Source organism: Vipera ursinii (assembly GCF_947247035.1).
Source record: "Vipera ursinii genome assembly, chromosome: 7".
Lineage (NCBI taxonomy): Eukaryota > Metazoa > Chordata > Lepidosauria > Squamata > Viperidae > Vipera > Vipera ursinii.
This window is the reverse complement of record NC_139521.1, coordinates 60,865,331-60,937,419: the sequence shown is the minus strand read 5'-3', so window position 1 is coordinate 60,937,419 and position 72,089 is coordinate 60,865,331.

Here is a 72,089-nt window from a genome sequence, read left to right as displayed (position 1 = left end):
ACCAGATTAGATAATATCATAGTCTGTGATAGTGACTATGGGTTTTGATCCCTATTTACATAAAATAGGTTACCCTGCCAGTCTTTATAGAGATGTGGTTTGTTTCTTGATTAAGGTACTGTTTTCTGCTTTATTGTTTGTCTGGTGTTAATCCCTGCTTATTTGGGTGTTGGCTGCTGGAAAAAGATATATTCTGATCTTTTTGTTTCCCTCTTAGGTTTTTTAATGTCAACATTAGGTCTGAATATTTGCTTAATGTTTATTTTTGCAAATTCATTTTATATTAGTAGTTGTATACTGAAGATAGAGTGAGATGGATGCTTGTTGGATTAAACTTACATTCAGTAAACATGCCTAGGTTTGCTTAAGAGTCTGATTTCTTACAGTACAATTCAGTATAAGCAAGGTATAGTTAATATCGGATATTTACATTTAATAGGTTGAACTCTTTAAAATGTCACATTCTAACTAGATCTGTGACATTTTGAGAACGACATTAATAAATGTTCTTAAAGATTCTGCCTTTTCTGTTCTACTGAGCTTCTAACATTTAGAAAACACATTTTGTTAAATCAGCAAAGATAACTGAAAGATTGGTTGTTAGTTGTCGGTTTATATGATGAACTTTTTAGAATCCTGAGATCCATAGCTTTCTTATGATGTCTTTTAAATTCAATAAAGGTCAGACAAATGATAGCTGTGTGTACTTCAAGATATGTGCAGAATTTTAAGACATTCAAATTTAGCTTCTAGTAAACAGAGAATAATTGAGTTAAAAATGATAGTTGACACAGTTTAAAATACGATGGCTTCTATTTTCCCAGCAGTAGTAAATGTTGCCTGGGTATAAAAAAAATATAGAGAGGATGGTAGACTTAATAAAAAGATCAATTTATTTTTGCCAAATAGGAATAGATGACCATGATATTTATTTCAGAAGGAAAGAGAATTTCAGATGAATCCTCACTGGTGGAATGTATTTTTTGCATTTATTTAGTTATGAAATGACCAATTGCACCAATAGCTAAATATGAAGTGTAGGGGTGTCAATGCTCAATATATTACCATACAATCCATTTGCAATTTCTTCAGCCTCCCATACTTCGATTAAACCATGAGGAGAAATACTGAGGTAACTCTATTACCTCTATGGATATATTATTAGATATATTTAAAAGACATTTGATCCTGGATCTATCTTCAAGTTGCTAAATATGAGGCTCATTGGACAGTGGGGGTGAATGAGAGGGAGGACAACCCTAATTTAAGCTTAGCACCAGAAACATTGGTAGAAGAATAGCCCGTATTCCAAACAACCAATCACTCATTAATTGATTAGGTTTGGCAATTTAAATTTTGTTTGTCTCAAATACAAGGTGTCCACATCTTGTAGAGGAATTTTAAATTTTGATAATTCAGGCAAACAACCAAACTGTGATTCTCTGCCTGTATGAAACACAGAAAGTTTCCATTCAGCATAATTTTTCTCCAAACCGGTCACACCAGAAGGGCTATTTTATGTACTGTATGTTTAATACATATTTAATGTCTTTGGTTTGATGCTATTATTATTATGACCATTCCAAGCATAATGCCTAGGAAGCCAAAAATACAAATAGGTAGAAGGTTATTTTGCATAGTCAAAATTCAGTTTAGGGTTGAAGTGAATAATTCTAATCTCACTCACTCCTCCTCACTCCTCACTCCTCTCTTTTGTGGGAAAAGAGTATTTGGAGAAGATTATTAAAATTCTCCTTCTCATAGTAACTTCCAATTGTATTTCATTATTTAATTTACCCTGCTGTTTTAGAAATATATTTTAAGTTTTATTAGAAAGACGTTGGCATCTCCCAGCTGATTGCTATGGAAACTATAATATCATTGCTTGCTCATTTGCTTTCTACCCATTTTAGATCCTCTTAATCTTGAACACTCACCTCACCTTCATTAATTCTGAATTCCCCAGGTAAGACTGAAAATTATCAGATGTGAACTTTCTATTTCAAAATGCTTTGCCATCATTAATATATAACATGACCTAATATTGGAACACCATAGTTTCCCTACTTTGTCATTTTAAGATGTATGGACTTCAACACCCAGAATTCCCTGGCTAGCATGCTGACTAAGGGATTCTGGGAGTTGAAGGCCATAGATCTTAAAATAGCCAAGCCTGAGAAATACTACCATGGATAATGGAAAGTTCATGTGTATATTTTTCTCTGTGTGGGTACACACACACACACACACACACACACACACACACACACACACACACACAAACATATATATGAAATTAACCTCTGAAGCTATTTTTAAAGCTTAATTCACGCTATCATTTGCCAATACTAATACAAAAATCTTCTATCAAAAATTTATTTTCATTTACCTGGCACAGTATCTTTTTATTGAAATCATGCCAGAACAACATTAATATCAGCTATTTCATCTGCAATAACAGATACCTTAATATACCTAATTAAAATCCTACAGGGAGGTACAGCATAAAATATCAGGAATAGTCAACTTTGATAAAATCAAGCTGTCAATTCAAAGAACAAACTGACAATGAATTAAAATGCTTTTCCCTCTTACTCTCCAATGCATGTTGGTGTACTTCTTGATGGCAGGAAGAGCTTTGAATGACTTAAATAAATAATTCTAGTATAAAAATGAATTCTTTGTGCAGCAGTATGCCTTCCATAGTTGATAGTTGGAACATTAATTACAAACCAGTAAGACTGATAATTAACTGCATTTAAGACTTTTAAAGGGGTTATTATGTATTGGGATAAGTTCTTGCTTGAGAGTTTTATTGCAAAACTTCAAGCAAAGTTTTCTGGGAAGAAAACCTCATTGAAGAGTAATGAATCCTAAGTAAACATAATGTTGTGATTCAGGGTCAGCCTGTGGGTTCGGCAGTTGGGTCGGATGACTCAGAGGAGGAGGAGGGGGGTGTTGAAGAGCTTGCTGAGGGGATTGGACAGCTTGATGAGAGCCCCCAGCCAGGCCCCTCTCATCTGGTCACGACGCAGACCCAGCTGTGTGAGCCTGACAGCGTGGATGAAGATGACCCACAGCTGGCCCTGTTCAAGGACGCCCGACGCAGGAGGCAGTCAATCAGGAGTAAATAGAGGAAGGCAATGGGGCACCTCGGAAGGAGGCAGAGAGAGGCCACGCCCTGAACTGTATTTAAGGGGAATGTGTGGGAGGGCTGGTTTGCTGAAGGCAACCGCTTGGATAGTTCCTGTTTCTTAGCTCCTGTTTCATGGTTGGTGTCTTGTCTTGCTCTGTTTTATGTGAATAGATTTGGCAGGCTTTATTCCAGCCTCTTGCCGTTTGTAAAGGGGTTGTCCCTGGTTTTGCTGCAGGGCCGGTAGCAGGCTGGTACAGAACACATAAAACATTGAGGGCTCAGGGCAGAATCCTCCTTTGGCTCTAAATGGCAGAAGTTATCAAGTTATTGAAAACTTTTTTGACATTCTAGTGACAACTGAAATCAGTTTTATTTCATATCTAATAAACATATTTTAACATATGGAGGGCAAGAGAAGAAGGGGACAACAGAGAATCAGGTGGCTGGCTGGAGTCACTGAAGCAGTAGGCGTGAGCTTAAATGAACTCCAGAAGATGGTAGAGGACAGGAAGGCCTGGAGGAACGTTGTCCATGGGGTTGCGATGGGTAGGACACGACTTCACAACTAACAACAACAAACATATTTGTGTTGGTTTTTTCTCTGCTTCTGATGGAGGGGCAATATTGTGATTGCCAAGCTCTTCAAGGCTGGCAAACTCAGCAAATAAGAAGCACTTGTATTTCTTTGTTGATAGTAAAGTAACAGATTCTTGAAAGCCTATCAAAGCAATTACCTCAATCAACTTGTACTTAGTATAATTAAAGTGAGGTCATCCTAAGTCTCTTTCTCACATTTCTCTCCTATTCCCAAATTGAGAAATATTTTCGTAAAGTCCATCCTCCTCTTCCTCCTCCCTTTATTTGTATTCATTGTACACCATTGGGATTGCTTTAGGATTGGAGCAGGTTAAAGAAACAATGTAACATTGTTTCATAGCTTCATAGCTTGAATGTTGCCCATCACAATTAATTAGTTTTGATTTGTTTCTAGTGCCACCCTATTAGGGATGACAGAATTGGGACAACCACTAGAAAGCACCAAATAATACTGACAAGATCTAACTAACCCCCTCCCCCCAGTCTTGTAATGTCTCAAAAGTGCTTTTCAAAATACAGCTTGGTTTTCTTGTGTGTGTTTTTCCCCCTCTGAAAACGTTTTGCTTCTCATCCAAGAAGCTTCTTTAGTTCTGAAGAAGCGGAAGAAGCAGAACTGAAGAAGCTTCTTATTCTTATTAAGCTGTACTTGTAGCGCTTGGGCAGGACAATTTTACTTAGCCAATGGTCATTAAAGGGACCATTTTAATGACCAGCATGCAGTATGCGGAATGAAGATTCTGATTCATGTGTTGGCTTCCCATATGTAAGACTGTACCTGTGAAGCTTCACTCTGCAGATATTTTTATCCTATGGTCCTCTGTTATACATCAATACAAGACACGTTGCTAGGGAATTAATGTCTTTTGAGAGATATTAGGGCGAGAGGGGAATTAGAAAGCTAGTTCAAATGCTACCAATGCCAGCTCTCCCTATTCTGTATTTGTTTGTGTCCTTTGGTTCACATTAAGGCTGCTGTAGACCAGAGAGCGTGCAAGGAAAGATAGCTATAGAGACATATAGAGAAAAAACATTAAATTAACAGAATATGCAAAGGGTCATTGTTTAGAATAAGAGCTTTAATTAATAGATTGGCTGTATGTGGCAATCTGATCTGACTAGCTGTCGATAATATTTTCCCTTTGATTTTTTTTTAAAAGTGTCCCTTCTGATGCAAACAAAATTGGAAACACTACAAAAGCCAACAGGTTCCTGCACTCAGCAAGAATTTGTTCACAAGGGTTGGACGCACAAATTCCATATGTGGATAAAACACAAACTTGTTCTTAATAATGCAAAATAACGTGTTCAACTATGCACTTAATAGACTGACGCTGCAATTCTTTTTGGTGAATTCTGGCCCATGCCAAAACTGAAAGCGGTGAACTGACCTCATTCATGCACATGCACATAAACACAGAATATCCAATTCTTCAAATTGTTATCTTTAAAATTCTCTCTCTCTCTCTCTCTCTCTCTCTGTGTGTGTGTGTGTGTGTGTGTGTGTGTGTATATACACACACACACACACACACACACACACACAGAGAGAGAGAGAGAGAGAGAGAGAGAGAGAGAGAATTTTAAAGGTAACAATTTGAAGAATTGGATATTCTGTGTTTATGTGCATGTGCATGAATGAGGTCAGTTCACCGCTTTCAGTTACACATAAAAAAGGTGGAATGAAACAACAGGAATAATAATCATATGATTCAAAGTGCAAATGGTGCAATGATGCAGAACAAGTAGATAATATACTCAGCTCATACAAGATTGTACAAACTGATTACAGATGGTCTTCAACTTACAGCAGTTCATTTAGTGACCACTCGAAGTTACAACAGTACTGGAAAAAGTGACTTATGACCATTTTTCACACTTACAACCATTGCAGCATCCCCATGGTTGCGCAATCAAAATTTGGTTCATATTTATGACCTTTGCTGTGTCCCAGGGTTGTGCAAAATATCTTTTGTGACCTTCTGACAAGCAAACTCAATGGGGAAACCAGATTCACTTAACAACTGTGTTAAGAACTTAACAACTGCAGTGGTTCACTTAACAGCTATGGCAAGCAGAGTCATAAAATGGGGCAAAATTCACTTAAGAAATGTCTTGCTTAGCAAGAGAAATTTTGGGCTCAGTTGAAGTCGTACATCAAGGATTACATGTATAAAACTCTGAAGTTGTTCAGAATGACTATGTGCATCTCAAAAAAAAAAATTACATGAGAAGACCACAACAGAACATTCTTCTGCTCTTCATTAAAGTGCAAAGGACTAAAGAAATTCAGACTGAATTAAGGATTAATACACAGTTATGGAGATTGCACAAGTTCTGCAGCAATTCTAATTAAATGCGAAGCTCTCCCTTCCCCCTAGATTTCCATATGTCCTACAACTCCAAATAGGGCTACAACAGAGAGGTGCTGTGCTCACACGATGTTCAAATCATTTTAAACCATTGTTCAGAGTTTTCATACTATTTTGCATAGTATGCCAAAGCAAGTGAGATACTGTACCTCATTTTCAATGTCTTTGGGGGTAGAGAAAAAAAAATCCAGTTATATTATATTTTCAGCCACAGCCAGCATAATAGACCACTGCCATAAAACATTAGCCAATAAAGCTAGATGAACCACATTATGCATAGAAGTTTTAATATTTAAAAACCATATACATTTATACATATATTACCTTGTTGAACATGTTTCAGAATCAGCTTCAAATCATTTAGGAGAGTTGGAACTGACTTTTTGAATGACACTGTGATTTTCTGAACATTAATGATTTTTCTATTATGGACTGTTTAAAGAAATTTCCATCTATTACATGGAAAAGAACTTAACCTTCACAGATGTACAGGGAGAGTAGCAGATATTAGATTTCATCTAATATTAAATTTCATAATGTTTTGTGTTTGAGAGAGATTATTTGTAGCAGTGAGCAGAAAGTCTTTGTTTTTTTGCAATCTTTTACCATATTTGTAAATAAACAAATGAGACGATTATGAACATCTCCAGAAGGAGAACTTCCCAACAACTTCTCAAGGATTAGTCTTCTCCCCCATAATGATAACTGTAGCACAGCTACTGAAAAGACCCCTTGGAAGAAATTCCCTGAATTTTAATTGACATGTGTGATCTTGAAAAAACTGTAAGTTGGTAGTGAGAAGAACACTACCAGGAAAGCTACAAAAACCTTATCGATTGTCTTTATCTACTTCATTATTAAATAAATGCAAGAATACCATACTCCATATAGACTACTTTGATAGTAACTTCACTTTGAAAGAATTTCTATAGGGAGTCGTCTTTTATAAAATGAAATGAAAATTATATCCTGCTCCTCTGACTGTTCAATGGTTGCAACAATTTCCTGACAGTGAAGGGCTGTCACAGGGAAAAGGAGGGTTGATTTATTTTCCAAATCCCTAAGGCAGGGGTAGGCAACCTTGGCTCTTTTATGACTCATGGACTTCAACTCCCAGAATTCCTGAGCCAGCCATGCTGGCTTCTGGGAGTTGAAGTCCTGGGAGTTGAAGTCCACGAATCATAAAAGAGCCAAGGTTGCCTACCCCTGCCCTAAGGGTAGGACAAAAGGTGTGGGTATAAGTTCATCAAAGCGAGATCCAACCTGGAAACAAGGAAAAATTTCCTCCCAGAGTTGTGCTCCATTGGTAAAGGTTTTCAAGAAAAGATTGGCCAACCATTTGTCTTGGAGCAAATAAGGACTCCTACCTGAAAATTGGACAAGAAGTCCTCCACGATCCCTTCCAGCCCCATGTTTTATGATTCTGTGATTCTATATACATATGCATGTACAGTACATATACTACTACTGCAACTATATGTTGAAAGACAATTGTTTTCCAATATGTTTAATTATTGTATTCATTCTTAGGGGTCAGCTGTTAATTTGTTACCTAAGAAGCCATCAATGGCTGATTGTGTAAAGGAGAAGTTCATAATGTAATACTAAAATTTATTATTTGTGGGTTATTACTTTTGGATATCTCTGGACTTCCAAATTTTGCCATCATATAGTTTATGTGTCTGGATATGTATGACATTCATTTAATTCCTAATTTTGTTCATCAGAGAGAAACTATCATTTCCTATTGGTTGCAGAAGAGATCCTTGAGGATAAAGGTATTTATTTATGAAGTGTGCTTTCATTTTCCCAAATTGAAACAGATTATTACTGCTGGAACTACTCCTAATAGTAGTTAATCTCAAATGCATAATCTTCAACTTGACATCCTTTCAGTCACCTGGGATTTTTTCAAGCATCAAATTTCAAAATAACAGGAATAATGCAGGTAAAGTACTACAGAAATGAGTTTTAAGCATAATGCAAATAACACGTTATTTATCAACAAATGCACTTTAGAGGCCTTCACTGAGCAGGAATTTGAAGGTCGCAAACAAACAGCATTTGCTTGTTCACTGAAGACATCACCTTTGAGTACACAGACTTTATTGAGAGTTTTATCACATATTTTTAGAACTTCCTTTGTCTTTTAAGATACATACAGTAGATATATCCAGTTCTTCCTGCTTTTTGTTTGATTTCCTTATTTTTTAAAGATTGAAGATATACATCATATTATCGAATATATAACATTATCTATCGGATAAAACACATATTTGAAAAAAGACCAGTATCACTACATGTATGTCCACAAAGGGAACAGTTGAAGTCTGTAAGTTGGTGGATGTGGCATTGCAGTGCAAATGTCCATTTTGTAAATATGTGTGACATAACAAACACACAGTAGAACTTGGACTACAATGCCACATCTGAAACCTTGCAGATTCTCTCTCTCTCTCTCCCCCTCTCCCTCTCCCTCTCTCTCTCTCCCTCTCCCTCCCTCTCTCTCGCACACGCACACACATCACACACATACCACACATGCACACACACAAACCCTTTCTAAATTTCTACTATCAGTATAATCAAAACATCTAATTTCCTATTTGAGACTTACTGTTTGGTTAGTTTCAGTTTTTGTTTGGCTGAGGAAATCACCCCCCTCAAATCAGAAATATTTTATTACCCAGAAACTATTTTAATTGGAGACATTATTTACCTGTCTATAAAAGCTTAATGTGGATGGTTAGAGTCAGTCATATGTCAACTGAGTTCTGCGACTTGAATTTGTACCAAAAGTTAATATTGTAAGATTTTTCTTAGTACAATACTCTATTGTTTGTCAGGAATAAGCAAAACATCAAAAGCTGTAATATAATTTTGCAAATATATGTTTTATGCTAAGATGAAAAACTATAAAAAGGTATATAAAATGAAAAATATAGATACTGCAAATGCATATTTTTCATGGTCTATTACTCAGATAGTATAGAACTAGATTATTATTACAGGTAATAGAATACTTGCAGCATAACTGCAACAGCTTTAATATTTCTGCACAAAAATTGCTATGTCTTCAAGGGTCTGCTAGTAAAATCTCCATTTACTATGACAATAATTGCCTGATTAGATAGAATATGAAATAAAGAAACATGCATGCTGCACAACCTATGTATTCGGAGCTGTTTCTTTTTCTCCCTTTCTCAGCTTTCATTTAGTGTAAATGGCTAAAATAATCTTTTCTTTTGATATTGTCCCAGATGGTCCTATGGGACTCCTGTAAATATTCCCTGAAGTTAAAATAATTGGAAAACCATAAAGTTGGGGACAGGAGGTGAACAAAACCTATTAAAACTCCTGAAGCTAGAATTAGAAATAGAGAATAGAAATGCAACAAACCATGCTCAGTATGCAGCACAGCAGAACCCCAAGTGCAAACACAACATTAAGAATATGAGAATCAGGCAAGAAAATTGAAGAATTATCAGCTATAGGGATGCTATAATAATCCTTGAGCAAATTTAAGCACTACGTAGGGAGTAACATAACATTTTTTCCTGTACTTCTGGGGAGATTACTAAAAAATAAAATCCAATTGAAGGATTGGATTGGATTGGATTACATTGTTTGCCAGTTGGAACTTTTACTGTTTGACATGTCTTTGTAAAACACATTGGTTTTATGAATTGAGTGACCTGGGACCAGCCCAAATCTCTTCATGCTGAAAGTAAAATGGAAGTCAAGCAGTCTTAACTTCATATAAGTTGCCATTAATTATCTGGAAAACTTTTAAAAAGAAACACATTTACTTTATTATTTTCCAGAAGTATCAACTTGGGTCAAATATCTTATCTCATGTTGACTCATGTACAGTGAGAAATTATTCCAACAGAGCAACTGGAAGACATGAGCTACTACATCCCCCAGAATATGTAAATGAGAGGAGGGTGGGAAAAGCATGGAATAATGTAACTGATAGGTATATCAACAAATCACAGGAATTGGCTTAGTGGTTTTCCAGTCAAATTGCTATAAGTCCTTTGTTTGAAACATTACTGGAAAAATAAAAGCTGCAGTATTGAATATATGTCATCACAAATTCTGCAAATACTTTCCTTGTACAACTTGCTCCTCCCTCTGATATCACTCTGAAACTGGGCAAGTATGATCCCCATAGGATGAAATATATTGCATAATTTTAATTTCAATCTATTGTAAATGCTTTTCTATTAAAATACAGAACAAAACAGATTTTTTTAAAAAAAAAAACCTTACACTTCTTCACTTGATAGTTTTTTTTAAAAAAAAAACTAAGACAAACATCTGTCTTTAATTTTCATAGAAATCATCTCCTAAATAATAGGACATATACAAATTCATGCACACACACGTATACACCCCTGCCAATGCAGCATATGTAAATCTCATCATACACAAGATTTATTATGTCTAGCATTCAAAAATGGAGTTTTACTCTTGTAACTCTGATCCCAATGAGTTCTAAAACAATGTGATAGACATCTAAAGGAGAGCACAATTAAAATATTTTAATAAAAGATTAAAATAAAAGATTTATTTTAGATAAGATAAGATAACTTTTATTGTCATTTTTTACTGTGGGCACAACAACACACATCAAAAATGAAATTTCGTTGCCTGCTCTCAAAGTGAACACATATATGATACACAGCTAAAGGTAAAGGTAAAGGTTCCTCTGCACATGCATGCTAGTCGTTTCCGACTCTAGGGGCCGGTGCTCATCTCTGTTTCAAAGCCGAAGAGCCAGCGCTTGTCCGAGGACGTCTCCATGGTCATGTGGCCAGCATGACTAGACGCCAAAGGTGCACGGAATGCTGTTACCTTCCCACCGTAGTGGTCCCTATTTTTCTATTTGCATTTTACGTGCTTTCGAACTGCTAGGTTGGCAGAAGCTGGGACGAGTAACAGGCGCTCACTCTGCTATGCGGCACTCGGGATTCGACCCGTCAAACTGCCGACCTTCTGATCGACAAGGTCAGCATCCTAACCCACTGAGCACATCTAAACATACTATATACAACATATACATACTATATATAATTTTCGTATAGACTTACACAGTGCTTTTTTGTAAAAGAAAAAGGTGCCAGAACTCACACATTTCATACAACCCGCCTTGCCTACCCTACAAAGTTCCATCCAAAAAAGGTGCTGGAACTCCATTCTGAGCGTTCTATGAGAAAAAAAGCCCTGGACCTACATATATGAATATTAAACACTGTCCATCTTGAATATATAATGGAAGGAGGAAGCTTGAGAGTTCACAAGGTTTATACTATATGGAACGAAACTGTGGCTGAATTTGGATGTTCTGCTTCGGATACCACAGAGCATTTTCTACTATTTAACAGATTTCATTCCATCATAAATCTCTGGTTTAACTACAACTTTTATTCAACTTTTTTACTCTTCTGCTAAATAATAAAAAGATACACCTATTTATATGAATCTTCTATTTTCCAAGTTTTCCTTCTGACATGAGTTATATTTAAAGTGGTCAGTCTTCTATCTGATCTATTTTTCTGAAGAGTGAAATTGGGCCCATACAGACAGAATTTTGTGTTCAGTGCACAATTCCTATTATTATTCTTCATATTGAATATATAATATGCTAGCATTCATCACAGTTTTCATGCTTTCCATTTCCTTCCTACCTGGTATCTTTCATTATTCCTCCATTTCTTTAAAGGGTGAAAAGCTCATTAGCATTATCCTGCAGTATCACTCCACAGGAATGGATGAACTCTTCCAAATTTGGCAAAATGATGTGATTCTAGTTACCTCTTCATGTAACTGAAATAAAAGCTCTAATGTAACGTTGTGTTTATAAAGTGGGTTTGAAAATGTTTTTTTCTCTTTCTTCTTATATATAATGTTTTAATAATTCTTAATGTTTGTAAAATAGTATAATTGATGTTTTTTAAAAATATTTTTCCCCTTTAAGTTTAAAGTATTTCAGAGAGTATAGTAAGTTGTGTTAATATAAATGATGGTAGTTTATAAAGATAAATAGGTATAAACAGAAATATACATTATTTCCCACAGCAAAAAGAAAAAGAAGTAGAGATGGCTAAATTGGTTGTTTCATCCTAAGTAAAAAATATAATTTAATTTTGTTTTCATTTGGACATCAGTTTTGTTTTTTGTGCTTGTGATGGAAAGAAAGAAACTTTGATTTTGGTTTTGGTGATTAGATATGTTTGTTGTTATAGAACACACACACACATATGTATATATGTATATATGTGTGTGTGTATATATATACACACATGTATGTATATATATATATGTGTGTATAAACATATATAAACATGTATAAACATATGTATATGTGTGTGTGTGTGTGTGTGTGTGTGTGTGTGTGTGTGTGTATGTCTTGGAGTATTCGGGTCTTTTCCTGTGTAGGATTGAGGGTGTCTTGGCGACGTTTCGACGAGGTCCCACTCGTCATCTTCAGGCTGGTGTCATCTACTGGCTGGATGTCCTTCCTGACACCTTCACAAAGTTCACAGCAGACAATTACTCATTGCCCCCAGAGAAATATCTGCTGCTACCTAGGATTGAACTGAGCCTCCTGATATGACCTCCACCTCTTTGCCCCCATGCTACTCAAAAATGGTTGGTATATATTATTGTGTAAAAGTAAAAAGTTGAAGTCGTTGTGCTATTATCTTCTACTGTGCTAAAGAAAGTTGGAAGTCAAGACTTTTTTCTCCCTTTTACTTCATACTGTTTGCTTTTCCCTTGTCCTTCCTGTTTCCCATTATTTTTATTTTCTTTGTATTTTTCTATTCCTATAAACCAATACAATTTTCAGGTAAAAAGTCATCACTTCATTCTTTGCCCTTCTGGAAAACATTGTTTTAATATTATATGCCACTTTTCAAAATGCCTCACAGATATCATGGTGCACCGTTTGATTTCTTTCCTCTGAAATTTCGTTTATTTCCCTGAAATTTCCTTGTCCTTACAAGTTCACCTTGTTAAACTCAGTGATCAACTCCTCTGTAATGACTTTAATTTTCATATGCATAAGGATGATCCTACATTTCATTTGCTTTTCTTCTAATCAAGGCTATAGATCTTATCTGCAGTGAGTAACTATTTATAACTGCAATGCAGAAAAAGTGCAAGACCTCAATATGGACTAATTAGCAACTATTTCTTCTCTTTCTCTTTCTCTCTCTGTCTCTGTCTCTGTCTTTCTATATATATATATCTTTCTCTTTTTACTAAAGATTAATTTTGGGATTGGAGGAGAGAAAATGCATATTATTTATGGTACCTCTGAAATAATGAGAACTGTAGAACAGATAAAGGGGCTTATGGGTCCCAAGCTGATTATATTACACACACACACACACACACACACACACACACACACACAAACACACACACACACACACACACACACACACACACACACACACACACACACACATATATATATATATATATATATATATATATATATATATATATATATATATATATATACATATATGTTTAAGTATTTGTCAAGGCTTTTTGAATGGACCTTGCTAATTAACTCTTTCATTCCTGTTTTGGCCCGGCTCAGGGCTTATCCACAGGAACTAGTCAACTTATGACAGCTCATTATTTGTGCAAATTATTCAAATTGCTAATAAAGAATTTGGGAGGCTAAGATGATCATTTCGAACTCTTTATGTTCTCATCAGTTAGTCATACCCTTTAGCTGAGATTCGAACCCGGGCTGATTATATATGAGGACCCAGATTGTTGGGGGCAATAAGCTGACTTTGTAATAATGCCGCTTGGGGGTGTGTGTGAAAGCCCTAATAAGCAGGCATATACATAGAATGAAGGCTACTGCTAAGCTTGTAAGCCGCCCTGAGTCTTCGGAGAAGGGCGGGATATAAATGGAATTAAAATAAAAAATAAAAAATAAAAAATATATCAGGCAGTGTTTTAACCTCCTGAGCCACGGGTTCCTTCTCTCTTATATTAGCTGGAAGGCAAGGCAAATGTATGTTTAAGTATTTGTCAAGGCTTTTTGAATGGACCTTGCTAATTAACTCTTTCATTCCTGTTTTGGCCCGGCTCAGGGCTTATCCACAGGAACTAGTCAACTTAGCCTTGCCTTCCAGCTAATATAAGAGAGAAGGAACCCGTGGCTCAGGAGGTTAAAACACTGCCTGATATATAATCAGCCCGGGTTCGAATCTCAGCTAAAGGGTATGACTAACTGATGAGAACATAAAGAGTTCGAAATGATCATCTTAGCCTCCCAAATTCTTTATTAGCAATTTGAATAATTTGTATAACAAAGAATTAAAGGGAGACTGATACAGCTATTTCAAATTTATTTGTCCTCATCAGTCAGCCACAACCTTCTGAGATTCGAACCTGGGCTGATTGCACATTAGACAGTTGTTTTAACCTCTAGGCAATCAGCCCACCTTAACTTGGTGCTAAATTGGATTTTGGCTAAAGAAATAGCAAGTACAGTCTCTAGTCTGAATTGTGGTATAGAAAGAAGCCATTTACCCTTTTGCATTTGATATGGTCCTGATCAAAATTATTTTATGTGCCTAGAGTTCATCATATATGAGTATATCTGTATGATCTTTTTGTATAGATTCCACAAATCAGGTACTGCGGCATTGAGTGGTGTTCAACACTGTCCACCGGTTTCCAGCCAAAAATCTTATAAATCATCTCCTTTATTTGGAATCATTTTCATTTCACAAAGGAGCCTAGAAAATAGACATAAAGTAACCCTTTTTATATAGGTATATATTGATATAGGTAATGCCTTTGTAGTTTTGACCTCACTATATAGCAGAGCAGGTGTATTTTACTGTGTCTTGTCAACAGAGAGGTTAACTTATTCTACAGAAACATAATTGTACCCCTTGGTGAAAACTAAAAAGCAAACATAGTTTTAAAAGGAACGTGAAAGGATTTACTGAGAAACCCAGTATCTGGAATTGCCCTACTATCACAGAAAGTTGAATCAATGGGATATATGTATAATAAAGCAGAAGGAAACATCTGTTTGCAATAATATTTCCTCTGTAATGAGCCAACCAGGGTGACTACTGACTGCATGAAACATTCATATTCCTTGATTCATTCATAAATAGATTGATTTCTATGATTCCATTGACTTTTTGTGAGGTTTTCCATGAGGAATGGTTTTAATAAGAGGCAGAAGCCTATGAATACTAAAACCACGGGTAGAGGATAAAGGAAAGTTCTGTATGAACAAACCAGTGTAAATAGACAACTGCTATGCCAAGCCCATTACAATACTGAAGTGTGATGCAGAGTGGGGAAATTGCTTAGCAGTTGTTATTGCTATCAGTATTTAGTCATTATTATTTTGCTTTGTTGCAGTCAGCCAGATGTTCAGACTGGATTTGGCATTTTTTGTCTACCTATCGAGTCATTCAAAAAGATATGAGATAGGCAGATGTAGATGTTTGATGGTGTTACAGATACCTCTGCAAGATGTATGCTGCTCCAAGTAAAGCTGTCTTTTGCAATTGACGGATGGTGAATTTGTCAATGTCGTTATTATTTATTATTATGTAGTGTTGAATGGGTTCCAATCTACAAATTAGCACAAACAGGAGGCAGATCAATTGCATAATGCACAATTATCAACAGTCTACACAAACAGAACAGACTGTATCAGTTCAGACTAATTGTAGTGCTTAATAGTAAGGTAGAATAGAAGTCATGGACTTTCATACCCTTTTCCCTTTCCTTTAGAACGTTCCATGTTTTTTAAAAAATCTGTGATTGCCTTAGTTGGTGTCAGTCGGCTCTGGCTTCTCAGCTAACTCCCAGGCCAGTACTTCCTCCTGCACTTGCTTGAGAGTCAGACCTGGTCTGGCCAGCAGCTTCTGTCTCAGTTTTTGGTCCCTGAGGCCGAAGACGATTCTGTCCCACAACCTCCTTTCTAAATTGTCAAAGTTGCAAAGGTGAGCCACCTGTTGGACTGCAGCCATGAATGCTGTCCCCGATTCACCCGGCAGCTGGTTCCTCTTTACAAACTCAAACGTCCATGCCATTTCTGACATGTGCGGGTTAAAATGCTGATTCAGTTTGTCAATGAGGTTGCCGAACTTCACCTTCCCAATGGCCGTGGGTGAACACAGACCCACTGCCAGTTTATAAATGTCCTTTCCGCATGTGCTGAGTAGGGCGGCCACCTTTATCCTGTCCTCAGTAATGCGGTTTACTATGAAATAAAACTCTAGCTGCCCCACGAATGCTTCCCATTCTTCAGGCTGGGCACTATTGAAAACAGGAGCTAAACCGACTGGTGCCATGGGGGCTTGACCGACCTGAGCCATGGGAGCCTGCCCGTCCTGAGACATCTCGAGTGATCCGATCAATCCTGTTCCGCTTCAGGCGATGATTCCCTGCCAGACGGGGTGTCCTACCGCCCTTTGGAACAGGATCCCACCTTTGTCGTCAATTGTTGTGTCGGGTTCGAGGATCAAAGAGACTCAGACTTCAAACATGCATGACTTTATTAGGGAAACGTGGTCCAAAATGCAGGAACAAAGGGTACCAGTCACCTTTATACCTGGCCAGGTGAATACCTGGCCAATAGAGTTAAATCCCTGCTTCGCGCCGGCGGGTCAGCCAATCCCTTTAAATCCGGCTCTCCCGCCGAACGTTGTCCCTTTAAATCCTGCTTTCCCGCCGAACGCTGTTCCTGCCCGGAGCTGTCCAGCTCCGCGCCTCCTTCAGTAGCTGTCACACGTGTATGCTAAGCTGCATACACTACACTTCTAATGATCTTGAAGGGCAAACAATTTTTGAAGTGAACATTTCACAACCACGCAGCAGTATTAGGTAGACATCTGCTGCTCAAAGAAAACAAAATAGGAATTTCCTCCGAGAAATACATAAGGATAGTTGACCAAAGCAGGGTATTCTAGTTGATTGGAATAAGAGGAAGCTTTTCAAAGTGGAGGTAATGAAGAAAGTCTCTCTTTTCCATTCTTCTATCAGGGACTAGGAAAAAATACCCTAAATTTTCCCTACCTTGAAATTTTCTTTTGCTGAATTCCCTTGTAAATTATTTAACGTCTATGAATGTTATGTCTGGACTATGTCACATGTAGATGTTTGGGGATCAGCAATCAATTTTAACCTTTTTATCTTTTTAAATGACATACGATGAATAACGAACACAACCCCATTTATTTTCTAGATTTAATAGCATAGGTCAGGACATGTGCTCCAGATCCCAGCAAAATTCTAAAATCCACATTGACAAGCCACCATGCTTGATGATTTTCATCCTACTGGGAAGATTCAAAGCTTTGTGAGATTCCCACAGTCACTGTAAATGCACAGCCAAACCTTACAAAAACAAACTAACAAAAAACAAAACAGGAAAAGCGTGATATGTCAAGGAAGACAATAAGAAAAAAGAAGCAAGGAAATAGTAAACTGATCTGCTGTAGAATATACGATTTTCAGCCTATCACCAATTTTTGTAATGTAAAATGGTGTTTAAGATACCATTGTTGCTATATTACTATCAGCTTCAAAACTCATCTTTCCACAATGTTCCTCTATCTCTTCTCCCTGCCGTTTCTCTGCAGCAAGAAACATTTAAGGATTAAAGTTTTTCCCAGGATTAAAATTTCATTATGATTTTGAATGCCTGGTTTTGGAAAGCATCTTACTTTTCAGGGTTTTTTTTTTATTCATAGCTCCTCAAAAATCCACACCAAATAAGGTATTTAATTATGGCAAACCAAAAAACTGAAAAGAGCTGTTCAGTAATCGGAGGCATAGAGAGCCAGTTTGGTATAAGGCATCAGGCTAGAAGCTAAGAAATCATGAGTTATTAGTTTAAACGTAGCTCATCTGGTTATTTTAAAAGATAAATAAATATTTATACTTTGTGTTTTTTTTAAAAAAAAGACGTTTGAAAGATACAAATAAATAATATTTTTTATAATTATTATACATTTCCAAAAGTCTTGTGGCATTAGAATCTCCAAACATGAATTTTCCAGGTATTCACAAGTTTTGTAGACCACTTTGGATCTATGTTGATTGTGTTTACTGGTACATAAATGTATATTATATTATATTATATTATATTATATTATATTATATTATATTATATTATATTATATTATATTATATTATATTATATTATATTATATTATATTATATTATATTATATTATATTATATTATATTATATTATATTATTATATTAGCTGTACTATATTATATATACGTAGTAAAACATATGTGAGTGTACCTGTGTGTGGAGAGAGAAAATACAGTATTAGATCATATTAGTACTTTATAATAGTATTTTCCTATTTGTGTAAAGATGCTTTTTCAATTGGACTTCCTTTGTTTATGGGATGACAAAAACAAACACCTTTGGGACGATCTGATTACTGTTGTAACTAACTTGATTGAAGTTACCAGATTCTGGTAACTGACTTGATCGAAGTCTTCTTCATGCTGATGATGGCTGTGAATGATTACAACTCAAAAACTAGACTGAGCCACCACTTAGGAGCAATATTTTGCATGTATATATATATGTTAATACTTTTATAGATAAATGTCACAATATGTGATATCAATTAACATATACTTAGAAATAGTAACAGGAGATGTTTCATATACATCCACAAGTAAATAGTAAATAGTCTCCATAACAGTAAAGCAATGTATCCCAGGATGAGCATCTCAGTTCTATTTCTGCAGCCCTTAGAGGTGTTTTGCGATTGAGCTAATAAATTTTGGTGACAAAATGTGAAAATTAAACAGTGTAATTGTGTACCTTTTATTATATTTTGTTGGACTGCTAAACATGAAAAATAAGTGTATTAAGTTCTTCAGGGCTTAATGTAATTACTTTCCTTTTGAAACAATTTCCAACCTTCCCCTGAAACCAAATGAAAATGTCATCCCCATACTACAATAATATTATAATGCTTCTACCCTTACAGACCTTGGAGTCTCTGGTACACAATCACTGAGTGAAGACCATCATTCACATATAGGAATGCTTCTGGATACAAACCAATAAACCAACAAACAAATAATTGGTTGTGCAATAGTTCACAGATGTATGATGACATGCTTTGCTCAACAGAGAAGCTAGTTCTTTGAAGATGAAATAACGTATTTTCTATTTGTAGGTCATCATGGAATTGACTCTTTAGACTCTACAGATTGAATTCCAAGATGGCCTATGTATAGAGGTTATATCATATCCTATTTGTTTTATGCCATTCTTCATCTAGTTTAATTTGCAGGGCATACCTTGCAGAAATGAAAACTAATATTTGAAAGTAATGAACTGAAAACTTTTGCCATTGTGTCATTATGTTTGTGTGGACTATTATTATGTTAATCAGGATCAGGGATGCTGAAAACCCATTATTAACTAGAAAGTTTCCAAAGGGACTCACTTCTTGAAGAAGTCCTTAATAAGGTTTCTGTTGATTACGTCTCATTGAAATATAAGGTTGCCAAACTGCTATCCTATTGGATAGTTTCCATGAGTCATTCAGAGTTCTGACAATGTATACCAGAATTAAAGACTAAAGGCCTCTTAAACATGAGAAAGTTTAAATAACTGTAAACCAAGAGAAGACAGTTTGACAGACCAACATGAACATTTGTAAACAATTTTAATCCAGCTGTTATAATTTTTGCAAAACTGTTAATGTGTGAACAAACTGTGGCCTTCCAGAAACCATTAAATTAAAATGTCAGATATACTTCATATACCTTCACCACACTATTGGGATTGCTGGTTATTGAAGTTTAACACCTGGAAAGCCACAAGTTATTTATCCCATATTAAGATGTCAAATAATCCATGTTGTCCCAATTGCTTAAAACCTACTAAACTTTGAGGTTACCTGGAACTTGTAGAAGCAAATAGAATCCACAGAAGCATTGCATATTGCACCAAAACAAATACAGTGTATATGGGGAGCTATCACTGTCTTTATTTCTAGTCTTAGCATAACCCCAGCACCTGAAAGAGATCAGGCAGATAATCACTTGTGATTGCGACTGAGAAATATTATTGAGGCAGCCATTTTATTCTATTAAGTTGTTAAACACTTCCTTGCAACTGGGTATGAAGGTATTGTTATTGGCTGATAAAAAACTTAAATGGGAATCTTGCAATTTTTTAATAGCCCTAACTGTATTATAAAACAGTGTTTCTCAACCTTGGCAACTTTAAGTGGCATGGCATTCAACTCTCATGAGTTTTGGGAGTTGAAGTCCATACAGCTTAAAGTTGCCAGTATTGAGAAATACTGTTATATGACATTTATAATTTACATTTACAATTCAGAAATGGCTCCACAACAACAACTTTATTGTCACTTTGAATGTACACCAATTGATGTACATGAAAATGAAATTTCATTGCACCTCCGATATATACTCCTTGTTCATGGCCAGCTCAAATTACACATCATCCATTTTAGTCTCTAGGGAGTGAACGATGGCAAACAGGACAGATGGAAACAGAGCTCCATGTGGATTAGCCCTCAAATTAGCTTGTCTTCCTGCACGACAACCTCACCTCCTTTCCTTTTTCTGATCCTGACTCTTCCACCTTTTCCTTAAAGAGGCTTTGCTTCTTTTCGCTCCTGGAACACGCTGCTGCCACCACCAACTCCTCCAAAAGCCTCTCTCACTTCCCCTGGGCCTGCCGACAGCCTCCTCCAGTTCCTTTGCTCCATAAGTCCCGGGACATCTCCTCCTCTGCCTCCTTTGGAAACAGCCCTGATTTACAATAGAATCCGTCGCTGGGCCAGCAGTCAGATCTTGCTGCTGGCAGAACAATTTCAAACAGTGCCAACAACTTTTAATGGTCTCACCAACAGTTCTGAAACAGCTAGAAACTCGTCATGCCACCAAATATTGTCTGTCGTATGTTACCTGAGTTCCATCACATTGCTCAAATACATTAAAACCTTCCTTATCATGTGGCCCATATCCCTTAATATCCCTCCCAAAACTTTTCACCTTTGAGAGCCAATGCAGCTGCAGCCGATCCAGGCACTGTAGAACTCTCTAGCATATGTACCTGACCATTTCTTCTGATCAGATAGAGTGAGGATCCTCAAGGTCCTTGTATTAAAAAATGTCATCTGGTGGGACCTAGAAGGCAGATCATTTCCATAGTGCTAGGAAGAACAGCTTCCTATCCACGATCCATAAGGCCCCTATCTTCTTGGCATTCTGGAAGACTGTGAAGACCTAGCTATTCCTTGAGGTACTGGGTACAGATGGGAATTGAGCCTAGTACAGGTGTAAGTTGGTATAAGAACTCTAGGGTAATTTGGTTGTGTATGATGACTTTCATTCTGTGATTTATTTTTATAAGTTGCTGTTGTTAACTAGCCATGATGTATAAGATTATTTATTATACTACAACTTCGAGCAATCACATGAATTTCCCTCTAAACTATTATTTACAGTCTTCCAATGGTACACTCAGTGCCACTGCAATTGAGTCCATCCACTTTGCAGCTTGCTATCCTCTTCTTGTGATTCCTTCCACCTTTCCTAGCATTAAAGCTTTTTCCAGAGAACTGGAAATTTGCTTAATGTGTTTGACATAGGATAATTGGAGCCCGGTAATATATGCCATGAGTGAGAATTCTGGATTGATTTGTTCACTGATCCATCACTTTGTTTTTCTAGAATAACACTGTGTTTATTAGGAATCTTGTATATACCATCATCTAAGTAGTAACAGCCTTGTAAATATAATAAATTCTGGTCAACTATTAAAACTTTCTCTACATAGGATTGCTCTTGAAAAAGACTCAGGAACTTCATTCATCTGGTCCAGAATGCAACAATGTGAGCAGTTATGGGCTTGCCTTGCTATTCCCATGAGACACCTTTGCTTCATGATCTGCACTGATTGATTTTGGGTGTGAGTCAAAATGCTAGCTTTATCAACTTTACCAATAAAGCTCTACATGTCATAGAGCCTGGTTAAATGAGAACCTGCCTGTATGATTTGCCAGAGTGGCATGGTCTGAAACTCCTTGATTAAACAGTTTCATCTTTCATGACTCAGGAGGTATATTATGTATGCCACTCAAGCTCCTGAATAAAAGGTAGAATATAAGTCTAACAAATAGACATACTGAAATATGATTTGCATGTTGTCATGATGTCTGCCTGATTCATATGAATTGGTGTTCTCCAGGCTCTTTCTATTGAACAGTGTCATCTGTCATGATGCCTGTCCCATGACAAATAAGGTCCTTTCAAGATCTGTGTGTCTCCCACACCATGATTGCATTCTGCAAGACCTTGAAAACTGGCTAGTCTCCTAACCTTGCAAGAAGGTGGTTGGGACCCTTCTGTTTGTGATGATTTGTATTTTGATGTATTACTGGATTGCTATCTCTTAATTATTTTTTGTAGTAATTACTAATCTACTTTATGGCATTTTGTTCTTCTTACATTGCTCTTTATTTTTGTGAGCCGCCCAGAATCAGTTAGAGTTGGGTGCCATGAAAATTGATTAAATAAATAACTAAAACAAATGAATACATGAATAAGAATAAACAAACAACTTGGTATTTCTCACACTATGACTCATGCACCCTCAGAACAAAATGCCAGCCAGTAGGAATGAAGGCATTATGGTGGAACAATATTTACAGTTCTTGGGAATGATGATGAATGGATACCAGTTTTTTTTAAAGATACTATATAAATCTTACATAAACTTAGAAGAGTTTTAGGTTGCTTTTCACTTTGTAAATTTAAACATAGATTTTGTAGGAGAACCAAGAAGATCCTCATTTTTGCACATTAATGAGGATTTCCGACAGCTCTCTGCCGCACAGCCTCATATCTAATTCAGGAGTTAGATGTATTATTTCTTTGCAGAAAATGTTTAATATACAGACTTATCTTCCTTTCTATTTTCTTTTATTCAAGAGATAATACAATTTCAAGGACCTTGAATTTTAACCAATTCAATGACTAGGAAAGAATTACCTTTACCATTATAAATCCTTGCTAATCTTTATTCACATGCTGAGTCCACCTCCCCCCCAACACTTGGTGCGTTAAAGGTTTCACAAAGAACCAAGAATGCTTTTCCCCTTTAGTGATGTTTGTTTGGCAGATTGATTATAATTTTGAAGCCCTTCAACAAATACAAAACAGGTAGAAGAATTATGAGATGTTTCAGAAAATTTTATTGCAATAAAAGCGAGAGAGAAACTTTTAACTCAGCAGTTTGTATATATATTTCACTTTGATCCCTTAGTGCAAGTTTTGTGTCAAATAAAGTGATAACCTCAGAAACAAAATGCAACAAGAAAAGCTATAAAGACCAACAAGAAAACTTCTAAATCTCCATCCTGTCCCAAAACCTGTCTCCATCATCAATACTTGCCTGAGTAAGAATCTGCTTCAATGGAGATATCCTATGAGTTTTTCAGAGTCTCTGAATGGTACAACAAGGACCATATTCCATGGATCTATCTGATATTTAAATATAATGTTATGCCCAAAACGTGACTTAGCTAAAGCAACCAAATTTCTTTGAAGATACAACATAATTTTATTTGCATACATGATGTAGAACATGACCAGGCTGAGCTTGAGTGAGAGGTCAAATGTGTCATAAGTCTTGAATCCCTTCGCACCTACAAGAGATGTGCTTATTGATGGCTTCTAGAAATTCCCTAGCATTTTTTTTGATTAAGTCAGTTAGTATTAACTGATATAAACAACTTCTTGCCCAATTCCTCATACATTTTCTGCAACAACTCTTATGGAATTCCTCTTTCTGCAAGCTGCTCCCTTCTTCTGTTTTTGCCACGGTTATGGTGATTGCCATTCTAATATTGTCATCCAAAAGTGAAAGTGGAAGTCAATTACAAGGTAAAACATTAAAGGCAAGCCTTTCTGTCCCCATATCCATTTTCTTTTCCTTAATATTTTTGCTAGTTTTTTGCTAGAACCTTTTAGAAATTTTTTCCTCCTTTAATCCAGAAAGAATGGTCACTTTCTAAAAATTTCCCTTTAACTGTAAATTGATGACATATGATAGTGATTAAGAAAGTGAGGCTTTTGCAAACCTGATGTCCATTGCAGGCTGTATTCCAGTTGTGATTAAAATCCCTAAACTCCCAGCCTCTTGAATCACAAGTATGATAGAATGTAGACCGAAGTCACAGGAAGGAGGGCTGTTTCCCAGGGAACAAAGGGACAACAAAGTTTGGAATCTTTGATATACAGGTTATATCTAGTAGTTATACAGGTAAGTGCTTTAGTCTTGCAAGCTTTCTGTCTATAAACAAGCAACAATTAAAGAACTACTCTGAAGTAACTCCTTGAGTCATTCTTGGGCCTGGCTCAAGTTACCCACAAAAAATTCACTTCCCGTGTTCTCTTCATGAGGAGAAGCTGTCCGAAGTGTAGCCAGGAAATCTCATGTTCTCATTTTGTCTAGAGAGACTCCACTGTCTGCAATTCACCAATCTTAGCTACATGTATAGTATTTAGTAAATTCTCCTTTGTGGGATATGGAAAATTATAATTTGATAGCAGTCTTTGAAGATTTGGGGCCAGACTCAATTGCATTGGCCCTTGGGTGACCTTCTGTTGGTAGTCTGCAAACAGAAGTGGACAACTTAAGTTTGATTTTTTCATTCTTAAGATGGAAAGATAAAAAGAAATTTTAAAATTTATAAACAAAATAAAACAAAAAATGAAAAAAAATACTTTTAAAAGCATGCATTTATATGGCATTGCTTTGCAAACCTGTGAATCAGAAATGTGATTTTACTTTTTACTTTTTCAGCTACTCAAACCTTTTAGTTTAATGTGAAGATTCTTCACTAGTTCCTATGTACATGTTGGTTGGATATCAGCCTGGCAAGCATAAAGGCAGCTGAGCAAGAGGGAAAAAAAGTAATAAATTTTAGATTTCTGAGACATCACCTCTGAAATTCACTGTTATAATTGCATTCATTTTGTGTCTGCAAACAATTTTTTTTCCAGATCTCTGTAATGGCATGAAGCTATATTTTAATGATGAAAGCTTTGGCTGCAACTTTGTCTGTGTAGCTATGTGTTTTCAAGTCTCATTGCTTTCACTGAAATTTAATTACATATAACGATACAAAGGATTTCTGCCAAAATGTGTATCACCAAAAGCAAACTTCATGATGTAATTCTTTATCATTTTAATAACTTTGTATAAGCAATCAGCAACTAGCTTGAGCACTTCTAAACCAGAGGTTTGACCACAAAATGGACCTAGTCAACTTGCATCTTCAGTGTCATTTTAGTTTTTTGAACACATACAGTATCTAGCAATTTTCTAATTGATTTCTATGCCTTCTCCTTCTCCTTCTCCTCCCTTCTGCTCCTCTTCCTCCTCCTCCTCCTCCTCCTCCTCCTCCTTCCTCCTCTTCTTCTTCCTCCTCCCCCTCCCCTTCCCCTACCTCCCCTTCTTCTCTTCAACAATAGCTATTCATAACTCTTGGGCTTTGCTTCTGTCTTAGCATACAAGAGTTCATTTGTTTGACAATAAAACCAGATGAGACTAAGGATCACTATCCCATCCTACATTATTTTTGAGTGGAGAGGAGTGAAACCTATCAACTTCCTTCTTGTTATGTGCTAAAAACAGTAATGAAGCCTTCCTCAACTCATGTCTTCCAGATGTGTTGGAAATACAATTCTAGTATTTCCAACAAACAAATGGGAAGACTTCATTAATCAATCCTTTCTGATCCTGCTCAAATTTAGACTCAGTTGAGTTGGAGATAAAAAATATTTGAAACAATCATATACCTGTACTCTTTATACACTTATGATTGTGTATCATCTGACCCATCCACTGCGATAATCAAGTTCGCTGATGATACAACTGTAGTGGGTCTTATTACAGGTGGGGATGAGACAGCATATAGGGCGGAGGTACAAAAACTATCCATATGGTGTAGTAACAACAACTTGCACCTAAACATTGGCAAGACGAAAGAGATGGTGTTAGACTTCCGGAGAAAAAAAGAGGAACCTGCCCCACTTTACATCGGAGAGAACTGTGTAGAGAGAGTTTCCTCCTTTAAATTTCTGGGAGTCTACCTCTGTGAAGATCTGACCTGGAAAGTTAACACAACCCAGGTGGCTAGAAAGGCCCAACAGAGGCTTCATTTTCTTAGGGTCTTGTGGAAGAACAGGGTAGAACAATGGCTAATGACCCTCTTTTACCGGTCTACTATAGAGAGCGTCCTCTCATATGGTATTGTGGTTTGGTATGCTGGTCTGACAGCCACAGACAGGAAAGTATTACAGAGGGTAGTAAGCACAGCACAAGACATTGTGGGCTGTTCCCTGACACCACTGGATGACATCGCCAGGGCTCGTTGCCTTGGAAGAGTGAGGAAGATTCTCAGGGATGACTCACACCCTGGACGGTATCTCTTTACTCTCCTACCATCGGGTAGGAGATATAGGAGTATAGCCAGCTGTACCAACAGGCTGAAAAATAGCTTTTATCCGTGGGCTGTTAGGTTTTTAAATGGGACATAATCTCTGTGAACTTATGCAGAATTGACTTGGGAGGCCGATGTGTGGTGTAGTTGGTTCACATGGTGTGGTAGGATGGAGGGTTTGTTGTCATTGTGTGTTGGGGGGAGAGACCACGGGGGAGGCTCAGCTAATCTCAATGTACACATGTTGTACTTTGACAATAAAGGTTTATTATTATTTATTATTTATTGAAAGGCTGAAATATTGCAGCAAGAATAAAATGAGTAAGTACAGGAATCCCCTTCATGCATTACTGCCTTGTCGTGGTGAAGGGGCTTGTGTAATTCAATGAAGCTATGAGCTATGCCATGCAGGGCCACCCAAGATGAACAGGTCATAGCAGACAGTTCTGACAAAACGTGATCCACTGGAGAAAGAAATGGCAACCAACTCCAGTATCTTTCCCATGAAAACCCTATGGACAGTACCAAAAGGCAAAATGATATGACACTGGAAGATGAGCCCCTCAGGTCGGAAGGTGTCCAATATGCTACTGGGGAAGAGCAAAGGGCTAGTACTAGTAGTGCCAGAAAGAATGAAGCGACTGGGCCAAAGCTGAAAGGACGCTCAGCTGTGGATGTGTCTGGTGGTGAAAAGAAAGTCCGATGCTGTAAAGATTTTTTCTCCATAGGACCCTGGAATGTAAGATCCATGAATCAAGGAAAGCTGGACGTGGTCAAACAAGAGATGACAAGATTAAACATTGACATCTTAGGTATCAGCGAACTAAAATGGACAGGAATGGGTGAATTTAATTCAGATAACCATCAGGTATATTACTGCAGGCAAGAATCCCTCAGAAGAAATGGAGTAGCCTTCATTGTCAATAAAAAAATAGGAAAAGCAATACTGGGATACAATCCTCAAAATGACAGAATGATCTCAGTTCGAATCCAAGGCAAACTATTCAATATCACAGTAGTCCAAGTCTATGCCCCAACAACCGGTGCTGAAGAGGATGAAATTGACCGGTTCTATGAAGCCCTACAGCACCTTATAGAACTAACACCCAAAAATGATGTCCTTATCATCATGGGGGATTGGAATGCTAAAGTAGGAAGCCAAAAGATAACCGGAATTTTGCCTTGGAGTACAAAATGAAGCAGGGCACAAGCTGATTGAATTTTGTCAAGAGAATACGATGGTCATAGCAAACACTCTTTTCCAAAAACCCAAGAGATGGCTCTACACATGGACATTCACCAGACGGTCAACAGAGAAATCAGATTGACTATATACTCTGCAGCCAAAGATGGAGAAGCTCTATACAGTCAGTAAAAATAAGACCAGGAGCTGACTGTGACTCATCCCATGAACTTTTCATTGCAAAGTTTAGGCTTAAACTGAAAAAGTAGGGAAAAGCACTAGGCCACTCAGGTATGAATTAAATCGTATTCCTGTTGAATAAACAGTAGAGGTGACAAATAGATTTAAGGAATTAGATCTGATAGACAGAGTGCCTGAGGAACTGTGGACAGAGGTTCGCAACATTGTGCAAGAGGTAGCAACTAAAACCATCCCAAAGAAAAAGAAATGCAACAAAACAAAATGGCTGTCTGAGGAAGCTTTGAAAATAGCTGAGGAAAGGAGGGAAGCAGAAGGCAAGGGAGAAAAAGAAAGATACACCCAATTGAATGCAGAATTCCAGAGAATAGCTAGAAGAGATAAGAATGCCTTCTTAAATGAACAGTGCAAAGAAATAGAAGAAAACAATAGAATAGGGAGGACCAGAGATCTTTTCAAGAAAATTGGAGAGATGAAGGGAATGTTTCATGCAAAAATGGGCATGATAAAGGACCAAAATGGCAGGGACCTAACAGAGGTAGAAGAGATTAAGAAGAGGTGGCAAAATTACACAGAAGAACTATACAAAAATGAGCTTAATGTCCCTGATAACCACGATGAGGTGGTCACTGACCTCGAGCCAGACATCCTAGAATGTGAAGTGAAGTGGGCCTTAGAAAAGCTGAGCAACAACAAACCTAGTGGAGGTGACAGTATTCCAGCTGAGCTATTCAAAATCTTAAAAGACGATGCAGTAAAAGTGCTACACTCAATTTGCCAGCAAATTTGGAAAACTCAACAGTGGCCACAGGATTGGAAAAGGTCAGTTTACATTCCAATTCCAAAGAAAGGCAGTGCCAAAGAATGTTCAAACTATCGCACCATTGCACTCATTTCACATGCTAGTAAAGTTATGCTTAAAATCCTACAAGCTAGACTCCAGCAGTATGTGGATCTAGAACTACCAGAAGTACAGGGAGGATTTCAAAGAGGCAAAGGAACTAGAGATCAAATTGCCAACATACGCTGGATCATGGAAAAAGCTAGAGAGTTCCAGAAAAACATCTACTTCTGCTTCATTGACTATGCTAAAGCCTTTGATTGTGTGGATCACAACAAACTGTGGCAAGTTCTTAAAGAGATAGGAGTACCAGACCATCTTATTTGTCTCTTGAGAAACCTACATGAGGGTCAAGAAGCAACAGTGAGAACTGGACACGGAACCACTTATTGGTTCAAAAATGGGAAAGGAGTCTGGCAAGGCTAGATGAATCAAATGTTGGAATTAAGATTGCTGGGAGAAATATCAATAACCTAAGATATGCAGATGGCAGAAAGTGAAGAAGAACTAAAGAGCCTCTTGTTGCAGGTGAAGAAGGAGAGTGCAAAAGTTGAGTTTAAACTTAACATTAAGAAAACCAAGATCATGGCATCCAGCCCTCTCAATTCCTGGCAAATAGATGGGGAAGAAATGGAGGTAGTGACAGATTTTATTTACCTGCACTCCAAGATCACTGCAGATGGAAACTGCAGCCAAGAAATTAAAAGACGCTTGCTCCTGGGGAGTAAGCCATGGCAAATCTAGACAGCACACTAAAAAGCAGAGACATCATCCTGTCAACAAAAGTGCATATAGTCAAGGCTATGGTCTTCCCAGTTGCAATGTATGGCAGTGAAAGTTAGACCATAAGAAAGGCTGAGCACCAAAGAATGGAGGCCTTTGAACTCTGGTGCTGGAGAAGACTCCTGCGAGTCCCTTGGACTGCAAGGCGATCAAACTGGTCAGTCCTAGAGGAGATCAACCATGACTGCTCTTTAGAAGGCCAGATCCTGAAGTTAAAACTCAAATACTTTGGCCACCTAATGAGAAGGAAGGACTCACTGGAGAAGAGCCTAATGCTGGGAAAGATTGAGGGCAAAAGAAGAATGGGACAACAGAGAATGAGGTGGCTGGCTGGAGTCGCTGAAGCAGTAGGCGTGAGCTTAAATGGACTCCAGAAGATGGTAGAGGAAATGAAGGCCTGGAGGAACGTTGTCCATGGGGTCACGATGGGTCAGACAGGACTTTGTAGCTAACAACAACAACAACAATGTACAGGAATAAATCTAGGCTGGAATTTTCTTTCTTTAAAAAAAGTATTTAACTTTATTCAAATACAAATAATACAAACAATACAAACATAATGAATATAAGTCTAAGTAAAAACAATATAAAAATACAAATATTACAGTGCACACACACCCTTGGAGACCATTTCTATTACCTATATTTCTTCTCATATAACAACAATATATTTCAACTGTGCCATTAATCTCTCCAAAACAACATATATTCCTTAGTAGGTTTATTCCCTTTGCCTTCCATCAGCACTGTTTGTATAAAGTCCTCCTGTATTTCATTATAATTATTTACTTTAATCATGCCCTTTTTAAACTTAATTTCTGTTGTTTTATTGCGTATTCCATATTTCATTATACCATTCATTTCTTTCAATAACCCAATTCCATCTCCATTATTTAACCATCACTGATCTAGCTGCCATTGTCAAATTTACAATCAATTCCTTTTTTGCTTCATTTATATCTTGTTTTTCCACTAGTAACAGTAATGCAATCCTTGGTGACATATCTAAATTTACATTCAATAGTTCTCTAATTTCCCTAAACACCATGCCCCATATCTTTTGTGCACTATCACAATCCCACCACATATGTTTATATGTTCCAATCTCTTTCTTGCACCTCCAGCAAATATTTGTATATTTAACATCTATTTGATTTAATTTATGTGGTGTTAGATACTACCTCCGTATCACTTTATATCCATTTTCCTTAACTCTAATTGACATATTCTTATATACTCTTCTATTCCAAATATTTTTCCAATCTTTATTGTTTATTTTTCCTAAATCTGTTTTCCAAATTAATTTTAAACCTTTTGCATGATCTTCTAGTTCAGTTAATATTCTATATATTTTCCCAATTCTTCCTTTACCTATATATTCTTCCTTTACCTCACTTTCTTTTGTAATCATTTCAAATTTTGTTAACTATCTTTCACCTCAATTTTTTATTACATTTTTATCCATTTCTTTAATTGTATTAAATCAACCAATTTAACATCTGATAAAACATTCTTTAATTGTATTATATTCTTTATCTTGTTCTTCCAGTCTTCACATTTATATATCTGATTTTTTAAAAATTTACTAATCCATTCTTTCAATTCAATCTTAGGGAATTTCTCCATTTCCACCACCGATGTTAAAGGAGAAATTTCTGGCATTAACCGATATCTCCATTTATTCCATAGTTCTATCATTTTTTAAAAAAGGGATTTTGAATCATCTTAACATTTTTTAATATCCCTTTTTAAACCAATATGTTTCTATAGGATCACCTATTTCCCTTAATTCCTTCAACTCTATATCACTCCATAATAAATCTCTATTTAATGCTATAGTATCTGGGACCACCCTTAATTGATTAGCTACCCAATAATTTCTAACATTTGGAAGACCCAGCCCACCCTTGTTTAATGCTTTATTTATTCTTGCTCTCTCTCTCTTACCTCCATTACAGTACACCTCCAGCAGCCTCTGTATTTCCTTTAATTCTTGATCTGAAAACTTAATTGGGATCATCCAGTTTAGGCTGGAATTTTCTAACAACTTTCAAACTTGATGTCAAAGTTTTCAGCAAAGTGAAGAATGTACGCTCTTCCCAGAATACATCCTTCTAAACTGAAGAAAGCATAAGATGGTCAAAGCTGAGAAGTCAATGGGAATAGAATTTGTTATAGCCATTAAATTAACTTAGTGAAGGGTGCATTGCAATGGCCTGATTTTTTTGTATTTTTTTTTCTGTAATGGGTGAGAATCCAAAGAAATCAGACTATAGAGACCATGACTTACATTTTCTATCTATTTTACAATCCTTCCTTCCTTCCTTCCTTCCTTCCTTCCTTCCTTCCTTCCTTCCTTCCTTCCTTCCTTCCTTCCTTCCTTCCTTCCTTCCTGTATTATTTTATAAAAGCTTTCATGTGACAGAGATATACCAACACAGAAATTTAAATCAGTATGGAGGAGCCAAAAATTAAACTCAGTAAAAGAAAATGAAAACTAGTGATATTCTTGAGACCAATGCATGAAATATGCAGGAAGTGGAAGATAAAACAAAGATATGAAAGAAAGAAAGAAAGAAAGAAAGAAAGAAAGAAAGAAAGAAAGAAAGAAAGAAAGAAAGAAAGAAAGAAAGAAAGGAAGGAAGGAAGGAAGGAAGGAAGGAAGGAAGGAAGGAAGGAAGGAAGGAAGGAAGAAGAAAGAAAGAAAGAAAGAAAGAAAGAAAGAAAGAAAGAAAGAAAGAAAGAGAAAAGCAGCTGGTTATCAAAGGACTTACATCATCTATAAATTTTGTAGCCATCTTAATTATAAGATGTACCTTGGGACAGAAGTTATACCTTTAGTATCCTACATATTATTTCTTCATTATTGTCAGACATTTTTAGTATCTTTTTTTTGTACTAAATTTAATGCTCTAAGGCTAGAAATGAGATTTAATATGTAGGCCAAGCCAGGATATTAGATAGCTGTTTAATGTTCCTTTTTATGTGCTTGATGATATTATGCTTTTCTGGATAAATGCTATTATTTATTTATTTATTATCTTTTTTTTAGATTTCTTAGTACATTCAAAGTATTGCCATATTCTTGGAAAAATGTGTGCCTGTTGTATTGGAAGAAATTGATGAAGCTTGTATATGTGTCTGGCACAGACAGATTATAAGTGAGAATAAATGTGCAATCTTAGCCAAATAAAACAAGTGTTCATAGATTTGTGTCAGATTATCTGACAGTAAATCCTGAAAAATCTGTTGTTTATTCTTCTGGTAGATAGATAGGTAGTTAGCTAGGTAGGCAGGTAGATAGGTAGGTTATAAGTAAAGATTAGATGGTAGATAGATAGATAGATAGATAGATAGATAGATAGATAGATAGATAGATAGATAGATAGATAGATAGATAGATAGATAGATAGATAGATAGATAGACAGATATAGCTGATGGATGATAGATAACAGAAGATAGATGATAGATCAATCAATTGATTTATGGAGATAAATAGAGATGATAAACAGGCAGACAGACAGACAGACTTGATAGATGATAGATGATGGCTGACTGACTGAATACGTGGCTCCCAAAAGATTCTGAGTGGATGAACAGATAAAGACAGGCACTGTAAACAGCTAAAACATTCTGCTCCGTTTGCTTAAGGAAATTATATAATAAATATTATTCTTATTTTAACTATTATAAAAAATGTTATGTTTGTATTCTCTTCTGTCTTAATCATAATATATATCTTTTCCATCCCCTTTTAAAGTTAATCAAATGTTTTGCAGAACAAAGGTTTTGTTTGGTTTTGACATCTGATTCAGCTTAGTCATTATTAAAGGTGGGATACAAACAAAATGAGTGTGATGTGATAATGATGAACTTTATGATTATCATATAATTGCTCCAAATCTTCTGATCAAAATTTGCTTCATGGTTGAATTTTCACTTATGAATATTGATATATTACCCTAAAATGGATCTGAAATTGGCCATCACATAGATAAATAATGAGCAATCATGCCTCAGTGGGATGACTATGAATGGAACTCATTCAAAAATATACAGCAATGGACATTCAGTCAATTGTCGAGACAATTAGCTAAATGATAGGAACTAAATTGGATAAGCAGCCTAATTCTTAACGAATAGCATAACCACCCTATGATTGACAATTCCCAGTTTAATTGCATCGGTGTTAATTTATAACTCTTTTTCCTCTGTTTTAATTATGAAGTGCTGGTGGGCCTTTCCAACAGAGGAAGCAATGTAATGAGTCAAAGGCTGTGGCTGGAACTGTTACAATCTCCATAGGACACATGTGCTGCATAGTCTGATCTAAGAACTGAAAAATGTCATTAATCATGTTCACATTCTTGTTTAACATGAAAAAAAACTAAGAATGAAACATATGAGTTATACATATGATAGAGTATGGGACTGAAGGCAATGAAAGGTATTTCTTATGTAAACTGTGCCTGCCACTAAGACTGTTACTATTTAAAATGTAATACAATCTATTGGATCATTTAATTCAGTAGTTGTTTATGATTGATTGATATTATGCCATCAAATCAATGTTGATTTTTACTTACCACAAAGACTCCAGAGTGATCTATCCTCAGTCTGACCATTCAAATCCCCATACAGTGAATAGGTAGGTGCTGTAATTGAATCCATACAGCTTTTATGTATGAACACAGAGTATGTTCTGTATGTATACTGAGAACTTATGCACTGGAGACAAATTCCTTATGTGACCAATCACACCTGGCCCATAAAGAATATTCCTATTCCTATTTTGGCTTCACCTTTGTCAGCATTGTAGACTTCTCAAGGGAACTAAACTTCCCCAAATGTTTCCAACTCATAACAATTTGAGCCTACATATTTGGGCCTCAAATGAAAACTCAAAATGAGCTTGATTTGTTATATTACTCATTTGTTTATTTTTCAGTATTTCATGGTACTTTCAAGGTTCTTTTTCAACTCCAGACTTCTAAATACTGTGTCAATCTTCTTTCTTTAAAGCCCAACTTTCTTTGTCATATAGCCTCATAGAGAAAATCATTGCTTGTACAATTCTGATCTTTGTAGGTATAGATAAATTATGACATCTTAACATATTTCCCAAGGTCTTCATTGCTACTTACCAAGTGATATTTCATAGCATATGCCTTCACTGCTGGTTCCTTTAGCATTATTAGTTGATCCTAATCAACTATCCACCAGTTTAGTATCTTCATCTTCAGTTCTAAAGCTGGTTGCTGTACAGTTTACATCAGAGTAATATTCTTTATACTTTATTGTTGTGTTCTTGGAGCACTTTGAATTTGGTAGTTTTCTTGCAGACATTTCATTACCAGGCTAAGCAACAAAATCGCCAATCCTCATACAGTATCTCATAACACAATGAAAATCAATGCTTAATCAAAAAAAGTGCTTGTCACAATCCACTACAATACAACCAGTGCAACCTATGAAATTTTGTTCCATACATCAAGGACATCTTTGAGACAACCATCTTTGAGACTACTGCAACCATTTGGCATCATTGTAGGACACCAACCAACAAAATCCCTCCAAAACATCATACATGGAAAAATTAAATTACAGATCAGCTGAGAATATTTAAGATCAAGCCAAATCCAAAAATGCCTGGGAATTTCTGGAAAACCTGGCTTCCAGCCAAATCAATATACATGTAGAGATAAATCCAATTTACACAGTATTTAAAAGATACAATCAAAATCTAGGAAGGAAGGAAACAGCCCAGAACACATTCTATCAGACAAGTGAAAGTGAAAGCAGCACCAGATGAACAATCAAACAAACAAACAAAAATCTTAATCAAGGAAGCATCAAAGATGAAGCTTGGCAGGGCAAACTACCATATATATAAACAGCCATCAAGCCCCACTCTCTCTTGCACTCTCTCACACTAGCCTAGCCATTTATCATCACAAGAAAATCACAGAGCTCTAAGAACCCAACAGTTCAATCCTGAGCAACATTATTCTCTTTTACATTTAAATAGAACATCATTTCCCCCTCATTTTTCATTACTTTGATTATTTTCATTTTGCAGATCATTTACATTTTCATCTATCCAAGTAGTGTCATCGACATAGTGCATGTTATTGATATTTCTCCATCCAATTTAAAACAATAATTATTTTCTAATCCAGTCTTCCTCATATATATGCAACAAGCACTATAGGGTGAATAAAGAAAGGGCTAATATGCAACCTTCTCTCACTCCTTTACTGACCTGAACCCAGGCTGTCTTGCTATTTTCCATCAGGGCTGTGGCTTCCACACCTGGGTATAGGTTTCACAGCTCGTTCAATATTCAGTGGCTAAATAAGTCAAGGTATAGAGCATGAATAAGTCTAGGAGTAAAGACAGACTAAATGGAATTGATACATTGATCCATATTAAAGATATCTTCTGATCAAGGCAACTTAAAGTCACCTAGTAAAGTGCATTTTTCTAGAACACTGGGACCTATCCCCCAAAATGTAATTCAAAGGTGAGAAAACCAAAGTTTTACATTTAGGCAAGAAAAAAATCAAATGCACAGGTATGGAATAGGTGGTCCTTGGCTCAACAACAGTAACTATGACAGGGATCTTGGAGTCCTAGTGGACAACCACTTAAGTATGAGCCCGCAGTGTGCTGCAGCTACCAAAAAAACCAATGTAGTCCTGGGCTACATCTACAGAGGGATCATATCAATACCCTGTGAAGCATTAGTACTGCTTGCCCTAGCTTACCCTGTCAGCATTGGTGGCCACTAACATATAAAAATAATAGATCCATTACCACATTCCCTTCTGACATTGATGGTAAGTCAGATGGTCCTTGACTTACAGCAGTTCACTTAGTGACCATTCAAAGTTACAAGGGCACTGAAAAAAGAGACTTATGACCATTTTTCACTCTTACGATGGTTGCCACATTCCCATGATCCCATTTTCAAAATTTGGATGCTTGGCAACTGACTCATATTTATGATGTTTGCTGTGTCCTGTGATCACTTTTTGCAAATTTCTAACCAGCAAGGTCAATGGAGAAATGAGATTCACTTAGCAACTATCTTACTATCTTGTAATAATGCTGCTTGGGGGTGTGTGTGTGAAAGCCCTAACAAGCAGGCATATACATAGAATGAAGGCTACTGCTAAGCTTGTAAGCCGCCCTGAGTCTTCGGAGAAGGGCGGGATATAAATGGAATTAAAATAAAAAATAAAAATAAACAACCGCAGTGATTCACTTAACAACTCTGGCAACAAAGGTCGTAAAATGGGGCAAAACTGACTTAACACCTGTCTCACTTAGCAACAGAAATTTTGGGCTCAGTTTTGGCCATACGTCAAGGACTACCTGTACTTAGTTTGGAATGAAATGTCTGCAAAAAACCCACCAAGCTCAGAAAACACCAAGGACCCGCATAGCCTTGTACATTTCCAGTCCTTACGCTATGACCTGTTGTAGCCTGTGAGTTCTGCACAGATAATGTGTTTTAAGGCTTCTGTCATTATGGGAAAACTAATATAATGGCACGTTTTTCATGAAACACATTAGCTCTATTCAGTGGTGGGATTCAAATATGTGAACAACTGGTTCTGTGTGTGGATGCCACTTCCGGAAGTCCATTCTGGGTCTGGGCAACAAAATATTAGCTACCGGTTCTGCCAAAGTGGTGTGAACCAGCTGAAGCCCACCACTGGCTCTATTTTTTAACTCTTTTTAAGAGAATATAAAAACATTTTCTTTAAGCATGTGTTTGTCTACATACTGATGTTTTATTTAAAGCACAAGCAAGTCAGTTTTTAGTTTCTTCGAAAAGTACAGTCAAAGTTACTAAGCAACAAAAAGCTAGTGGCATTTCCATATTATATGCTGTTTTCGTAAACTCTTCCCTAAAACATAGTGAGTCAGCAAATCACTTTGGGAAAACCACTGAATTTTAAATGTATTTGTGCTCAGACCATCTCACCCATTCTTCTGAATTCTGCCAGGTTCCTCTTTCTCCTTTAGAAGACTGCAAAGTTCATCCAATATTGCCAAGAAATAAAATATACTAATGCTCAATTTTGAAGGAAGGGATATGTGTCCCTATATTAATGAAACTGAAGGGGAAAACGTGTGCTCAGATTTCATCAAATTCTTTTAAAAATGTCACCTCTGCAGTTAGACTTTAGGTAGGTGACGCCTAGAGGCAAAGGCTGTTTAGTTTAGTTTCCAAACTTAGTGTGTTTTGGAAAGACTTGGTGATGGCAATGACCTTTTTATTGGATCACAACATCCGGCCCATTACATCAACTGATTGTATTTGAAGATCTGTATTGATTTTTCCCTGTTTTATTGTCCTGTTTCTTCTTTCAGTGGAATGGCTGTGAGATTTATTTGGTATTTGCTATTGTTTTTATGATTGTGGTAAGCTAGCCTGACAGATCTGATAAACTGAAATGGGCAAGAGAAAAGCTCTTTTAAATAAATACTCTGCACATCCATTTGTTTGAGGGTGAGCCAAGATCAACCATTAACATATCTTTCAGTGACTCCAACACTTTGTCTTCCTCTTGCACAAAATTGTTCTTGTTAGTTGACAAAGAAGTTATGGACATTAAATGAAAACTTAAAATAACCAACAGGGAACGGTGAGGTTTTATTTCCCCTCAAACTTTAAGATGAATTAGGCTTTAATCTAAATCATAAAAGTTGGATTCAAACTGGATCTTCTGTTCAATTGATAGCCAACCATTAAATATATATAAAAAATTATCTCGAACCAACCTAAGATGCTGATTCTGAGAGTTATGTAGAAGCTTAGTACATATACAGAAGCGTAAAACTAGCAAGAGGAATCATTTTATAGGAAATTTTATTAGACTGGAGGAAGTCCAGAAATGGATCATGTAATCTATTCCTCACACAGAAATGAACTGGAAGTATAAGATAATATTTATTCCTTATGTTGTCATTCCTTCTGTCTTGTAAAGTTAGACCTAATAGCAACTGCATAATGTCCTTCACATTTATATTTTCAATATCATGATTTTATTGTTCTAATCCTAACCTCTGACCTTTGGCCCACGGATTATGTGAAGTCCCAAACACCTATTATGAAGTCCCAGATTTTTCCAGGTTGTCATGTCAAAGTCTGGCATTGTGGTTTTACCGTAATGCATTTTTAAAAGTAAAAGAAAAAAAGAAAAAACTCAGTTCTGTTGGGGGAAAAATGGCTCCTAGCTTCAAAAGATCTTCAGACCCTGCCATAAACATACTGGATCCTTATGAATTTGGATCTATATTTTAGCAGAGATATATTCATGAAAAATATATTTTATTTGGAATATCAGAACCATAAAGGAAGAAGGAGATAGTTTTCATTAACAACCAATTTTATATTTGTTGAATCTATATACTGTATATGTCTGTCTGTCTGTATCTATGTTTGTGTGTGTGTGTGTGTGTACCACTCTAAATTTGATTAATAACTCAGCATTCCCCTAGCTAACTTAAGTTAGCTAAGGGAATGCTGAGTTGTCAATCAAATTTATCAATATTTTTAGTAGTCATTTAAGTTTGAAATTATGGAGGAAAAAAATGTTTAGTATATATATAAAACATCTGATGTTTCATTAAATATTTTCTCCTTACACTTTCATTATTAAACCTTAAAAAGTTTATTCTGCCTAAAATGTCTCTGAAGGAACAAACTTTAAATGAAGTGGATGAGTCAGATTGCCATCCTTTCCCCTCCTACTATCTTTTGTTGTTCAGGGCATTTCCAGAACAGAAAATTTATGAATTCAGGCTTTCTCAATGCTGAGCAACAATGGACTTCCTGTGAATCTCTATGTGTTCTCCACTGATATGGTTTTTTTTCACCTGTGATTCCCCATCCCATACTTCCTTTTACTGTAATAGAATAGAATAGAATAGAGACTATATTGGCACGTATTATCACTTATGGTGGACATGTCCGGAAGTGGTTAGATATTGGATGAGGATTCAAAAATGGATAGAGGAAATTACAGGGTGTTTAGTTGATCTTAAACCAGAGACGTATCTGCTTGGCTTCAGACCTGGAAATATTAAGAGGGGAATATGGTATTTAGTTTTACATATCTTAACGGCGGCGAGGATAGGGTATGCTCAATTTTGGAAGGCAAATCATACCCCGCCGGATGAAGCTATAATTAGGAGAATACTTGATTGTGCAGAAGCAGACACATTGACCAAGAAGTTGAAGGGTAAAGAAGAGACACCAGCATTTCTATCATGGAATAAATGGTATATTTGGATGGATAAAAGTTTAAAGAAATGAGGGTGGCTTGGAGGTTGGTCAAAAATGAAGTGATATAGTTTTTGTTAATGAATAAGCTTTGGAGTTGGATAGTTATAAGAGACTTAATCAGTGGAATATAATTGTTAGTTTAGAAGTAGGTATAATTTGAAATTTTTGAAATGGTTTTCAATTTTTTGATTTCTTCGTTTTCTGTATATTGTAAATGGTTTTTTTTTGTCTTTGTTGGTGTATGGTGTGTTTTTAACACGAAATGTAAATAAAGATTTATTTTTTTAAAAAAAGATCATGTGCATTTCTGTAGATATGTGGTGTTTTTTTACATATAGTGCAACTCCCCCACCTCTTTTTGTAGACCTGTTTCTTTTGAACAATTGGTATCCATACATCAGTCCATTCCATTCATGGGTTTTGTCCCACCAGGTTACTGTAATGCCAACTATTCATACCCAGCTTCGTGTACTATTGCTTCTAGTTCCTCTTTGTTTGTTTGTTCCCCAAGCTTTGAGCATTTGTATATAAGCATTTAAAACTTTTATGTCTGTCCTTGAATATGTTTCCTGCATCTCCTGATTGTTGCTTGAGTTTTTCTTTTTCCCCATCACTGCCTACCTCATTGTTAGATTTGTTTTCTTGGGATTTATGATTGGTTTTGGGTTCTAGAGATTCTAAAGATTGGTCACCCTTCCCCCCCCCTCAGTTTTCGTTTAAAGCCCTCCTGATGAGTTGGGCCAGTCTTTTTCCGAGTATATTTTTCCATTTTTGTGAGGTGCAGCCCATCCCTTGCCAAGACTCCTTCACATAGGAGATGCAGTCCATGATCCAGGAAACCAAAGTTTTCTTAGTGACACCAACACTTTAGCCAATGGTTTATTTCTAAAATTCTTTTTCCCCTGAGTGTTGGCCTTTCATTGGGAGTACTGATGAGAACACTACTTGTGCTCTTAGCTTCTTAACTTTATTGCCTAGTTGTTTATAAACTCTCACTATTGTACTCAGGTTCTTTGTAGTATCATTTGTCCCAATGTGGTGGAGGAGGAAAAGGTAGTAATCTGTTGGCCTAATTATTTTGGTTAGGTTCTCAGTCACATCTTTGATTTTTGTTCCAGGGAGAGAACATACCTCCCTGGATTGTATGTTCGGTCTGCAGATGGATGATTCTGTTCCTTTGAGGATAGAATTTCCTATTACCAAAAATTGCCTTCCTTTTTTGGGTGCTGCAGTCTGGGGTGTTTTTCTGTTTCTCTCAGGTGTGTCCATTGATGTGACTTTTTAAGGGATATTTTAAGTTGTTTCTTTGCTAGGTGTCTGCATGCTTTCTTTGAGGGGAAGGTTGTGGGTCTGTGTGTTTCCATCTGAGGGGAAAAATAGATTGTTCAATTTTAATGGGGCTGCTTCTGGTTGGGTTGGATTGGGCAGAAGGGGTTTGTTAGTTGTATGCTGCTTCTTTCTTTGAGTATTGTGTTTCCTTCTATGTGTGACATACCTCCATTTGTCTTCCTCCAAGGGTTATCAGTAGGGTCAAATAATCCTCTGGGTGACATTTGTTCGTTATTTGGTTTGGTTTGGGTAGAGCTTTCTTTTGTACATTGGGGTTTGGCTAAGTTGCCTCTAAGTCCCTTACTTTTTGATTCTGCACTGAGTTATCTAAGAGGCACCTTAAATTTGTAGCCTTAGGTACAAGAGAATCTCAAGGTATTAAAAATATACATGAGGATAATGGAGTTTGCCTCCTTAGTATGTAATTTTAATATATGCAGTATACTCAGTAAGTTTCTCCTGGGTGCCAATAAAACAATCTAAATATTTCTAGGTGGCCAACAGGCTCCCCCATATACTTTTATAATATATATTATATGGAAAGTTTTCGTGCACCACTAGTTTTTATTTTTCTTTAAAAGCAAAAATAAATAAGCAATCAGCATGAAGTAAAGAAAAACCAGTCTCAAGCACAACAGTTATTTTCAAGTAATTATGTGGGATTCACACAGGCACCAGAAGTATTTGTGGAGAATAAAATGCTGATAGTTATAGTATCTTGTCTTGTTTGGGAGTGTGTTAATAAATGAGAAATGTGAGATGAGGTGTTTCAGAACAGTCTGAAACTTGACAGTATAATAGGGTGCCATCTTCCCATTTTGCCTTCTAGTTATTTTATTACTTTACAAATGACTCAAGGCAGTGGACATATCCAACACACCTTTTTCCTCCTATTTTCTCCCTAACCCTGTCAGATGAGTTGGACTGAAAGAGAGTGACTACCCAAGGCCATCAGGTTGGCTTTCATGGCTAAGGTGAGACTAGAACTCACCGTCTCCACTTTCTAGCCTTGTGCCTTAACCACTAGACCAAACTGGCTATGAGCCATGACTCATAGTCAGTTTTCAAATATCAGCCATGACTCACCCTTCCTCCCTCTCTCCCTCCCTGTCTCCCTTCGTGTTCCCCCTTCTCTTCCCAACAGGCAAGTAAGTGGCTGCTGTTAGGTGGGGGAGAAGGAGTGTGTGAGTGACAGTATGTTGCAAGTGCAGAGGGACTGGACCATTTCTCCATTGACTTTCTCCCTTGCAGGCATTCCCACAAACAAAAATGGCAAAGGTTGTAGGAGGCTTGTCAATCATTTCAGTTCCTTCTAGGTTCCCCATCGACTTATGGGAAACTGTAAGAGAACTTTGAAAATGAAGATCACATGACCACAGCTGACTGGGCAGCATGGTAACACTGAATAGCAGCACTGAAATGGGAAAAAACACACACCCAGTTTCATTCCCTCAGAAGTAATGGGTCTAGCCATTCTGTAAGTAACAAACTGAAGGTTACAAAATATCAGACATAAGAGTGTTACTAGATTATAATATTTTTTATTTTTATATGTCACATTTATTTACTTGTAAGCTGTTCAGATTTACTTGATGAAAGCAGCATAAAAGTACATGCAAGAATAAATAATAAAATTATAATCTTTGTTTTAGGGACTTGTTTATAGACAAGATATGGGACATGGGTTCATAACCTTAAGAGCCACTAAATTTATTTATAATTGTTCTGATAAAGGTTGAAATTTTAGTTTGTATTAAATTTTACTATTATAATAAAAAATTCTTAACAAAATGTACACACAGACAGACAGACAGACAGATATAGATATAGTTTTTTGTATTGTTGAAATATTTGGGCTAATTTACTTTGTATTAATGACAATAAGAGTCCAATACTTCTGTCCTAGTTTAACATTTTTCTGCTTCTTCCATTTTTCTGGAGGATTCTTTTCATTATCTCCTGCACCACTGAGAAATGACAAAAAAACTGCAAGACTATAAATAACTAAGTAGTGAATTGAATCTTGTGCATTCTCCCATATAGGTAGGCAAGCAAGTACAAAGATCAAAGATTAAGAATGCTTAAAATTTCATTTACAGTTCATTCCAATATTTACATTTGATTTGAAATAAGTCAACAAGCATAGAGAAAAAAAAATCTCACTGCTTTCACTTTTACTTTCAAACCAGGGATTTCTTTAAATAAGGTAAGTGTTTGGATTACCTCTACCTATTGTCAGCTGTAATGAAATAGAAATAATATTTAAAATTCATTTATAATATTTATATTCTTAAACACCTTGACAAATATTGAACTTTCTTAAGATGGTTCCTTTAAAATGCTTTTGAACTGGTCCTGAATTGTTGCTAGTAGAAACTATTTCAGTGAAGTGTTGTACAGTTTCTGGCTTTGTTTGGAAAATCTGCTGAGTGATTTGTTTGTCTAAGATCAGTGTCATTGCTTGGTGAGGCTTCTTGAATATGCAAAGCTAATTCAACGTAAACATTGCCGCTTTCTGCTTTCCTACTTCCAACATCCTTTGGTTAAATGGAAAGTGTTTACTATATGTAGATTAAAGATTAAAAATTTTAATTGCATGTCATGATCTGCTGCTGCTAAAACCCCAGGTGATGTCCCCCAATTGTATAGATGGTGGATGGGGAGAGTATATTAATTCTGAAGTTTCTTGAATATGGGAAGTATTATGAAAATGCTGCTAGTACATGAGCAGTACTAAGCACAGGTATATAAGCAGCAAAAGAGGTATTGGACCAATTATGCAGAGAAAGGCCTGAATGGGAAAGAATAATTAACAGGAGAATACCGAAAACAAACAAAGGTGTCCCACAGTAATACCGAGTGCAAAGGTATTAGAGCAACAGACTTGTGAGAAATGGACCAAAAATGTTATTTACTTGATTGTATTTATTCAATGCAAGCATTGCCAAACTTTCTGGATTAGTGGCCACATTTGACAACAGGTAAGCAAGAAATTGTGACTTGCCATTAAGCATTGTCTCAATAATGATGTATCAGGAAGTAACCTAAAATCCATTCTAAGATCACTAATATTTGTATGCACCCACTTAAGTCAGTGGGCGATGCATGTCATTATAACTAGTTGTTGCACCTGAAGGTAGAAATAAAATGAATTAAACAGTAGGTATGCTGCTCCTTGCAAGTGGTGATTATATTTATTTACACACAGTCCTTCCAAAGCTTTAGAGGCAGATGCTGTTCATTTCTATTCCTTTTTAATTTCCAGTTCCTTATTGACCACCAAAGTTCCTATTGTGATGTGTGGGTGGAAGCAGCTCTTAAAGATTCTATTATTCCATGTCTCCTTTCTCAATAAAAAAATTATGCTTATTCATTTACCCACACATGTTCTTTTATTCTCCACTTAATATGGCAAAGAGTTCTGCATTCATTAGGTTTGTATTTTAAAAGGAAGTTGTGCAATATAATACTACCAGTAAACAAATTTGAGTATACGTGGCACCACAATATCTACTTAGTCCTCTGCATTAATGTATAGAAAGATTCTTCTTCTCCATGACAACAGAAAATGCACTGCAACAGGCCCTATGCTTTGTGCACAATATAATTCTATCTATTCTTTTGGCAAGTTTATTGAAACCCAAATGTCTGCAAATTTGGACTAACAAGTGTGTGTGAAACTATTGAGAACCTTCCCATCTGTATTACCCTTACTATTCTGAGCTACCTCAGTCCTCCGTGTCCTTTTAAATTAAGTGAATTTATTGTTTGTGATCAAGGGCTAACAATAATATCCTTTAACTCAAGATCATGGCAGCACTGCCCCAAGGTAACAGCATAACAGAGTTGGAAGAGACCTTAGAGGTCTTCTAGTCCAACCCCCTGCTCAGGCAGGAAACCCTATACCATTTCAGACAAATGGCTGTCCAGTCTCTTCTTAAAAACTTCCAGTGTTGGAACATCCACATCTTCTGGAGGCAGGTTGTTCCACTGATTAATTGTTCTAACTGTCAGGAAATTTCTCCTTAGTTCTAGGTTGCTTCTCTCTTTGGTTATTTTCCATCCGTTGCTTCTTGTCCTGCCTTCAGGCACTTTGGAGAATAGCTTGACTCCCTCCTCTTTGTGACAACCCCTGAGATATTGGAACACTGCTATCAAGTCACCCCTCGTCCTTCTCTTCATTAAACTAGACATATCCAATTCCAGCAACCGTTCCTTATATGTTTTAGCCTGCAGTCCCCTGATCATCTTTGTTGCTCTTCTCTGCACTAGAATAGAAGATAGAAGAAAATATCTGTAGCTTGGGGTTGAATTGTGGAATCCTTGGTAGTCTCTGAGCTTGGTTATTTGCTTGTAGATTACCAGACAAGGTAACATTTTCAGTGCTAGGAGGGAGTGAGATTTGGTCTCTGTTTATATACAGTAGTTTGCTCTGTCACAGTTGGTGGAGGTATTGTTTTATTCTGGGTAGGGTTTTTTTTATTAGACTGTTGTTTACTGCTTGATTGTTTTTCTGGTGTTAACACCAGAAATCCAGTCAAATTTTGGTCTTGCAGAAGACTCCTGAGAATGTTATAGCCAGTGAAGGAAAACAAAACAATGGATATTGAACAAATTAACCCCTGAATTCTCACTTGAGGCACAAATGATGAGGCTCATTTATCCTATTTCAGGCACATTATGCAAAGGCCTAGCTCTCTGGAGAAGGCTGTAATTCTGGGAAAGATGAAAAGAAAAAAGAAGAAGGTAACCAGCAACAAGGTGGATAGAGTCAGTTACAGTTGCAAGGAATACACCATTGGAAGACTAGAAAGATCATCATAGAGAAAAATCTTTCTATGTTGTGGCTCAGAACTGATCACGATTTGATGGCACATAATCAATCGATCAATTAATCTGAGATCCTAGTTAAAATCTTTTTAAATAGATATTCTTTTTATTTTTCAGTTTTTGTTTTTTTTAAAAACAGCATTGTCTGTTTTGCTAAAAAAAAAGGATTGCTAGAAAGAGAGATGCTATTTAATGGAAAATTGTTTCAGTTGTTGTCCCTTTTGTTTTAAAACCCACTTGATGTGCTTATTGCTGGGTGCTGTATACATCTTTGGATATTTTAATTAATAGAAAATCAGCTCACAGCTTCAGGTTGATAGAATTACCTGCTGAAAATGTTTTTGAAAAACCATGACCCAACTTTATTCTATTATTTGCTTCTTTTAAAATCTTTTTTTAAATTGGCTATTCTGTATTTTTAAAATATGTTATTGGCATGTAAAGAAGCTGAAGAAGGATTAATTTTTTCTGTTCATTGCATTATGGCTAAAGAGACATTAATAAAAACCCTAGAGTCTGGGCAGTTTGCTAGTTGTCAGAGCTAGGGTTACTCTTAAAGATGCCACAAAGAGAATATTGCATTACAGTATCTTTCTCTAGTTCCCAAATAGTGGTGTTGATATTACCAGCCTGCCTAAGGGTATCAGTCATCAGAAAGCTTATTGACTCTTCAAAATAGCTGTATCAATATCCAATTTTCTGTCTGATCTCATGCATGGGCTATGCAATATTAAAGTATTGACTCCTATTTTTCATAATCATGAACAATATTCATTCTTTCTTTCTTCCTTTCTTTCTTTCTTTCTTTCTTTCTTTCTTTCTTTCTTTCTTTCTTTCTTTTTCTTTCTTCCTTTTCTCTTATATTTTAGTCAAAATACTTTACTACTGGACTTGAATTTTAGCCTACTTTTCAGAAAACTGCTTGTTGAGTATTTTTAAAAGCTAAGATCTGTCCCAGTTACAGGTTTTTTTTTAATGATTTTATATGTATCTTTCATATCTCCAGATTTGCAATCAGGAGAGTTTTTCAAATGTTTTGATTATATGAGTTTTGTTTTCTTTCCTGGAATTGAGATGATACCACATATAACTAAAAGTGATTCAGCAAAAGCACGTCTGCATGTAATGAAGATAATCTAATATCATAGAAACACCTAAATTCTTTTCTTGAATTGATTTTGTCAGTTAAGAAAGCTCCATGGGTGTGAGTGTCCAGTTTCTCTTCTTATTCTCTATTGCTAGGTCAATTCAAATCAGCTTCACGTCCTCAAAGAAATGCTATAATATTTTACAGTATTTTTAGGGCATTGGATAAAACCCTGTGTAACACTAAGAACTAACGTACTATATCTTAATGCAATAGAACATGTTAAGATGCTATGTACTTGAGATTTCACTTATTTTGTTTTTTTCTCTCAAGGATTGAAGAACTCCCAAACATGACAGTGATGAGTTTTAGGAAAGTTTCGAGACTATATTACATTGAACATGTCAACTTTGAGAAACTATACTTAATAGTCCTAATAATCTGTTTCAATTAAACATCCATTGGTTAATTTTTGTCTAATCCACCATTGCAGCCATGTTTCTAAGTTCACAGCTTGGTGACAAATTGCAAATTTTTGATTAGATGATTCACTCTGAAATTAAGTAAACGTACATATGAAACTCTAATAATGTTCTATGCAGGAGATACACACACACACACACACACACACACACACACACACACATACACTCTGCAAATAATAATTTAAAAAAAACCCATAGGGAATGTGTTGTTAGATATCATATGATAATTATACCACAGTTTTTAAGGTATACTATTTCAAATGTCAGAGAGTGAGAGAGGCTGGAAAAAAGAAAACCAAGAAAACAGAGATTTAACATTGAAAGGTTGCGGCAGAAAGGTGATTACACAAAGGAATTGGAGTTCTCTGTTATTCCTTGCACTTATGCTCTTCAGAAAAAGAAGAGGTAACTTTACCCAGGAAATATATTATTATTAATGAGATGTTTTCAGCAGGGACTTTGCAAGTCAGAGGCAGACAGATTAAAGACTGGACAACCATTTGTCCAGGATGATATAAAACCATGAGCAGGGGGGGTTGAACTAGAAGACCCCCCAAGATCCCTTTGAGCCCTGTAATTATATGATAAGGCTGGGTAGGCAATACTAAGCATTTGCCTCAAAGCAGTGGTGGGATTCAAATATGTGAACAACTGATTCTCTGTGTGGATGCTGCTTCTGGAAGTCCATTCTGGGCCTGGGCAATAAAACGTTCTGCCGAAGTGGTGCGAACCGGCTGAATCCCACCACTGCCTCAAAGTGGCTAACAAAATACATGAAGAAAATAAAACATAAAAATACAAATACAAAAAATATATACAAAATTTAAAGTAATATCAGGCCTTTTAGGATAAGGCGTCTGGAAGCTAAACTATATGAGGAATGGTTAATGAAACTAGGTATGTCTAGTCTAATGAAAATTAGGGATGATATCTTCTGGTTCTTGAGAGGCAGTCAGAGGGAGGTTGACTTATTCTCTAAAGCACTAAGAAGAAGGCTATAGAAACTGAGATCTTTGAAGCTCTGAAGACCAGGCCTTTGTAGCCCTACATGGGGACGAATGCTGTATTAGTTCAAGGCCATATTGTGTTTCTCTCTATACCTCCTGGTGTCCACTATTACTATGAGGTTGCTGCCAACCCTCAACACTTCCCCAAAACACCTCTCCCATCCTTTATACTATCTTCCCCTAGACCAGGGGTAGGCAACCTTGGCTCTTTTATGACTCATGGACTTCAAACTGATCTAGAGCAAGGGTCCCAACCCCTGCTCTGTGGACCAGTACCGGGCTGTGGCATACCAGCAACCGGTCTGCACAAACAAAATAAAGCCCCATCCGCGGGATGCAGGCAGCACACAAAACCATGCCCCCTCCAGTCCACAGAAAAACCTCTGTCCATGGAACCAGTCCCTGGTGCCCAAAAGGATGGGGATCTCTGATCTAGAGGTATTTATTATGTTCCTTGTTCAGCCAATCTCTGATGTATACAGCATAAACACAGTGACGTATTGAAGTCCCTCATATTTATGCAGTTTTTCCTTACCTGAATGTTTGGAGCTTTTCAGACTCACATTATACTGTATCATAAAAGATACATTGGTATATGGAAAATGATAGTGGCAGCCTTAACCAATCAGGAGATCCCTATTTGCTTCTTGAAACAGATGTTCCAAGCTTTCTTTATGATTTGCTATGTTGCTGTTACAACTCTTATATAACTTTTCTGTAACTAGTCGCTAGCCTTTTCCAATATTTAGTCATTTTTATTTATTTATTTTTAAAAATATATATGGCCATCCATCTTTTAGACAATTCTGGGTGGCGCCCCCAACTCTGGGGGGGCCTCAAATGACAAATAAAAAAAAAGAAATGACTTCGCCAAATGTCCCCAGCAGGGCAAGATAATTTCCAACAGTTCTGCTTCTCACCTTTCCTCCCAAATTTTATTTATTTATTAATGAAACCTTTTGCATGCCACATTTCTCTTCCTTAAAACCACCTAAGCTGTTTAAACCAAAAATAGCCTACCCTCCCAGGGGTTGTGATCAAAGTGGTGTTTCCCTACTACTGTTAGCAGTAAGAAGCCAGCACCTTAATTAATGTAGTAGCCATTCTCAGTATTTGCTTGCCATTTCCAGCCCTTGGAGAGAGGATGCTTATGAAAAGTCAAAAGAGAAGTCCTGAAAAGTAGAACTGGTGGAACTGTACACAAATGCCATTAAATATTTCTCTCCAAATTTCTGGGAAGAAAAAATTGGGGCGATTCCAAAATTTCTGAATGATACAAAATCCTTGCTGTTGGTGATTTGATTGATTGAAAAGTCAAACTGTAGGAACATCTTCCTGGGGCACTGAACTGAAACGTGGGAAACAGACTTCAGCCTGCTGGAGACATTACCATATGCTGAAGAGAAAGGGCATTCACAAATTTCCACATCCCTTGGTTACTTTGTAACTAAATGCAAGAACACATTTTACCCCAAAGAGTGTTCTTTTCCTTTGAGTAATATTCAAAGCATTCCCCCCCCATCAAATATAATGAGAAGAAGTAGACAAGTGTTTTGTTTTAGTTTGTGGCATATATAATCATTTACATATCAGCCTTCAATTTGTCAGTCAAATGATTAAAGAAATATACCTTATTTCATTCTAATTACAAATCATGGAACTTAGGTTTAACCTTGAGTTAACCCTGTTTTAATTTTATTTGATTCTTCTTCTTCTCCCCTCCTTCTGCCATTATATTGACAATGTTTTGGGATAATTGCATATCCCCAGTGATTTAAACTGTGAACTAAATTAATGTTTTGGGGTAGTCTATAGTAATGTGAGCTCTTGGGAAAATCTACTCACAGCGATAACTGGATTAGAAGTGGACAAATCAAAGAAGGGTGAGCCATAGAGCTGGGGCAATTATGTTGCGTAGATCCTGCAGCGTTTTTTAAAAGGTTTAACCTGAACAGTTGATGTGAACATGATGAATTACATTGTCTTTTCTAACTGGCCATTCGAATAGCAAAAAGCAAGAAAACATTTGTCAATATATTTTGGACGGAGAAGGGAGGGAGGGAGGAAGAAGGGAGCATTGAAAACAAAAAAGTCAGATGAGAAATTCTGCTGAATGGCAAACATACAAATATTGACTCTTGTGACGTATATCAACAATGGCATTTTTCTGAATGCTTTTGCCAGATTCCCAACTAAAAAAATCTTATGAGAAAAAAACCCCACAAATGTTAGAGAAAAATATGTCAATTTTATATATATATATATAAAAACATTGCATGAAAAAATGGCACATTTCCTAAAATACAAAAATGAATTCATGGGAAAGTTGTTTAAGAATATAAGATCTAAATAGGGTTTACAATTAAAAAGTGAGAATTTTGTGGAAATGGAAAAACTGATCCAATCCCTTCTGTCTCCTATACTAATGGATAACAATTATGAAAAGAAATTATTATCGATATACTGGACTTGGACACGGTCCCCTGGAAATTTATAAAGAGCAGACCTGTTGAAGTAATTAAAGTTAGTGAAACATAATGAACTATAATGGATATAAGACCTTGAGAACTTTATTCTCCAAGTTGACTTTCTTCAATGAATGAACATATTGAAAGGAAAGATGATCATGTACAGAAATTTAAGTGTGATCAGAAAACATAAAGCTAGAAATGAAGCATCATCTTCCAAGCAGCCGAAGAAAAGATTTTCACCATGGTCTTAAAGAACAGGATGGTTAAATCTACTGTAGTTAGTCTTTTTTCTATAAGTCTAATACCAATGTCCTTATGTGCTTAATACAAAAAACAATAATAACAAAAAAGAGACTCCTGAATGCTACAGAACTGAAGTAATGAACTATCCTTTACAATAGTATCCTACAATGCCTCCTATGCATTTCTCATTAAGTGAAATGGATCTCCTTGTTAATGAAATTCTATTTTATAAATATACTGGCTATATGAGCACTTTGGTATCATCTCACTGGCATATGCATTTTTCTCCTAACAGAAATCTCCTAGAAACTGATCTCCTGAAAAAAGATCTATCCTAGATAAATTAATTGAGTGCAATTCTATTTTCCACACATTGAATCCAATAAAAGTATCCTTCTCCCATTATAATTTCCTAATTTATCATACTATAGGCATACCATACTCATTTTATTTCATTCAAAGTCATGTTAATTTTGCTGCCTTTGACCATATTGGCATGTAGGATAATGTTGAATATAGGACTGCAGTCCTTTAACTGAAATGTATCTTTTCTTTTCTTTTTGTAGGTGGGCATTTTGTGGAAATCTGTGGGCTTTTCTTAGTATTTGGACTGGAGCCCTTGAACCATGAAAGAGAGAGAGAAAGAGAGGGGGGAGGGGGGGGAGAGAGAGAGGACCTCTTGTTCAGTTACTTAGATTTAAAATATATGTGTAGTACCTTACACTTTTATAATGAAAAAAAATATTATCAAAAAAATTATGGAAGTCTGCAGACTAAAGCAGAACAATGGCCTAATCTGCATAATAGTTTATTTATTAATTAGATTTTTATCATGCTTTTATTACTATATAAATGTGGTGAACTTACATAATACTCCTTTCTCTTCCTATTTTCCCCAAACAACAACCCTGTGAGGTGGGTTGTGCTGAGAGAGAGTGACTGGCATGTCACCCAGCTAGATTTCTAGCACTGTACTTATATTGAGAACATTTTATCAGCACCAGAGTGGCACTTTGTAACCTTATGAAAATTGACCTAGAATACATTATTTCAGGTTTTTATATCTAGTTCGTTTATGCCAAAACTGTTTATGCCAAAACCATCATAAATACTAAAAAAAAGCATATATCAAGCATCAGTTATCAATTGTTAAAATTAATCAACTGTTGTTGCTAGCTGACATTTTATTTGGCTCAGATGAAACATTGTACATTACTAACACAATTAAAGTAGCTCTTTTAAGGGATGACAGTAGAAATTTGAATTTGTGTGGAGGTGAGTGAAGTTAAGAGACTACAACTAACTTAATATACATCCATTTCAAACTTCAGGCAATCTTTTCTGCTGAAATGTCAAACCATGACATCCTGAAGTCTGGAAATATTTTAGAAGACCTACTAAGTTTAGGCTTGCACACTAGCAGGACACTACCTTGGCCCAATACTGGAACAAGCTAAAATATACCCAGGTAATTCCAGTAATAAGGAATATATGTAGCTCAGGGTTGAAGTGTTGCATTCTTTGTATTCTCTGAGCTTCTCTGATTGTTTTCTTACAGATGTTTCATTACTAGGATAGATAACATCATCAATACATGGAAAAGTAAAATTCACTGCTCCTTTATATATGGTAATGTGTCCTGCCTGATGGCTCCTTAATTAGGGTATTGCTATTTCCATGATTGATCTGATGCTCTTTCCTGCTGATCTACTGTAGGTGCGAGCTGCTAGGAAGGATGTGGTCTAGGATGTTTCCTTCCTTCCTTCCTTCCTTCCTTCCTTCCTTCCTTCCTTCCTTCCTTCCTTCCTTCCTTCCTTCCTCCAACCTGCTTTTTGATTGTCATCTCTTAAATGGTATAGATGGGGTTTATCTCTATGAATATTTGATGACTGATTTGTCTGAATGCCAAGCTTCCAAGAATTCCCTAGCATTTTGGGATTTGGCTTGGCCTGGAATACCAAGTTTCCCAACTGAACTGTGTTTGAATTTGTCAATGTGTTGAGAGATTAAAGAAGGATCTTATGACTGCTGGTTGATGTTCATGGTTGTGTTCTGCCAGTCTTCTACCTTTTTGTCTTACATAGTAGTTATTACAATCCTTATACTGGATGTTGTAAATGATTTGTGTTTTGTCTTCTTTGGTTACTAGGTTCTTACAATATTTTGGAGGGCTTTTGTTTTTGTTTCTTTGTGTGCTGCAATGATGCCAAGAGTCTGATTCCAAGAGGTTGTCTCAGAGATGTTTTTGATCTATGGAAGAATTATATTTTTCATCAGTTGGGTTGCAATGAGTTAATTGAGAGGTATGTTTTAATGAAGTTGTGTAGCTATCCTTTCTGCTGCTAGATGATAAATTGAATGGCTATCCTTTGTGTTGCTAGATATTATGAAGATAGTTAGTTTCCTCTTTTTGGAAATCTTGGTTACTAAAGTGTCTGGCACTCATGTGCTTTCAACAAACACATAGAGATAAACTCCATCTGCCTACATTAAAAAGATATAACCAAAACTCAAGAAAGGAAGCAAATAGCCCGAGCACATTGTCCATAGCAGCCAACATCAGATAAGGAGGAAAGAGCATGAGAGTAGGAAACAGGGAAGAAGAAAAAAGTCTAACTAGGGATACATCAAGGAAGAAACCACATCCCAACCAAGACTGGCAGGGCAATAGAACCAGCAAATTCCACTTTCTCCTACACTAATGATGCAATTTGCCCTTGAAATGAAATTGCAGGAAAACAAGTCCAGGGAACATTAAGAACTCAATGTTCAAGTAGTTGTATATTATAGGTAAGCTTTTAGTGGCAAGCTATTTGTATTCTTAAAAAGCTTGCATGCAATTACTGATATTTCACAACTTGGAAGATGTTTGCAATAATTTCTGAAAACATCTGGGGCAATTTTTGAGAGAGTCACAACTGTTTATGTAATCAGTTGTTGAGTTTGTATCCCTCAGCTATCTAGTCTGTGTTGTGTGTCTGTGTGTGTGTGTGAGAGAGAGAGAGAGAGAGAGTGAAAGAGAGAGAGATATATTTATGAGTATCATCTTTCATTTGGACTAACCTTTCCCTTTTAACTTTGGTAGGAGAAGCAAATTGGTTTCTCTAGGAGATTTCTTTAAGTAGATAGCTGGAGCAGAAAGAATTTGAAAAACAGTGATAAGTAATTTTAGTCTTGCATATTGACTAAGGCTGTGATCCAGCAAGGCACTTAAGAAAGGATATAAATTTAAGAGATTGGTCAATCTCTTTATTTAATGAAACCACACACATTCCTTATTTGAGACATAGAGGAAGAGAAAGAAAGACATTTATAGACTTAAGGATAATTCATAATTCTTATATTGCACCATTTGCTTTAAAAAGACTGACTAAATAGATCTCTGATGCAAATTATGATATAGAAATGCTCAATATTTTCTATATGTATTCCAGATGCCGATTTAAATAAAGTTAAATTTTGCAGATTTTATGAATAGTAGAGGAGGCCACAGACTGCCAGCCTGGACAATTGGAGTTCCTCTCTTATCACTAGGCTTGTAGGATGCCTATTTGTTAAGTTTAATATTTACAATGAGCCGCTGAAGTTGTTTCCCAGGTTCTGTTAATTAATATGTTTGTTTGTTTGTTTAATGCTGCCCATCTCTCCTATGAGGCAACTCTATAATATAACAATTATAGAATATAGAATATAATAATATTCTAATATTCATCAAGTCTAATATTATAGTTTCAACTAAGATTTTAGATTTTATTTCTATAAACTATCCATGAAGAGGTTGTAGGAACCGTGGTGGCACAGTGGTTAGAATGCAGTTTTGCAGACTGACACCTTTCATCCTTCCAAGATCAGTAAAATGAGGACCCAACAATCTGGGTCCTCATACACTATCTCTGTAAAGTTCTTAGAGAGAGCTGTAAAGCACTGTGGAGTGGTATATAAGTCTATTGCTATTGCTATGTTCATTGTAATATCAGCCATTTATTCAGGCAAGACAGAAATGCTGTAAACCAAGAGCAACAATCTGACTCTGATCTAATCAGAGAGATGACTACGAGGGCTATTTTAACTGAACCTCATTTTTTTCTAAGTTCAAAGTTTTTGATACCTTTTCTACCTTCCTTCCTCAAAGGTACCCTTTCAAGTTTCATAGGTACCGTTCAAGAATCCAGCCTTTTCAAAATGGTTTAATTCCCAGCATTATATAACTTTCTAACATTTACTTCATATATCTGATTTACTATACTGACTTTATAGTGAACATGTTAAGTATACATGTTCCGAGGCTGACTATGTTTCTGTTGATTAGCAAGGTAGAATATTCCTTTAGGCCTTTGTCATTTGTGTGTGTACCAGACATCACAATCTATTTATTTGATATAGACTATATTAGAAAAATCTTGAAAGCATGACAGCATTTCGCCTTCCATAAGACGAATTCTGGGATTCAGTATAATCAGTGACAAAATAATAGCAATTAAATTTTGCAGATCTTTAATATGACAGTTGTACAAATTTAAGCTTCAACCATGGATGCAGAAGAACAAATTTACAAGTTTATGGTCTAGTTGAATCTGAAATTGACACATATGCAAACAAGATTTGTAGTTGAAGACTGAAATACCGAAGTTGGAAATACGTACATATATAGTTGGACTTTACGGTCTAGAAAACAGAAATGAAACAGGGCAATTGCTTATCTATTTCTTTATTGTTAACACAGTCATTCAACAGTAAAAAAAATATTGTAACACCTATGAATGGATATCACCAAAGTGCATAGAAATTAAATTGTGTTTCTATCTCATTGGTACAAGAAAGTGGAAATTACAAAGATAGCAAGATATAGCCAGATGTTGACTGTGAAACAGATTACAAAATGTTCATCTGCCAGATAAAGGTAAAGTGGAAGAATAACCTCACAGTTCCTATGTATTTTCATTTTCAGTAAGAACATTCTGAGCCTCCTTGATAGGGAACCAGTGATGCTATGGAATGAAATCAAACTGCAAAAATGGAAAAAAGAAGTCTTCAAATCAAGTGAATAGGGACAAAGATCTCAGGAACAAACTTAACAAAAAAAATCCAGACAATTATTAGGAGCAGGAGCAATATTACAACATTGTCAGTATAGATACTGAAGAGGGAAACAATAACAGAAAAACAAGAACAGTCTTCCAAAATATCTCTGTTCTTTGAAGGAGGTTCTAACCTCAAATTGGCTCAATCATCCCATTATGCCGGCAGTTTTGACACTGTTGACCCCAGCTGCATTTGTCCCTGCCCAGAGTCATAACTGATAGTATATTTCAGATAGATTTCTCCTGAGATTTGGATTGGATTTACATAATCAAAGTGGGTACTGCATGTTTCATGAAAGAAAAATAGCTTTACAATTTTGCTTTTTGGTTCTTAATGGACCTAAATAATTACTTATTTAAGAGTAATTAAATAAGACTGTTGCATACCAAATTTTTAACAAATCAAGTTCATCACTGAGTAGAGTCCACTAGATTTTGTTATTTTGGCTTTACAGTATATTAAACTTTTTTTAAAAAAAATTCTGTTTTGAATGTTATTCATGTACTTGACTCAAATTGCAAACTATGAGTGGGACAGATTTATAAATTAAATAATTAAAAAGCACAAATAATTGATCCAGGATCAAAAATGAACTTTCCAGCCTGAGCAATTTTGATAAAAAATGAGTCTAATATGGATTGTTTATAGTTGTTAGTGGCAAGTTGATGATGTGGGAATGAAGGATAGTCTGAATTTTTATTTTACAAATCAGTAGATGAGTCCATATTTAATGTTATTCTTAGGAGGAAAGAAAGAAAAAAACTGAATTTGTTCAGTGTGATAGTTAATATAAAGACCTTTACTTTTGAATGTATGAATGAAATGTGTGTTCATCATTAGCTATCACTAGTAGTTCAGCAAATTTCTTGAATCACATGAAGGATAAATAGATATTTCCCACAGCTGTGTGTCTGATGTTGTGTGGGTTTTTTTGACACATTATGTTGAAATATATCATAGGGCAATGTTTGTTAAATATGACCTTTTATGTTTCCAAATAGATCCCTAACTGCCTTATTTTCAAATCTACTGAATTAATGACATGTTATTTGCCTAGTACCCAACTGTGCAAGGAAAACAAAGCACAACAAAAGAAAAATTTGTAAATGATTCTTGGAGCTTCTGTAACAATTTGGATATGCCAAGCTAAAATGGTCTAACTGGGCTTCTTTTCAGTTGTCTGAAACAACCGCAGAAGACCCCTTTTCTTAAGGTAAAACTGGATTTTATTGTGGTTACTTTTGACCAAGAATTACTTTGTCTCCATCAATTCACTTTTGTCCTGTCTTTGCTGAAAAAAGATCTTGTGCTCAGTGTTATGTACTGGGCTTTTGGAATATCACCACGTGATATTGTCATCCCCTTAAGCCTAAAGTTAAGCTCTCAGTGGAGCTACAAGGAATTCCATGCAAAATGGAATTGGACTCTGGCTCGGCGGTCTCAATCATCTCGCATGACACATTCAACCTTGTGTGCAGACGCAGCAACCAGTGGGCTAAACTAAGACCCTCAGATATTATTTTAACAGATTTTCAGAATGCTCAGGTTAAAGTTAAGGGTGAAGCCACCTTATTGGTGAAAATTAAAGGGTTTTTGGGGCACCTGGATGTCATAGTAGTAGACGGCCAAAGAACAAGTCTTATAGGACTTGACTGGTTTGAGGCTTTGGGCATTCAAATAACAGGCATTAACCGGACACAGACAGCAGACCTCATGGCTGTTTGTGAGGAATTCGCGGATGTTTTCGAGTCAAAACTAGGAACTTATACTGGGTCACCAATTTCCTTTAAATTAGATCCTAACATTGTACCGATAAGAGTCAAGCCTCGCAGAGTATTGGGGTTACTTCAATGGAATTCTTGGGGTTCCGTATCAATGCTAGTGGGATTCACCCCACTGAGTCAAATGTTAAAGCCATCAAAATGGCTCCTAGGCCAAAATCAAAAGCAGAGCTGCAAGCATTTTTGGGCTTCCTGAATTTTTATCACACATTTCTACCTCATAAGGCTGCAATAGCTGAGCCCCTCCATAGGCTACTTGATAAAAAAAAGCCCCTTGGAAGTGGACTGACTTACATGAAAAAAGTTTCCAGGATCTCAAGGCCCTTCTTTCAGAAAAGTCCACTGTAACTCATTACATTGAGTCTAAACCTGTATGTCTTGCATGTGATGCATCTCCCTACAGGGTGGGGGCAGTCTTAAGCCACATAGAGAAGAATGGGAAACAAGTTCCTATTGTATTCTATTCTAGAACCTTATCTGCTGCTGAGCGTAATTATGCACAGATCAATAAAGAAGCCTTAGCCATAGTGGCTGGAGTCAAAAAAATTCATGATTATTTATATGGCAGGGATTTCACTGTCTTCACTGACCACAAACCCCTTTTGGGCCTATTCACAACAGATAAGCAAACTCCCCCACATACTGTCTCCAAGAATGCTGAGATAGTCTATATTTTTGTCTGCATACAAATTTAAGTTAGTTCACAAACCTGGGAAGGAAATGGGCCATGCAGATGGCCTCAGCAGACTACCACTGCCACTAATGGATCCTGATCCAGCTCCTGCTGCTAAAATATTGTCCATTTAGGACTTGCCTGAGTTTCCCCTCCATGCTGGGGATATTGCTGCTGAGACTGCTACAGATAAAATTCTGAGCAGAGTACTGTCACGGGTATACACGGGTTGGTTGGAAAAAAAGTCCAGGCCCTGATTTCCAAAGTTATTTTGTCAGAAGACATGAATTGTCTGCACATAAGGGCTGCATATTATGGGGCAACAGAGTCATTATTCCCACATCATTGAGGGACAGAGTCTTACATTCCTTACATGAAGGCCATCCAGGCATTGTACAGATGAAAGGCTTAGCTAGAAGCTACCTTTGGTGGCCTGGCCTGGATAAGGCTGTGGAGGATCAAGTCCATGGTTGCTATACCTGCCAGAGGTCTAGGCCTGAAATGCCTCAGGCCCCAGTTCATAGGTGGGAGGAAACACATACCCCCTGGTCCAGGGTTCATATAGACTATGCTGGGCCTTTCCAAGGACAGCTTTTTATGGTAGCAGTGGATAGCCACTCAAAATGGCTGGAAGTAGTTCCAGTCCCTAATATGACAATTGCTAGGACCATCCAGGTGCTGAGAAAACTCTTTGCAACACACGGGTTGCCTGATGTTTTGGTTTCTGATAATGGGGCTCAATTCACTGCTGCTGAGTTTCAGGCTTTTCTCAGAGCTAACCTCATCAGACATGCTACGTCTGCACCATTTAACCCCTCTACGAATGGACAAGCTGAACGCATGGTGAGGACAACAAAGGAGGTGCTCAAACGCATCATCACAGGTGACTGGCAGCATAGACTGGCAGATTTCTTGCTCTGTCAACACACTACACCCTGCACAGCTAAGGTAAAAGTCCTGCTGAGCTTCATTGGGGAAGGCGCTTAATTACTAAACTGGACAGGTTTCATCCAGACAGAGTGGCATCCGAAGCCTCTAAACCAAAACCCCCGAGGGGGCTGCAGATAGGTGATTGGGTTTGGGCCAGGAACTACGGGCCTGGAAACCTGTGGGTTCCTGGTCAGGTGATCAAAGAATCCGGACCCCTATCTTATAAAATGGGGTTGGAGGGAGGGCGACTGGTCAGAAGACACATTGACCAACTTAAGAAAAGGTTTCCAGAATGGTCACTAAGTGAGGACTATGACACAAGTCCCTCCTGAGGTCCTCAAGCTGGCGCCCAAGCCAGCTCAAACCAGAACCACCAGGGTTTTCCTTTCTCAGTGGAACTTGATTCAGAAGAGGAACATGGCAGCTCAGAAGTGCAACATGAGACCCCTGACCAGGTGAACCAGCCAAATCTCAGTGACCGCTGTGCCTACTCTGCTAAACAGTCTTACTAAGTTGTAAAATAAAGTGATGTGTAATGTATGACATTGCATCACTACCTACAGAAATTGGGGGTAAATTGTAACTGCAGGCAAGCATTTTCATTGAGATGTTGTTTTATCTCTTTGTAGTTATGCTACATTGACAAGCTATTCTTTAATCTCTTTGTAGTCCACTCTACAAGGCACATCTGTAAAGGTCGCGTAATGTCTTTCTAACTACCTTTGGCTTAACAAGCATCACATTTATTATTGTTTAGTATTATTTTAGTATTTGGGGTGTTGGGAGTGATTGATAAGCCTTGACTATTGTCAAGGGCATTATAGTCTGATGTTAGGAGGGAGGGGTGTTATGTACTGGCTTTTGGAATATCACCACGTGTGTTGCTGGAGAACTAACGGTTCTCCAGCAACCCAGACAGGATGTCTCCGGTCCTGCAATTGGTCAACTTTGGGCGGCAAACATGGGTTCAATCCGATCGGTTGCTACCAGAGGGTCTGGCTATATATTGAGGCAGGGTTACTCCAAATCCTCAGTACAGTTTCTGCTTAAATAAAGAATGAGTTTCTCTGTATTCAACTGTGTGTCTTCATTCCTGCTCATCAAAGCCCATGACACAATACTCAGGATGACTGCTTCTTGGCTTCCTAGTGTCTGGTGTAGATTGTTCAGCAGGAAGCTGTGTGGTCAATTGTATTTAAAATTTCTCCTCTCCACTGTAAGTTTAATTAGCAAAACTGATAATGCTTGCTAACTGCTGAGGGAGACATCTGCAAGGAGAAATGGGATGGGAAGCTGTCCATGTTATTTGCTGAAAATTTCAAGGCTTCCAAATGGTTCATGGCACATCATTCATCAGTATGGGGAGACACTTAAAATTTGTAGTGCTTAACAGAGCTTGAAATATGTACCTGTTCCTTCATCCACCTTGCAATTAGACTGAGAAGGTGGACAGATAATAAGGAATAGAAGAATGTAAAGCAATTTCTCATAATGTTAGGTGTTAAATAGCGGGTTCTTTGGTACAGGAATGAAGACACAGAACAAAGTACAGGATAACTCATTGTTTATTTCGTGCTGGAACTGTACTGGGGAAATTTCTGCAACTAGCCGCAATATATAGTCTAGCCCCTAGGGGGCAGCCAATAGGTTTGAATCAACCATTGGCACCTTGTTGTTGTTAGCTGCGAAGTCGTGTCCGTCCCATCGTGACCCTATGGACAACGTTCTTCCAGGCCTTCATGTCCTCTTCTGGAGTCCATTTAAGCTCACGCCTACTGCTTCAGTGACTCCATCCAGCCACCTCATTCTCTGTCGTCCCCTTCTTCTATTGCCCTCAATCTTTCCCAGCATTAGGCTCTTTTCCAGTGAGTCCTTCCTTCTCATTAGGTGGCCAAAGTATTTGAGTTTTAGCTTCAGGATCTGGCCTTCTAAAGAGCAGTCAGGGTTGATCTCCTCTAGGACTGACCGGTTTGATTGCCTTGCAGTCCAAGGGACTCGCAGGAGTCTTCTCCAGCACCATAGTTCCAAGGCCTCAATTCTTCGGCGCTCAGCCTTTCTTATGGTCCAACTTTCACTGCCATATATTGCAACTGGAAAGACCATAGCCTTGACTATACGCACTTTAGTTGACAGGGTGATGTCTCTGCTTTTTAGTGTGCTGTCTAGATTTGCCATGGCTTTCCTCCTCAAGAGCAAGCGTCTTTTAATTTCTTGGCACCTGGAGATAGCCAATTGCAGCACAGGAGACTTGTAGTCTGGGTTGCTGGAGAGCCGTTATCTGCTCCAGCAACCCACGTGGTGTTTCACAAGAGCCTGGTACATAACACCCCTCCCCTCTTAGATCAGACTATAATAACACCAATTAGTCTCAACAATTGTCAAGACTCATTATCCAACACACTAAAGTAAAGTGCTAATAATAATAAAAATAATGATAAAAAACAATGTAGGTTACAATGAGATTAAACAACATCTCAATGAACAGGCTTCACCATTTGCACTATTAGACAGTTACAACATAGCACTAGTTTCTGTAGTCTAGCGGCAACAGGATTTACAACAATATATAGCACTTTATTTTACAATGTAATCTGCAAGATATGAAGGAATCTTGTGTGCCCTAGAGGAATGTCTCGGAGTTCCCATCACTTTGTGGTCTACCAGCTTACCCAGTGGGCTGGGTAGACTTGTGTCCCTTTGTGCTCCTGAGTCAAGGGGATTTGATGTACTCTGGCTGGCCTCTCCAGGTTGGCCCACCCCAGAGTCAGACTGTTCGGCAGAGTAGGCACAGTGGTTGTTGAAGTTCGGTTGGCTTGCTCCTTCAGGGGATCCATATTGCACTCCAGAGCTTCCCTGTTCTCCCTCTGGTTCCACCTCAGTTAAGAAGAAGTCCTGGTAGTCCATGTGAGGGCTGGCTTGGCCGCACGTTTGAGGACCTTATGATGCAGTCCTCGCTTAGTGGCCTTCTGGAAACTGTTTCCTGAGCTGATCAATGTGTTGTCTGACAACTCGCCCTCCCTCCAACCCAACTTCATAAGATAGGGGTCCGGATGCCTTGGTGATTTGACCAGGAACCCACAGATTCCCATGACCATAGTTCCTGGCCCAAACCCAATTGCCCAAGCCCAATTGCCCATGTGCAGCCCCCTTGGCAGCTTCTGTTGCCACTCTATCGGGATACAACCTGTCCAGTTTAGTAATCAAACGCCTTCCCCAATGTAGTTCTGCAGGACTTTTGCCTGTAGCAGTGCAGGGCATAAAATGCTGGTAAAGTAAAAAATCTGTCAATCTGTAATGCCAGTCACCTGTAACAATGTGCTTGAGTGCTTCCTTCATTGTCCTCACCATGTGTTCAGCTTGACCATTAGAAGATGGATGAAAAGGTGCAGACGTTGCATGTCTGATGAGATTAGCTCTAAGAAAGGCCTGAAATTTAGCAGCAGTGAATTGGGCCCAATTGTCTGAAACTAAGACATTTGGTAACCCATGTGTGGCAAAGAGTTTTCTCAGCACCTGGATGGTCCTAGCAGTAGTCATGTTAGGAACTAGAATTACTTTCAGCCATTTTGAGTGGCTATCCACTACTATCAGGAAGAGATGCCCCTGAAAGGGCCCAGCGTAGTCTATGTGAATCCTAGACCAGGGAGTGTGCATTTCCTTCCACCTGTGAACTGGAGCCTGTGGCATTTCAGGCCTAGATTGCTGGCATGTATAACAACCATGGACTTGAGCCTCAATGGCCTTAGCAAGGCCAGGCCTCTAGAGGTAGCTTCTAGCTAAAGCTTTATTTCTGATAATGCCTGGATGGCCTTCATGTAATGATTGTAAAACCCTGCCTCTTAGGGAAGTGGGGATTATGACTCTGTTCCCCCATAAAATGCACCCTTTATGTGCAGATATCTCATGCCTCCTGACAAAATAGCTTTGAAATTCTGAGCCTGGACTTTTTTCCAACCAGCCTGTGTATACCCATTATAACACTCTACTAAGTATTTTATCTGTGGCAGTTTCAGCAGCAATGTCCCCTGCATGGAGGGCAAACTCAGGTATGTCCTGTATGGACAATATTCTAGCAGGAGGAGCCAGATCTGGATCCATTAGTGGCAATGGTAGTCTGCTGAGGCCATTACCATGGCCCATTTCCTTGCCCGGTTTGTGAATTAATTTAAAATTGTATGTAGATAGAAAAATAGACCATCTCAACATTCTTGGAGATAGTATGTGGGGGGGTTGTTTGTCCGTTGTAAAAAGTCCCAACAGAGGTTTGTGGTCAGTGTAGACCATGAAATCCCTGCCATATAAATAGTTATGGATTTTTTTTATTCCAGCAACGATGGCTAGGGCCTCTTTGTCAATCGGAGCATAGTTGCACTCAGCAGAAGACAATGTCCTTGAGTAAAATGCTATAGGAACCTGTTTCCCATTTTTTTCTATGTGGCTTAAAACTGCCTCCACCCCATAGGGAGATGCATCACATGTAAGACATACAGGTTTAGACTCTTTGTAGTGAGTAACAGTGGACTTTTCTGACAATAGTGCTTTTAAGTCCTGGAAACTTTTTTCATGTAAGTTAGTCCATTTCCATGGAGCTTTCTTATCCAGCAGCCTGTGGAGGGGCTTAACTATTGCAGCCTTATGAGGTAGAAATGTGTGATAGAAGTTTAGGAGACCCAAGAATGCTTGTAGTTCTCCTTTTGATTTGGGCCTAGGAGCCATTTTAATGGCCTTCACTTTAGAATCAGCGGGGTGAATGCCATTAGCATCAATTCTGAAACCCAGGAATTCTGTTGAAGAAACCCCAATACTACACTTGTTCTTTTTTAATTTGAGGCCTGCTTCGCGAAGCCTCTGCAAAACAGCCTTGTGCCTACTGGCCAACACTTCTAGGGATTCCCCTGCAATAAGAACATCATCAAAATAAGGGCAGATGCCCTGAATACCCTTGAGTATTCATGATTCCCTGAGTATCCATGATTCCCTGAAAAATACTCGGTGCAACACTGACTTCAAATTGTAAGCGTTTAACTTGGAAAGCCCCCCTGTGAGTTACGATCATTTGAGCTGCGGCTGTGGCCTCATCAACTGGCAGTTGCTGATAGGCCTGTGCTAAATCAAGTTTAGCAAAAATAGTACCCCCTTGCAAGGAGGCTAAAATATGGTTGACCACTGGGACTGCATAAGTGTGTTGCTTGAGGGCTTTATTTAGTGTGCATTTATAGTCAGCACAAATGCGAACTTCCCCATTGGCTTTAAGTGGGGTGACTATAGGAGTTGCCCACTCCCCACCATCGACAGGCTGTAACACGCCCTGTTCTACCAGCTTATCAATTTCAGAATCAATTTTATGTTTTAAGGCAAAGGAGACCCTATGAGGCTTAACCCTGATTGGAACTATGTTGGGATCAAGCTTAAATGAGATAGGTGGGCCTGTGTATGTTCCAAGGGTTGAATCAAAAACATCCACGCATTCCTCGCACACTGACATGAGGTCTGCAGTTTGTGTCCGGTTTATGCCAGTAATCTGAATACCTAAGGCATCAAACCAATTGAGTCCAATGAGACTCATTTTCTGGCCCCCTACTACTATTACATCCAGGTGCCCAAAAAACCCTTTAAACTTAACCAACAAGGTGGCTTCTCCCTTAACTTTAACATGAGCATTTTGAAAATCCATTAGGATTATATCTGAGGGTGTTAGTTTGGCCCAATTGTTACTGCACCTACACATGAAGTTAAAAGTGTCTTGAGAAATGATTGAGACTGCAGAGCCAGAGTCCAATTCCATCTTACATGGAACTCCTTGTAGCTCTACCATGAGCTTAAGTTTGGGTTTGAGGGGATGTCGAGCCCCAGTGCAGCATATGCTTCTGCGGCTTCTGAAAAATTCCACACTAAAAAATTCCTGGGCCCTAGTACCTCTTCTAGTTGGTTCTTCTGACTGGTGTTTGGGTGGCCGGTCTCTATGTCGGGCTCTGCAAACCACCGCAATGTGGCCTGTCCTTCCACAAGCTTTACACGTGGCTAACGAAATCTGCAGTTGGAGCGAAAATGGTTGGCACCGCACCCCTTACATCTTGGTAAGAGAACTGCCTTATAATTGTCCTCTCACAGCTGGCTGTTGCAGTGTGGCACGTTGGGTTGCTTTTGGAGTCGGTTGATTTCAGATTCTTCTTCCTTGGAGAGTTCTTCCATGCATTTGGCATCCTCACAGTCGACCGTTTCTTTGAACTTTGTCAATTTAGCAGGCTGTACAGTTTGAACGGCCTCCCCGGCAGCTTCGTCAGCCATCACCTCATCTTGTGCTTCGGAAAACGTTAAATTTGGCCTACCAAATAGTCTCTGCTGAAGCATTCTGTCCCATAGGCCACAGATGAGCCAGTCTCATAGTCGCTTTTCTAAATTTGAAAATTTGCATAGGTGTGCAGCCTGCCTTAATCCCGCTATGAACTCTGACGCTGACTCCCCAGGAAGCTGCACTCTTTGGTCAAACTTGAACCGCCAAGCCATCTCAGACATCTTGGGCTGGAAGTGCCCGGTTAGCCTCTTTTTGAGATCTGCGTAAGAGACTGCTTTGATTGGTGTCAGCGTGAAAAGGTTCTTGGCTAAATCAAAGGTAGCTGGACCACACAAGCAGAGTAGCATTGCGGCCTTCAGTCCTTCTTCCGCTATCTGATTGGCTCTGAGGTAGTTTTCTACTTGTGATAGATATGATGGCCATTCCTCCAGGTGTTTCACGTCGAATTCTCATAATTTGCCAACCTTCGGCATTCTTGCTGGTTCCTGCATTTTCTGGATCCTCCTTCAGGCTCAGGGAATGAGTCCACCGAGCACGAGGTCGCTAGTGTAGCTTGCTAGCCAACCTTGAGAGGGGGGGAAAAATGCCTCTTCCCTCTGGTGTATGCTGCCTTCCCTTATAGACTTCAGCTCTTTATTCGGTAAAGCAGGATCCCATCCTCGTCGCCACTGTTAAATAGCAGGTTCTTTGGTACAGGAATGAAGACGCGGAACAGAGTACATGATAACTCATTGTTTATTTCATGCTGGAACTGTACTGGGGAAATGTCTGCAACTAGCCACAATATATAGTCTAGCCCCTAGGCAGCAGCCAATAGGTTTGAATCAACCATTGGCGCCTGGAGATAGCCAATTGCAGCACAGGAGACTTGTAGTCTGGGTTGCTGGAGAGCCGTTAGCTGCTCCAGCAACCCATGTGGTGTTTCACAAGAGCCTGGTACATAACATTAGGTTTCTTAGGAAAAGTATTGATTTGGTACATGGGTTTTCAACAGCCATAATATGTTTTTTCTGTTGTTGCAAAATAATTCCATTAGTAACATTTGCTTATGCAATAGACCTGAGTTTTTGATATTTTTTTTGTTTAATTCAAAAGCAGAAATTGCTGTTTAAATCCTTCTGTCAGGTAAAATTATGCATAAAACTTAACTTTCTTTCAGGCATGAAAAGGCTCAGCTTTTAGAAATCTATACACTGTCATTTTACATCTTCTTTTAAAATATCTTCATTTAATTTCAAAAATAAACATTAAAATACAAGCTCCCATAAAAGAGGAGGAAAAGGAGAATTAAAAAGTAACAGAAAAAACACATCAAACAAATATATAACAAAAATGACCTCTGACTTTTTCCAGTATAGAGAACATAATACAATACAACAAGCTCTGTCTAAATTTATTCTACATTAATAATACCAATATTTAAAATATTTAAATGATAATAATCAACATTCTTAAGAAACAGTATTCATAATATAATGTTCTCTTAATTTTAATTCTAAGAGATAAATAAATTGTCAAATATGAATAATTTCAAAAATCACAATATTTCTCTAGTCATATTAAAGGTAGTCCTTAAATCCCAAAGTCAAAAAATGATGTTTCTTCCTATCTTGTACAAGAAATTTAATCACTCAATTTCACCATCTCAGCTGGCTCCATTAGTTTTAAAGTCCATTCTTCATTGTGGGTATTGGTTCTTCTTTCCATCTTTGTTTCACAAATTTGCATCCAATTTCATATATAAAAACAAAGTCCCATGTTTTCTTCCACCTGTTTAGCTGTCATCCCTAAAGGAAAGCTTCAGATTTCAGTTTTACATCTATTATAACATTTTGCATCTTCAATTTTCATCAATTTTGCAGATGTGAACATATGATCTTTACACTTTCCTTATTTATGAAATGCATAAGATTGGGGATTATTCTACTTCTTCCTGTACAGTCCTCTTCCATTAAGCTTTATTAACCCAATGTTGACCTCTTTGGGAACTTTCACCCTGTTTTTTTTTATATTAGGAAGCCTGGAAAAAAATAGAATTTGAAGAAGTTCTGATGCAACAAGAGCAGACTGCTACTGAAATGCTAATACACCCTGAAATGGAGGCAGTAGAGAAGAATAATCCTTCAGAGAAGAATAAAAATTAAAAGGCAAAAGCAATTTTGCCAAAAACATTTTTAAAATTCAAGAACCAAACGTAAGTTACTAATGTGCTATTTTTGTTATTAAGTTATTAGTTTAGAACAAACTCCCCCCATTTCATTTGCCAGAGTTCCTAATATTTAAAAAAGGGATGAAATGCATCTATTTGATGTCCCCATTTTAAAATGGCATTATTTGATGGGGGCTATGATTGTTGGAGGGGTGTGATGGCTCAGTGGTTAAAGATGTTGAGCTTGCCAGCTAGAGACCTGACAGTCTGAGTTCAAGATCCAAGCTCTGCACAACAGGGTAAGGACATGTTTTGCCCCAGTTTCTGCCCATCTAGCCATTTGAAAACATATAAATGTAAGTAGATTAATAGGTATCACTTTGGTGATAAGGTAACACTTTTCTGTGCATCTTTGGCATATAGCCATGCCGGCCACATGATCACAGAAATTGCCTGTGGGAAGTCAGCCCCACCCAGAGAAGGAAATATTAAAAAGAGCAGAATATTATATTTCCTCAAAGGATCTTAAAAAGGCAGAAAAGCATGCCAAGTTTTTCTTAATAGCCCCAAGTCTCCCTCCCCCATTGAGAAACCAGCTCTGTAGAAATACAGATGTCATAATCCTTTCAAAAGACTGGCACCTGGAAGCTTAGAGCTGATGGGATTAGAAAGACAAAGATCCCTAGAATCAACAATCCCTCACACCAAAAAATCCAATATAGGACATAGTCATCAGCCACACCCCAGGGAAGAAGGATATGACATTTGGAACATAATAGGATTAACCCACCACCATCAGAATACCAGAAAGGCACATTCAGACTCAGGTCAAAGTTCATACCACAGGAACAACTTTAAACAAAACTCCAGAAGGTATAAAAACCCACCATTCCCTACTACATGTGGTCAGCTTTCTGTCTGGCTCTCCTCTTCAATAAACTAAAACCTTCTTTCTAAAGCAGTCTCCAGTTTGATTATTCCCAGCTTTGACTGGGCCCTGATTAAGATTTTTCTTTCAACATGTCTTTGGACAATGCTGGCTCCCTTGACCAAGAAACAGAGAAACTGTGGCCTAGAATTAGACTGACAAGGAAACCTTTACCTTTATTATAATTGTTAGAATGTCTATTTTATAATGATCGCAGGAATGTACTTTATTTCTGTTGAAGTTAGACAAAATGGAAACATATTGAAATTGCTCACTGATTTCAATCTCTAATATCATGTGCTCTGTTGTCAAGGCTGTCCTATGAATAGCATAGTGCCTGAGATTTGGACATCTGTACCCAGATAGTCTTTCATAAGGCAGTAAAATTTCCCTCATGAAACTAGGTGAACCCACTTTTAGGAAGTTATGGATATGACTGTGTGCTGTTTTGGTCTGCTAAATTTCAAATTTTGTTGATACTTGTATTGCTCATTCTGAACTTCCCGTTCACCATGCAGAGTGCACAGCCATCCCAAATGAATAATAATTAAGTAGGATATTAACTGTATATTGCATTTATTTTGTGCACAAAATATTGTAGTTCATCCAGTGTAAGTTGTAGCTGGCTTGAAGGGGATTTGGCTTCATTTCCCAATTCTCCAGGCCAGTATAACAATTTGGAATGATGGAAGTTATTGGGTAATATCTCTGAAGACACCAATTTTATGAAGAGGGTGCTACAAAGTAAAAAGAGGAGGAAGAAAGCAAAACATGTAAACTATTATTAAGAAAATAGGACATATGAATATTATGGCAATCACAGAAATCTGACTACCAAAAACAATTGAAACAAATAGAAAAATCCTGTTTGTATATTTCTTTAGAATTACAGAAAGCCCTTATGTTGCATTTCTTTTTGTTCCACTTCAGATAAGATATTGGAAAATCTGATTTAAAAGTTAAAGTGCTTTTTTGGAGCAGATCCAAAGTATCCAAAGTTCAAGGTTCTAGTTATGGTCTTTAAGTCCCTACATGGCATGGGTCCGGAGTACCTTGGGGACCACCTGCTGCCGGCGTCAACTTCCCTCCACCCTGTGCGTTCCCACAGAGAGGGCCTCCTCAGGGTGCCTCCGGTCAGAGAATGTCGGCTGGCGGCCCCCAGGGGGAGGGCCTTCTCTGTGGGCGCTCCAGCCTTATGGAACCAGCTGCCGGTCGAGCTCCGGACGGCACCGGACCTTCGCTCCTTCTGACGCGGTCTGAAGACCCACTTATTTGAACAAGCTGGCCTGGCCTGATGGGGGGATTTTAGGGTTTTTAATTGGTTTTTATACTGTATTGTTTTATTGGGCGATTATTTAATTCTCTTTTTAATTTTTGTATTTGTTATTTATATGTGCCCTGTTCACCGCCCTGAGTCCCTCGGGAGAAGGGCGGTATATAAATTTAATAAATAATAAATAATAATAATAATAATAATAATAATAATAATAATAATAATAATAATAATAATAATAATAATAATAATAATAATTATATTGCACCTTTGCTCTTTTGGTTCAGTGTGTATTTATCAATATGCATTCAAGTTTGAATTCAAGTGGAAAGTGGAAGAAAGTAACACAAAAAGCGGAAAACATCATGTGTTGCTAAGCAGAGAAATTGCTTATAATTTAGCAAAGAACAACATTCATATGCAAAAGGAAAACATTTTATAAAATTCACAGGGCTATCCCTTGAAAAATAATAGTACAATGAATTTTATATGTAAATCTATTATGGGGAGTTAATGTGGATAGTAAATATATTAGTTTGAGGAAATTAAAATGATGTACATCCCTTCTACCACAGAAAAATCCAGCTAATTCTAAAGTCTGCCAAAAGAAAAAAAATTCTGGCAGATGAGGGAGCAAAGGCCAGAGAACAAAACATTGGAGGAGCTTAGTTACAATTCTAATCCTGACTTGAAACTGCTATACTGTAATGCTGACATAAAACTGGACTAAGAGTAATTCTCAGTAGTGCTCTGAAGGAAAGAAAAAATCAGATATTTTTCCAATTATTCTTACCCAAATGGATAAGTGGGAATTTGTTTTTAAAATCTTTTTCAGAAGAGAAAAGAATACCAATAGCAATAGGATTTAGACTTATGTACCACTTCATAGTGCATTATAGCATTCTCTGAGCAGTTTATAGAGTCAACATATTGCCCCAACAATTTGGGTCCTCATTTTTACAATCTTGGAAGAATGAAATGCTGAGTCAGCCTTGAGCCAATCAGAATCGAACTCCTGGCAGTGAACAGAGCCAGCCTGCAATACTACATTCTACTCCACTGTGTCATCACAGCTCACAGATTTCTGTGAAATTATTGTATATGAAATTTCCTTGTTATGAGTTACTCACAAAACAACCAAGGTTTTTGTTTGAATATTACGCCTTTCATTGCACAATTATTTGCAATGTCAGAACTTTCTCTGGCTTTCCGTGCTTCATTTTAATGAAGACATGTCAAAAAAATACCCACTGGAACTTTGTAACAAGTAATTCAAGCTGTAACAGCTAACAAGTGGTGAATAAAATTTATTCATTCATTTATTATTAAATTTCTATGCCATGCATCTCTCCAGGGTGACTCTAGTTAGCTTACAGTCATGTAAATACCGTAAAGAAATAAAAGGATTTAGAAACACACAAACTTATCTTTCCTTTATCCTCTTTTGCTGTGATTGTTTTTATCCTATACCTCCTGGATACTCTGGAAGTTGTCTCATGCATGTGGATTGGCTCAGTTGACATATGCCATAACTAAGTAGTGAAATACTTCTTTTTATATTCTACTTCATGCTAAGTCACTA